This window comes from Coffea eugenioides, chromosome 6, assembly GCF_003713205.1.
Source record: "Coffea eugenioides isolate CCC68of chromosome 6, Ceug_1.0, whole genome shotgun sequence".
Taxonomy (NCBI): domain Eukaryota; kingdom Viridiplantae; phylum Streptophyta; class Magnoliopsida; order Gentianales; family Rubiaceae; genus Coffea; species Coffea eugenioides.
The window spans coordinates 18,837,537-18,889,147 of record NC_040040.1 but is presented as its reverse complement, the minus strand read 5'-3'; the positions used below and the strand labels follow the sequence as shown (position 1 = coordinate 18,889,147).

Sequence of the window (51,611 nt, the reverse complement as noted above, 5' to 3'; positions counted from 1 at the left end):
TCCTTATAACTTCTTTGATCTTTTTCTTTGGAATGACTATGATAAATTGTATATGAATCTAGCTTCTTTTTTTTTTTTTTGGGCACTCTCTGTTTGGTTTATTTAGCATTCTCCATTCCAACTTATTCGCTTTCTCTACATCTTTCCATTACCCAAACGCAAAGCGCATGCAGGGTCAGTACTAGTTGCAGAACTCAGTTTGTCAATTCCAACTCTTCTTGAAGTATTAGTTTCAAAACTCAGTTTGTCCTTTCGCCTTGTATTGAAGCAGCTAGGAGCTGACATGAACAAACTCAATAATTTATTGTGAGCATCTGCTTAAAGTTCCTGAAATGTGTATAACCAAGAGTATAAGATTTTGTCATTGTGACAACAATGTTAGGATAGAAGAATAAATATCAAGAAAATTCAGTGTAAATTGCAATTATCACTGTATATTGCAATTTAATATGCTTTTGATAGTTCTCACTTCTTGCCTTCTCAACACCAATATGCACATCGTATGCACGTTTATAGGGATCGAAATTCTCCATCTTTGGTCGTTATCTATGTTCTTATGTTTAACATGTTTACTTCTCAAAGTCATTCGTTTACTTCTGCTACTAAAAATTAGAAAAAAATTGTTAATGGCTTCTACCGACGCAAGCAAAAAATGATCAATAACTTGGTTCAAGGGGCAAATGTTGAAGATAAAATTATCATTTCTTCAAAGTTAATCAAACTTGCACGAAAAGGAAATGACTGTAGGGATGAAGTAATGCTTTGAAGAAGTGGAATGGGGAGGGCAACTGATGGTAGACCACGAGAGGACTGTCAAGGATCAGTCAGTCATATACATGTATCGTATCCAATGCCAAGACCGTTCTGCAGTTAGAGAAGAGATATAGAGAATATGGAGCACATTGCAATTTGATGTATTTGGATGGTGAAAATTATGATAGCTATGGACATTTGGATTATAATTGGAATACAAGATTTCGTCCACAAAACATGAATCGTTGAAACACAAGATTCCATCTAGAAAACAAGAATTACTGGAATACAAGATCCTATCTAGAGCACAACAATTATTGGAACACGGGATTCTACTTAGAATGCAAGAATTATTGATTCTATCCAGAAAACAAGTATTACTGGAGCACAAGACTTTAGCCTAGAGTCAAGAGTGCTTATGGGAATACAAGTTTCTACCTTGAACAACCAAATGATAACAACTATTACTTGATTGCATGCAAATAAAGTGATCCACAATACTTTCTCTCCCAAAAATTATGACTTCTAAGTGAAGCGGGAATTATAAGCAAACAATGAGCAAACTGAACTCTGAAACCAATGAATTTAATTAGTTAGATGACAGGATCCTATAGCTAAAAATTTATCATGGTCGAATTCGGACTTCCATTTCATGCGGTTCAATGCTTTAGCAATGACTACCCTCTCTTTTTCTCTAGCCTTGCACGGCTGATGCACTACACTTGAGACACTTGAGATCCTCGGTGACATGAATCCAACGCCAATCCAGTGTCACCTATAATATTGCGCCACTTGGCCTATTATTATTTGCACTTTAATTTTTTAATAATTCAACTTAGTTTGATTTAACACAAATTGTGTTAACTCTAAAACTTTAAACCAAAGTAACCAACCGGTCTAATTCCATTACCGGTGCTTTCATACAGCAACCACTCAAGATCGGTTGCTTTGGGAAAAAGAAAAAGATAACCCTAAACAATTGCCTTGGCTCCCAGACGAAGTTCCCCTCTGCTTTTTCCCTTAGCTTTTTCCAACCCCTCTTTCACCTTCCCTTCTAACCGAAGTCCTCTTGCTCTCTTTTTCTCTCCTTTTTCTTGTTCCCCCCTTTTCTTCCCTTCTACAAACTCAGCCATGAAGTACATGGTATCCCTGCCAGTGGAGAGCTCGAAAGAGAAGGGCTTGTTAAGGACGTCCTTGGTGCCTTTGACGGTGAGGCAATCGGCAGTGAAGATGATGCCACGTGGAATGGCGGAGCCGGTGGTGGAAATAAAGGACGACGACTCTGAAGATGTGGACCTCATCAGAGTGGATTGGAGATGTTGAAGGTAATCAATGATGAAAGCACCGGTAATGGAATTAGACCGGTTGGTTACTTTGGTTCAAAGTTTTAGAGTTAACACAAAATTTGTGTTAAATTAAACCAAGTTGAATTATTAAAAAATTAAAATGCAAATAATAATAGGTCAAGTGGCGCAATATTATAGGTGGCACTGGATTGGCATTGGATTCATGTCACCGAGGATCCCAAGTGGATGCCACTAAGCCAGGAGAGCCACTTGATTTTTTCCACAACGGATCTTCTGTCCCATATCCTGTGCCACTCTCTGTCCCACTTTTTATTATATTGTTATTTCTCATTCATAAATATCATGTTTTAATTCTTTTTTATTTCCTTAAGATCCAATAACTATTAATTGAGTAATCCACAAAATTTAACAAACTCAAAAAATCAAAATGCATAAAAAATGAGATTTTTTATGAATTTTCTGCTGTATTTTTTAATTTTCTATTATATATTGCTTTTTTGAATCTGTTGTATTTATTTTTTACTTAATTAATAGTTATTATATAAAACTTTTAGATATGGGAAATTGTCAACTTAGTCCTCATATTTTAGAAATTTTTTTTAGTTCCTCATATTTAAAATTAGCCAAAATAGTCCCTCATATATAAAAATTTTGCCCGTTTGATTCTAGAGCTCATTTTTACTCGATTTTCTAGTCAAAAAATGCATGTTTACCTCATGTGCCCATAATTTTAAAGGCAAAATAAAAATAAAGTTTGTTTTCCTTCACAAAAAAAAGACCATCCCCTTCCCCTATTTTCAGCCACTAAAACCCTATTTCTAATTCTACATAACCAAACCCCAATTCTCAATAACAAAACTTCATCAAGTGGACCTTCACAAAAGCAATGAAGAAAAGGGCATAGTGATCATATCGGAAAAGGGTAAAAATGATCGAAAAGCACTAATAAATTACAACACACGATAATTTCACAAAGAGGGCAGAGAAACAAGGATAGTAGAGCTTTAATCCATCTAACTATGGTGAGTTTTTCTGCCACTTTGATAAATAAAGGGATGATTATGTAAAATCTCATCTAAATAGTGTAATATTGTGATTTGTTGTATATATTATGTAATATTATAAGGCTATGTGTGTTAAAAGTTTTGTTGTTAGGAATTGAGGTTTGGTGGTTGAGAATTAGAAATAGGATTAGGTGGACGAAAATTGAGAGGGGAAATCATGCATGTGCATGTGTGTGTGTGTGTATGTGTGTTTTTTTTCTTTTTAAGGGAAACAAATTTTGTTCCTATTTTACCTTTGAAATTATGAACACGTGGGGTATGCATGTATTTTTTTTGGCTGAAAAACTGAGCAAAAATGAGTTTTAGGGCTAAACGTGCAAAAATTGTTATATCTAAGGAATTGTTTTGGCTGCTTTTAAATGAGAAGAACAAAGAAAATTTATTGGAAGAAGTGAGAGACCAATATAGCAATTTTTTCTTTAGATATTTATACACCTAACACGTGGTAATAAAACAAATTTTAGCTTTATTAAATAAAATTTTATTCTTGAGTCACTCAAACTTTTTTCTCTGAAACTTTACTCGAAAATATCGTTTGTCTTCTTCATTTGGTTGCTTTCGCTTTAAACACATGAATAGTTTTGCAATGTGAAATTAGTAAGAAGAGGATTGACAAGAAACCAGTGACAGATTTAAGGTGGGGGCACTGGGGCACGGTCCTTCATTGTCTCTTAAATTCCTATAATACCTATAAAATTTTGATATAATTTCAAGTGTGCCTCGGATTTTTTTTTACGAAGGAAGTGAAAGAATTACGTGGTCCTCTAAGTTGGTTCATGAACTAATATTCTAAAAGGATATGTGAGCCACAAAGTTCCATTTGAAATAAGCTCAAAAAAGGCTTTTCATTTCAACTTATTGGTAATTTTTTTTTTTTGCTTAAAAAAACTAGAAAAAGAGTAAGTAAAAAATTTTAGTGTTTCTTTTACTCCTACTGAAAATCTTTTCTAGCTCCGCCACTGCAAGAAACTAATCTCTTTTACGATGACACTACACATGAATATTTTTGTAATGCGAAATTATCAAGGCTGACAATGGATTGATGTCCGACAGTTTTGCTGCAAGAGAGTTTCTTCAAGTTTACCAGAGATTGTTTGCTGATTTTTTGCGTCATGATCTGGAGATTTACCGAGTTTTGTCCCTCTTCTAGTGTTAGTTGATTAATAAAAGGGTTATTATCACTTTACCCCCTTAACGTTTGGTGCTACTATCAATTTCCCCCCTTAACATTTTCTTTTAGTCACTTTACCCCCAGAACTAACGGTCAAACTGAACGGAGTTTGTTAATTAAAGTGAAAAGACATGTTTAACCCTTAAAATTATTATCACTTTACCCCCGTAAAATATAGTGTCATTATCAATTTTTCCCCTAGAGTTATTTTTTAGGCAATTTATCCTACCATTAAACCAATTTAGTAAGTTAAAAAACTTTAAAAGAAAATACCCTCCTTTTTGCATAATAAAAATAATAAAAAATTTAGAGTGACTCTTCTCCTTTTTAGTATCAAGAAAAAAAGTCAAAGTATTAATTTCTTTATTTTTGACAATCTTATTAATATTGAAAAAAATAGAAAGATGGAGAGGGGGAAGGGGAGAGGGGGAGGGAGAGAGAGAGAGAGCTCAATTCTTTTTTTAAAAATTACAAATAAGAAAGAATTAAATACTTTTATTATTTTAATATTATTTCACTTTTTTGTTTATCACCAAATTCCAATGCTAATCTCGACAACTTTAAAGTAATACCATAATTTTAGACTTTTCTTTATTTTTTTGTAAAATCTAATTTTTTGTCTCCTTCTTTCCTATCTCTTTTTCTTTTCCTAGTATTAATAAATGTGAAGAAAAAAAAATTTTGAGAAAACCCTTTTATTTTTATGTTTTTGATCTCTTAAAGTGAAAAAAAAAGAAGAATAACCATTCTAACTTTTTTATTTTTAATGATATATAAAAGTGGGTAAATATATTTAAAATTTTTTGACCATACTAGTTAGATTAACGATGAGATAAAATACCTAGAAAATAATATTAGGAACTAAAGTGATTGTATCACTATAATCTAAACGAATAAAGTGATAATAACAATGTAGTAATGCTATAAAATAAAAGGGTATTTTTGTCCAAAATTTCTTAACATGTTGAGTTGAATTACCAATGGGGGTAAAGTGACTAAAATATAACGTTAGGGGGTAAATTGATAGTAGTGATATAGTTTAAGGGGATAAAGTGATAATAACCCTTAATAAAATGATACATGTGTCCTTGTACCTTGAAAGTATACATGCCGGCATGATCTCTCCTCATAAAGAGAGAAGGAGGTTTTCAGAGTCGAACCAAGGGTTTAATAGTTGCCAATGTTCCGATTAGCAAAGTTGGGTAGGGCGATAATATTGATCATAGTTATTAAACCCGACCTGGTCCGACCGGTCAATCCGGTGAATCGGCCATTAAATCGGGCCGATTCTCTAATTAAATCGTTTTTGCAAGTGAAACGTTGATTTTTCAACGGACCGACGGTTCAATTGGATTAAACCGAGAACCCGACCGATTTTGTGGGTAAACCGGTTTTGAGGAAAAATGGCTTTTCCAAGCCTCTGCTTGGAATCGAACCCAAGAACAAAGGTCTTGTTTATGTGTCACTCACCACCGAGCCACTTTGTTACTTGTTAATTAATGGCCATTCTTATGCTATATGAATGTTTTGTTAATTTTATCTTTTTTTTTTAATTCTCCAAAACAAATTTATTTGGAATCTTTTAATAAAACTTATGACCCCTATATTCTATAAATTATAAAATAGATTTCAAAAATAACATATTACATAATTTATTTTAAAGACAAATATTATTTTTAATATTTTTTTGCACTTAAATTTTGTAAATAACCTAGATAATTACAGTAAACATGTACACTTGAAGTTTGGTAGATTACTAATTAAATTTATGTTTTGCTGATTCTTATATGAATTAAATATTCTATAGCAAATTAAATTAAATGAATATTTGTTATGACATTATTTATTACAATTTATATCATATATCCTATATCAAAATTTATAAGATATAATATTTAAATATATTTAGTGACCCACTGGTTCAACCACTCACCCACCGATTGAACCAGTGACCCGTTGACCCATCTCTTTCGCCGGTCTCCTCTCCGGACCGAGTTTAATAACCATGATATTGATACACTTTTGTAGTTAATTGCAAACTTTTTTAATTGCCCATTCTTTTGTGCTTTTTTTTTCTTATTGAAAAGAAAAATATCAATTATGAATATTCATAAGTTTGTTTATAAAGCAAATTATCAAAAATAATATTTCACTTGCATCATAAACACAGTTTTTAACCCACCTTTTTATATTTTCAATCACATTTTTATCTCACATACATCACATAAAGAAGTGTTACAGTAATTATTTTAAATAATATTTTAAATAATACTCTATCCAAACAGCATTGCATCTTTTTTTGAATGTTTTCTAAAAAAGAGGATTGCCTGTGAGACTCCAGCTTTCTCCTTGGTAACTCAAACCTTAGAGCTACAAGCCTACAACAAGTTGTGTTGACTTTAAGTTGGAAACTACAAATAATAATAATAATTAAGTGTTTTATCAATTAAATTATACTTCATTTGCCAGCATCTACCAATGCTTTACTTTGTACAGGGATTAAGAACAAATTTTACGAAAGTTATAGATCCCTAATAAATAGCTTCTTGAAATCTGATCATACCTAAAATCGTTACCTTAATAGCAAGGAAGGGAATGTGGAAGGTGGGTTTAATGTCACAAGTTTTATTTTTTTTCTTATCAAGAAATTCGAAATAAAAAATCAGCCCACTCTCCTCCAACCCTAAAGAGTCAAGGGACATATCACTATAAATACACTTACATCCACAAAATCATACACACTTTTGAAATGACTGAGGGTTATTTTCATTTTCGTCGAGGGAGAATTACAAGCTTGACGAGCATATATTTCCGGCACGCTCCGGATGTGCCTCGCCATACCCAACCCTAACCCTACCCATCAGAAACTATCAATTCCCGCTCAATCCCGGACAAATCTCCGGGTTCGCGCCAAGATCGTACACAAGTACGTGCCCGCGGTCCACGTAAGCAATTACTAGTGTACTCGCAAGTAAACCCTTGAAATATTTTCTGTTTAATTTGCAAAATTTCTCCCAAAGCTTTAGCCCAAAACAAGCAAAAACAATTGGGTGAAGAGGCAAATCTCGTTCGTCAGGCTTGGAATTCTCCCACGATGGGGTGAAAATAAAACATGGAACGCGACCGACTTACCGGAGAGGCGAAATTGATCGGAGAATTTTCCGGCGAAGTGCTCTGAGACAGCTAATCAGGCACGGGCCTCGTTGTTGGTAGAGTTGGTAAATTGTCTTTTTTTGTTGATAAACCCTAAGAATTTTTTAGGGTTTTCCGATCACTTTCAAAGTCTCCCAAATTCAATTTTGTGGTAATCTGCATGATTAGTTTCCTGAATATTTATGTCTCAATTTTAGAGAACTTAATTCCTTGCCCTAATCTCTTGCTTCCATTTCCTCATTAATTGGAGGCTCTAGTCTAATCATTTCTCTTGTTTGGGGATTAAATTGAGAGAGTATAATTCGAGGCCCTATTCCAACCAATAAACACTGTCCATTTGGGGATTAAGTTTTAGATAATTTTTGGTGTAATGGCCGAGTATGTAGTTTATGTTAAGCCTTCCTGATTAACAGGAAACCGTGAAATTCGTTAAAGTACTTACCATGTATTCCCACAGATCATCAAGTTCGATTCTGAATTTTGAGTGCCAATTTAGTGTTTGGTAGAATGTTAATAGAGTTTAGACCTAATTTTCCTTTGTTGGCCAGTATAATGTATTCAGCGAGAGGTATGTTTCTTCACCTATTCTTCTTTTTCATGATAGAGGATTTAGTTAGTCTCTCATTCGTGCAGTCATTAATTATTAATCATGAATGCATATACTACGGGGACAGAGCCACATTATCTTGATGGTGTGCTGTTGTTAGACAAGCAAAAGTGCAACAATAAAGGATATTAAATTTTGTTCATGAGCAAAATCTAGGTTTTCCCAATCCAGGATAATATCCCTAGGACTTATTCTTGCCCTACCCTTTGATTATTTGTGCTGCATCATTCTCCTCAGCAAATTTTGTTTTGTTAAACCAGGATGAAGTGGAGCTCTAATCAATCATTTCCATCTTTTCTTCCTTTGCCACTTGGAATGGTAAGCACACAGAATTGAGTTTTTGGAATGATACCCAAAATTAAAGCTAAGGATTTGGCAATTTATTGGAGGCAACGGAAGTGAGAAGAGATTTTTGCAACAGCATTGGAGCTTGCATCTGACCACAATTAGTGGCATCACTTACTGCAGGAGCTCAGAGATATGTGTTTTATTGTAGATAAGAAAGAATAGAGACAGGATACAGAGTTTACCTTTAATTTTAGTTCCTTCAAAATAGATTGCAAGACCCTCAAGTTACATGATAGTGTCTTCTTCTTGTTTTTAAGATTCTTCTTGTTTTAAGATGTAGGCAGAGAACTAAGATGAAGAATATCATCATCAGATGGGCAAAATATCATAGATTGGTAGTAAGTCTTAGTTTGGCACTTTGCCTGCCAGAGATCAACCTCAGAGATCAATTTTTACCCTATCTACAAATACTTTCTCGGCATGAGTACCTTCCATTATGAAGAGTTCTGGTTGACAATTCCTATTCTGTAGCTAATGACAATTCCTATCATCTATTGGTATTGGTTTTCTAATACTTGTTTTTATTTGTTAGCACAAAGGTGTTTTGTCTTCCCTGAACAAAGTTCTGTGCTATTCTGACTCTTGAACTTTTTAATTTGTTTTGAGAGCGTGCTTGCAGTTTTTGGAGTTTAATTATGAGAAAATTGGTTTTGCATTTGTTGATGATTGAGGGTGATGTTGCAATTTGGCTTGAAAAAAATATTTAGTACAGAATTGTCTTGGGAAGCCTGACTTGTTTAGTATACAACAGTGCATGTTAACCAAATCCAGTTGAAACTATTGCAGTTATTGAAAAACAGGGAGTACCTTCCGTTATGATATGGTTGACAATTCCTATTCTGTAGCTAATGACAATTCCTAATCATCTATTGGTATTGGTTTTCTAGTACTTGTTTTTATTTATTAGCACAGAGGTGTTCTGTCTTCCCTGAAGTTCTATGCTATTCTGACTCTTGAACTTTTTAATTTGTTTTGAAAGTGTGCTAACAGTTTCTGGAGTTTAATTATGAGAAAATTGGTTTTGCATTTGATGAAGATTGAGGGTGATGTTGCAATTTGGCTTCAAAAAAGTATTGAGGACGGATCCAGCAACTGACACCTTTCCTAGTAAATCAGTTTTCTTCTAGTAATGTTCTTCTTGGATTAGTTGTTCAAGAGTAGTGCGATCTAATTTCGGTTCATTTTGTGCCTTCTTAAAAGGGGATTCTAATGCTCACCACCTTCATTTTCCCCTTTTGTCTTTCCTTCTTTCCTCCTTTTACTAGTGTAAAAGGTTTAGAAAAGAATGAAGTATGATTTTGGGTTAGCTGCAAAAATGTCATATTCACCTTCAGTAAACAGGGTATGCAAATCTCAGATCTGAAGCAAAAGGTATTAGCTTCGTCTAAATAAGATTATGGAGAACTTGGATGCCCTATCAACTCGCCTTTGGTGATTTTTCTAGGGAGTTTCCACAAGCGATCTTCCCCTTGACAGCAGGAGTTTGATACATGCCAGGGCAGAAGCTCAATGTAGCACATTTGCTGGGCTATTGTGGTCTTTTTCTTTCTTTTTTTTGTTTGTGTGTGTGGGGGGGGGGGGGGGGGATTTTCTCCTGCCAATTCCTTTCCCCCTGCATACCTAATTGAGCCTCCCTTAGGGGGAGGTTAGTACTCTTGTGTATTGTAATTGAAATAAAACAGCCTGAGCTGGTTTTACGTTGCTTTATTTGAGGACGGTGGTTATGCTAGGAAAGTTTTTAGCCTCTTATGGATAAAAATGATGAAATATAAAATATTTCTTACCTGCTGTTGCTGGTAACTCTGGTAGGGCATTCTCCCGGTGAAAAGACCAAGGTGGGGCACTGGTATATTGCCTTTGTTGACTACAAGTATTTTTCCAGGATATGATGCAGGAAAGGTTAAAGCTTTATTAAAGACTCATAATTGTGGCTGGCTGGCTGCTTCCCTCTGGAATGTTTTATATCTCTACCGAAAGTTGAATTAGCAACGGATATTCTTGAAAAAGCTGTGAGACAGTATGAATTATAGAAAACTTTGCTTATGAATGAAGTAATTGTATTTGGTTAGCTGCAAATTAGATTTTCAAATTAAAAAGCTTTGCTTATAGAAAACTATTCCCCGGGGGGCGGGGGAGCTTAGTGCTGTAATTTTAGTTCTTTCGGAGCTTAGTTTGCTCGTTATGTGTTACTGCATTCCCCTCCAGGAGTAAGAAGTTCGCAGTTAGTAGAAGCATTATATGTTACAGAAATTCGCTGTTTAGTTGAAGGGAGGAAATGGGGATTCTTTGTCGTTGTCGGAACAATGAATTATACTGGTGAAAATGCAGGCTTGCACAGTTTAGCACCATTCCGTGAGATAAAAGAGAGAATTCAAATCTTGCTTTATATTCAAGCGATCCTCAGCCATTGCTCTACTAGACTTGTTTCATTTTCTGCACTGCACAAAGATGCAGACTTGTGTGTTGCAGAGACTCTCAGGTTTTCAGATATCATCAACCGCTATAAAGATGTTCATAACTCAGAATTCTTGCATTGTAACCATTAAGAAAACGGTGGTAATTGGATTAGAACATAGAATTTTCTATATTTCTTGTCGCCAAACTGGTTTAGTCCGTGCAAGTTGTACACTCAAAGGTGTCAAACCATTCTCATATTTGCCCCAAGCCACACGTGCAAACTCTTAATGTCACGTCACAATCAGTTCCTTTATCACTTATGATTACTTTATGTATGACCTGAAGATCCAGAACTAATACAATTCCTGTAAGGGAGGGGAGAAGAAATCTTCTCATCTGCAAATATAGAAGCTCAAATTTATAGACCTAATTGTTAGAGAATCTACGGATATGACTTCTTTGTTATATAGGCTACAGTTATAAAAATTTCACCCCGTTACAAAAGGGTTAGAAATGATTCCACAAAAACCTCTACTAGTGATATTTCATATGTTACTTTTGTTGATCAAATGCTTGATGCTTTCTACAATGTATTATCTCTGCAAGTAAACTCTTTGTGGGCTGTGCGCCTCCATCTGCCGTCACTTCTTTGCTTCCTCCGTAGTTGTGGACTTTGCCTCCTCTGCTTTTGGCTTGGCTTCTGCTGGCTGGGGAACAGCAGGAACACCAGCATCGATGCAGCTTCTGCACTTCCTTTCCACCCACCCCTCAATGTCATGATCCCCTGTTCCCCCAAAATGTCGTCCACCGCAGAGCCGGGCAATGATACCTGCAATAACACCAAGTATTGTAATAACCGCCAAGACTACCACCAATGTCTCAATTGACTGGTGTGTGGAGTGTCTTGGCTCTACCACCACTGGCGGTGCCTCCACTAATGGTGGCAGCTGATTTTCATACTGGTTTCCTGCCATTCCGGACATCATTATGACCTTGAAGAAGTAATAAAGGAAGGGTTATTCAATATTTTAGCAAAGAAGAAAACTGCCAAGGAAAACAGGCATACATGTAAAAGGCTGGAAGCAAAGACAGTTCACAGAAAAATGGAATTTTTGGCGCCCAAGCTGATGCAAACCAAACAGAAAATCTAGAATGATGAGATGGAAGATGGAAATGAAAAGAATAGGAGTCAAGTTTGCCAGGTATAGTGTGAAACTAAGACTATGGAAGCGCAGTGAAGAAAATGAGGTAAATGTTGCTGGAGCAAGGTGAGAGAGAGGCTGAGGCAGTAAAGGGTATAGAATCCTGATGACCTTAATCAATTAATCTGATGCTTTTTAGGGAGAGAGAGAGAGAGAGAGTAGAAGCGATTGCCAACGTTCGAAAGGTACAGAGGAAAATCCGAAATAGGATTCCAACTTTGAAAACATGGTGGTTGTTGCTTTTTGTTGTATTGTGGTTTCTTTATTGCTATAACTCATCATCTATCTCTGTTTACTTTATCCATCATGGGTTTTTCTCTTTAGGTTAAGCTGGTTTGGACTTTTGAGGAGGAAAATGGTGTTGAAAGCTTAAAGTCCTTCCCGTCCATCAATGCACTAACATGTTAGGCAAACCAGGAAAGGTATTGCTGATGTGCATCTTACATTTCCCGACCATAACATTTGCTAAATCACTTAATAGTACATAATTACTTTGGTACAGTAGATAACTCTAGGACTCATTTTCTTCTTTGAACCGCCCTCTCATAGTTGGTAACTTGGACTTGTTTGGAAAGCAAGTTTTTGACCAAGTTTATCTGCTATAAGTTTTTTAACAACTTTAATTACAGTAATTTCAAAAAACTTTTCAAAATTTTTAAACTATACACTTTAAAATATCCAAAAATGTACACACTTCAAAAATTTTTTCTACAACTTTTACAGTAAGGTACAGTAAAGTTTTAGATAAACATCCTTGCCAAACGGGGTGGTATGTGAAATATAATCACTGCTCAATTGAAGAGAGTTTCTTTTTGATTCTTACTGTTTGGGTAGGTAGCGCTGTGCAATCTTATAATTCAGCCTAATAGCAAGTAAATCATTCTTATGCTATTTCTTTTTTCATTTTTTTGAATGAGTAGGAGCCTTTTATCTGGGCTTTTTGTAATTCATCAAACCTTCTTGTAGATTAAAACAACAAAATTTACACCTTCCTGTAGTAGCTCTGTCTGCAGCTAGCAGTCCTCCTCTGACTAGTGACTAGTGACTCCCACCATTTTTTGTTATGAAGTTGTCCGTTGTGGGACGTTCACATGTTTGCATTGAATTACCACATTTAGGAACCCCAATAAACGAATAATTATAATTGTCCTGTTCTCTTCTCTGAAACCTGTCCCAAGTTATTTACTGCTTTTAACCTTGTGTGATGTCTCTTTTCGTTTGGTGCCCACAGACCACATCTGGTAATGGATTTCGACATATCTATGACCATTTAACCTCCTCAAAACTGTGCACCTCACTTTTAAAATCATCTGTGGGGTGACCTTTCGAATTTAATATCCTGACCACCCCAGCAGCTGCTTGGCTTTTATGGAGTACAGCCAGCTTAGGTTTTAGTCTTTTAGGAAAAAGGCCAATAATCAACTTTGTCTTTTTCCTTGTTTCAGAGTGCTGTGGAGATGGAGAGCTGTTTTTCAGCCATGAAAGTCGAATTTAGACCAAGTGCATTGGCTGCCATTTAACTTTTTATTTACTTTGGGCTAACTTTTTTTTTTTTTTTTGTGTCTAAATTAACCGTTTAGGTCAATCAATCTTCAATATGTAACAAAGGCTGCTTGCCACCATTAAATCCTTAAGGCTTGGTGAAATCTTGCCTCCCACAAATTATCGCATTATATGATTCTCTAAAAAATTTAGACGAGTGTGTAGTGCACTCCCGTCGGGTTCGCCGTCGGTTCCTCCATTAGTCCAGTTGAACTCCCTTAGAATAGGTTAGAGTAGGTGTAGAATAGACTATTGCTGACTGTTGAAAAAAAAAATCTTAAATATGTAGAGTTGGTAATTGTTGGCTTCACCTCACTTCTGACTACCAGAAGACATTGCCACCATGCTCATTCCAGGTCAGGAGATGCATCAAGTAAACAAAAACTCAAATAGAAGTGTTATGAGTTATGTGAGGGAGGGAGGGACTTGAATTTTCTAAAACAATTCTTTTCTCATAGAACTATAAATTAGGACAAGCTCGAAAACAAAATTAAAATTAAAAGTTGAACAGTATTATTAAAATTTGGACTGAGCTTCAAGCTAAGCTCGGCCCGACTAAGGCAAAGCCTATTGAGTACTGATATATGTACTATTACTACTTATATACCTATGATCATTGGTTTAGGGTAAAATAAAAAAAAAAATTGGTAAAGAATTTTTAATGGTAAACATTAATCGCACTCTACTTTTTTTTATAATGCACTCTAACTATTATTATTTTTATCATATGATTTTCATTTATTAAACTATATGATAAAAGAGATAGTAAGAGTGTCGTTATAAAAAAAATGGAGTACACTTAATATTTCTCTTTCTAAAAAAGTTTTCATGTTATTATTTTGGAAATATTATTGCATGCGGAAATTTGGATATTTGTTATTTTGGGCTGCTCGTAGAGCCTTAAGTGCAATACATGGGCCACGTTTGGGCTTCTATATTTCTCACGGCTGATAGGCGGAGTCTGAAGTAGGTAACAAAAAATGGCAGCTGAACTATTTAAACAGACCCAAACGGAAAAAGCCCAAAATGAAAAAAAATTTGAAAGAAATGAGAACGAAGTCAACTCACTTTTTTCGACTCCGCGTATGGTCAGAATTTTGACGGCTTTGACACTTTCTTTATCTGTTCGTCAGTTCTTATTTGTTCCCTTCAACGCCGTCGTATAGTATGCAAACCGACCGTAAAAGTTTGACTAGAGCTCCGACGACGTTCGGAGGACTTGTAATCCAAGTAGTCCAGAGTCCCCTCGGGAACCTTCGAAATTCCGCCGCTTTTGCTTTTTCTTTCCGGTGACGAGAATCCAATCGACGATTTAAGCAATTGAGCTGAAGAACTGAAGAATTGGGGAAACTGGGAATGGGAACGCCGGCGTTTCCTAATCTCGGGAAGCATTGCAGCGTCGAGGATTGTCGGCAGATCGATTTTCTACCGTTCACTTGCGATTCCTGTCACCAGGTTGGTTTCTATATTTCAATTTACGTTTTTGGGCTTTTCTTTCATTGGCCTTTTTGACAAGAAATGTTTTTGACAAGCAATTTTTTGGCGATGTGTAGCTAAATACTTCGGAGAAGTAGATGAATCAGCGCAATAGAATACATAGGTTTTCTTTGATTTTTTTCTCAATTTATTGTTGTTTTCTCGATTCTGTGATATAGATAGTTGCATTATGCTATTGATCTTGATCTTCATCATGACAGGGTGTTTTTTGGTGTTCTGCGTGCAATGTGCTACCGTTTCTTTTGATTTTTTTTCAATTGAACGTTGTTTGTTTTGGAAAATGTGGCTGTGCTTCTTGTACTCGAGATTCTAATGCAAACAGACGCGCAGAGCCACGAACACCCCTTTGTGTTAGGTATATTGTGAAGTATGTTGGTCTGCTTGTTGCTTAATGAAGGATTTAACTGGGAAAACTTTGGGTTTTTTTGAAAACGGAGTGCGGAATGCGAAAAAGAAACGAACGGGAAGTAGTGGGATCCGTTTCCCAGTTTTTAACAGCTATATGGGCAAGAATCATACTGAGGAAACAATATCAACAGTTAAAGAGTTATCTTTTGATCAAAGTATGGGAAGTTCAAATCCCTAAGTTCGATGTTTAGAGGGCAAATCAGAATTTCACTTTCGGTCTTATGCTAGCTTTTTTGCTTCAAGTGTGTTTCCTGGATTCTGTTGGTATCTTTCTTTCTTCATGGTTATAGTTTTCTGCATTATTTCTCTCTGAAGGTGGTGAACTTACGAAAACAATTCTCTTGTATGCTTTGACATCTATTGCAGTTGAGTTGATGTCTTCTGTGTTCTTTTAATTTTCATGATTGATTGAATTTTTCCTTAAACTAACCTGGTTACACCATCTCCTGGCAGGTGTTCTGTTTAGAGCACCGAAGCTATGGTAGACACCACTGTCCGAAAGCCAACAAAAACGATGTGACTGTTGTAGTTTGCCCTCTGTGTGCAAAAGGAGTTCGTCTAATTCCTGATGAAAATCCAAATATCACCTGGGAGTCACATGTAAACATTGAATGTGACCCTTCGAATTATGATAAGGTCACCAAGAAAAGAAAATGTCCTGTGTCAGGCTGTAGAGAGATCTTAAGCTTTTCTAACAAAATTAGGTGCAAGGATTGCACAATAGAACATTGTTTGAAACACCGTTTTGGGCCAGATCATAGATGTCCCGGACCTAAGAAGATACAATCAACTTTTCAGTTTAGCAGCTTTTTAAGCAGTGGTAAACAACAGTCAAAGCAAAATCCAGTTTCGTCTTCTTCTAGCTGGGCATCAAGTTTATTCAGGGTAGCTTCGTCAGTTCGGGCTACAGCTGAATCTGGAGTGGCAAGATTGAGCAGTGATTTCAAAGACATTCTGCAGGGGTCGGGCAGCAGCAGCGGTAGTAGCAGCACGAGCCATGGGGGAAGCACGAGCAGGCAGTTGGAGCAATGTCCACAGTGCAATTTAAGATTCTCATCGGTAATGGATCTAGTAAACCATGTAGAGAGAGTTCATGAAAGAAATGGTGTAATGAAGGTTACACTTGATGTCTGCCCCAAATGTAGCAAAGGCTTTCGTGATCCTGTGTCTTTGGTGGAACATGTTGAGAGGGAACACCGAGGAACTTCGAAAGCTTAGCGAGTAATCACTGGAACGGAATAGTATTCCCTGTAAAAGATTTTTGTGATAATATACTGATTTCATTCTTTCAATGCTTCTCTTGGAAAACATACTGAATTGAGATTGTGCATGTGTTTCAGTTTTTTTTTCCCGTTAAAGTCAAGTAGAGCTTGGTTTTTATTTTACAATGATCATTGGATTTCAAGATTTGAGGAGTTCTATTCTGCATTCAATGAACATGTAGATGGCAAAGGAGAAAGCAGGACAGAATTGTTCTGATAATACAGAAATTTTAAAGGGGTATCAGATTGGACTTTATTGCATAATCTACCGTAATTCTTTAGGTTTTTATATATAAATTGCTCCCCTTCCAAGTCAATAAGGAATCCATGCGGCTTTAGTTAAGTTCAACCGTTCAGATGTTAAACTCTGTTCCTTAGCCTTTGCTTTCCCTTTTACGTCAGATCTTGTTTACGTGCATGTGACTAATATCAGGTTCCTGAACCCAGAAATAGGTAGCAAATTCGATTCCATATAACAGAGTTATAAGTTAAAATTTTTTGAAGGCAAGAGATTATTTTCAGTTCAATAAATATAACGTGAACTCATTTAGATTTCAGGAAGATAAATTGAAAGTATCAGTAAATAAATTGAGTAGTGATTAATGCAAGTAAATCAACAACTATGTGGAACATCAATTTGTTTTGGCATGAGTACCAAAACATTAGGAAAGAATTCAAAACATCAGGAAAGAACAAAAGTAGAATTCAATGTCCTAGTAAGTTTTATTACTAATATTTAATCAGTAGTTAATTACGGTCCAAAACATTAGGAAAGAATTCAATACTACATTTACTTTACAAGACTATCAAATAACATAATCCACAACAGAGCAACGTCCACGCAATTGAGCTCTGGTTGTCCATCTCATGCATAACCTGCCGGGCTCTCTCGGTAGTCTCGATTTTTTAGTTCATTAACAAACGATTCAAAGGGATGATGAGCCTATAAATACCCTTTACTCCATGTTAAATGCACGGTGCCTTCTCATTTATATCCCTGAGAGTTCAAGTCATTTGCACCATCCTATCTTTGTTTCTTGGAGCTCTCAAGCATGGCTTCGATAGCAACATCAAAGCTTATTTTTACTGCATTCTTGATGCTGACAGTGTTGGCTTCTCAGGCTGTGTGCCGCAACTTGAACGAAGCCTCAATGATTGAGAAACACGAGCAGTGGATGGCGCAATATGGCCGTGTTTACAAGAATGAGGCAGAGAAGGGAAATAGGCACAAGATTTTCAAGGAAAATGTGGAGTTCATTGAATCATTCAATAAGGCTGGGACTAAGTCTTACAAGTTAGGCATCAACCAGTTTGCTGATTTGACAAATGTAGAGTTCAGAGCAGCACGCAATGGCTACAAACCAAAGGAATGTAAAGGAACACTGTTTAGGTATGAGAATGTAAGTGCAGTTCCAGCTGCCATGGACTGGAGAAAGAAGGGTGCAGTTACAGGAATCAAGGACCAAGGGCAATGCGGTAAGCTAAAATAGCCATCATTTTACAAATTATTATTTATGTATCATCAAATCTTCCCAAAGTCATATTGTTTATGATTTTTGGCTAACAATCAATTCCCCTTGAACATGAAATATTAGGTTGTTGCTGGGCATTTTCAGCTGTTGCAGCCACGGAAGGAATTCACCAGCTTAAAACAGGCAAGTTGATCTCCTTGTCTGAGCAAGAGCTAGTGGACTGTGACACTGCGGGTGAAGATCAAGGCTGCAATGGAGGTCTCATGGATGATGCATTTACCTTCATAATCAACAACAAAGGTCTTACTACTGAAGCCAATTATCCATATCAAGCAGTTGATGGAACTTGCAACACAAACAAAGAAGCTAAACCTGCTGCCAAAATCACTGGATTTGAAGATGTCCCTGCAAACAATGAGGCTGCACTCTTGAAGGCTGTGGCCAATCAACCCGTTTCAGTTGCCATTGACGCTAGTGGCTCTGCCTTCCAATTCTATTCAAGCGGCGTCTTCACTGGTGATTGTGGTACTGAATTAGACCATGGTGTGACAGCCGTTGGGTATGGTAAAAGCTCTGATGGAACTAAATATTGGTTAGTTAAGAATTCATGGGGAACTAGCTGGGGTGAGAATGGATACATTTTGATGCAAAGAGACATCGATGCTAAAGAAGGTCTCTGTGGCATTGCCATGCAATCCTCTTACCCTACTGCTTAATTACAACTCAAAAAAATTGCTGAAGCTACCCTTATACAAGAGCTTTGCTTTGTCTGTTGACTACAGCTCTGTGTATTCTGATGTTAAGTGATTGTTGTATATTTTAAGGTTGCTATCCACCAAATTATGTACATGAAATTCAGTATCTTGTGATATAATGCATGTTAATTTCTATCCTTTTATAAGAAAGTTTACTTCGAAGGGGTGAACTTTTTAATATATGTTTAAAACTTAGTATGTGAAATAAATATCTTCAAGTTTTGGCGGGGGCAAAAGTTTAAATTTATGAAAATAAAATTTTCAATTTTCTAAGGGAGAAAACCTTAATTTTCTAAAACTTTCTGCCCCTCCACACCCTAGTTTTGTCCGTATTGATGACATTAATTGGACTTGGACTGCCATATTTGGGTAAAAAACCAATCTGACTGTAATTAAATCATATACGGTCCCTTGAAAAATATAATCTTGATCATGCAAAATTTACTATTGATGCACCATATTTGTAGTGAAAATACTGAAATCCACAACTCTCTAGTAAAAGATTTATGTAGTAACACGAGTATTACAGAGAGACCCCATTTAACTATTACTCCTAGTTTTCTCCAAGTGCACTTCTAGGACTATCAAATATTGAAAAGATATATTGCATTTTTTTTTTGTCAAATATGCAGCTAGAAGAATGTCATAATTAGCCTTTGGGATCATATAAATTGATTGGGCTTTGGATTTTTTTGTTTTCTCTTTTTCTAGAAATGAGTTTTCTTCTCATACATAATGACAAAACAAACTAATGAAAAGGACTAAATAAGTAATGATTGTTTGGCATTGTCCAAATACACTACCCTTGGAACTTTACTCAGTTACGTTTCCCAGATTCATTCTTATACCACTACATGTTGCTGGTTCTGTTTGATATTGAAGACGAGCAAGACTTTTCTACAAACAAAGAAAGTTATATGGATGCTGAGATCAACGATTGGGTTCTAGCCCAATAGCCATCAGGAAAAGGGATTAATCCCTCCCTGAGTGTAGGCAGGGATCGGATCCTTTGCCTGCATTTTAGGTGCATTTGCCAGTTTCTTGGTTTCACTTCCAGAAGGTGCTTAAGTACACCCGTTTGGTTCTTCTCCATCTTCCTTGCCCTAATATACGACTAGTTCTAAAAAAAAAAAATGGATGTTGATATCTTAAGTATGCCCGTTTGGTCCATCTCCATTCTCCTTCCCCTAATATAAGACCAAAAGTAATTGTTGTATTGAAAAAAAAAAAAGAAAAGGATGCTAATATCGTTTAAGATAAAGAAGTTCATTAAACAATAGCTTCAAAAACTGACAAGGTCCTGCACCTCATTTTTGTAAAGTTCGAATTCGGAAAAAAAATTTTGATGTTGGTTTCTAATTTGGTTAATGTTTTAAAGAAAAGCCTAAATTTTTTAGTAACTTGCCAATCAGATATGACAATTTGGCTATCCAATTTTGTTTTCTTTTATCAGAGAAATTAAATGGATCCTCAGATCATCACAAGTTGATTCAGTATATTAAACATAAAACTAAAAAAAATTAATAAGGTCATGGCTAGTGTGGAAGATCTAATTCGGAATATGGTAGATGTTAGTTCACATCTTTTATCAATGTTTTTAAGACAAGTTCAAACTTGTTTCTAGTTTAGTTTAGTCTTGTAGTTAATGACTACAAAAATGCATTATATGAATTGAAGATTTTGTAAATAAAGCCTCACTTTAGCATTAATCAATGCGAGAATTGCAGTTTTGGTCCCTAATGTTTGGTTTGTGTGTCAAATTAATTGATCCCTAATATTTCGACCAAAACAAATCCACCCCAAAGTTTGTGTTTTGAGGCCAATTTAGGACAGCTAACAGAAATAGAAAAATGACCAATGGTCAATACTAAATTTGAGACTAACCATACAAAAGAAAGAAACATATACTATATTATTAGCAAGAATAAATGAAATAAAATAAAAATAAAGAAAAAGAAGTTTAATTAGAATTATTATTACCCGTTTAACACTATTTCATTCTAATTTGTATCTCAATTCATGCTAAAACCCTTAATATCACTATTTAAAATGAGAAAAATATAGTGATTTGAAATCAAAATATTGGGGGACTAAAAGTGCAAAGTCAAAATTGTTGATTAACGGCAACTTGATATTAATTGTTAGTCATTATTGTATTTCCATTAATTGTCCTAAATTTGCCTAAAATCACAAATTTTGGGCACTCAATGTGGTTTGACTGAAACATTGGGGACCAATTTGATACACAGGCCAAACATTAGAGACCAAAATTACAAGGGAAAATGATCGGTTTCATCCTTCACATTTCACAAAAATATTCTTTTCGTCCCTCACTTTTAAAATGAACCAATTTCGTCCTTGACATTTAAAAACTAAAATTATTACATCCCTGAACCCAAATTTCAATCTGAATCAAACCACCAATCAATCTGATTACAAATTTCGGGGGTGTAATTGGTAGATCACTTGGTTAACTCAACTTGATATTCATGTGAAATTTAATTAACCTAAAAATAAAAAATTATAACATAAAAAAGAAAGATTAATTTTTTCTACATTATCATTGTATACACTGACGGTTTATGTACCGCCATATCATTTTAATTTAAATTTAAACACCAAATTTTATATGTATGATACACATCTAGATTCGCAAGCAAGCATACTAACGGTGCATGAAAAAATTTACTAAAAAAAAAAAAACTCTACTATTCCAAGATAAAGAATGACCTTTTATGTTATAATTTTTATTTTTTTGGTTTAATAAATGTCACGTGAATATGATGAAGTTGACCGAATGATCTATCAATTCTATTTTCGAAATTTATTACTAGATTGTTGGGTGGTTTGATTCAGATTGAAAATTAGGTTCAGGGATGTAATAGCTTTAATTTTTAAATGTCAGGGATGAATTTGCTTCATTTTAAAAGTGAGGGGTGAAAAGAATATTTTTGCAAAATGTGAGGGATGAAATAGGTCATTTTCCCAAATTACAATTCTCCCTTGATCAATACTTTGATCACAAAACTGTCCCAAAACCTTAAATACCGGACCCCCTACGTTCTTATCCCCGCTTAAAACAGTTTGTTGAATATTATCTGATGTACTATTCTTCCACATAGTATTCTATGCCCTGTGAGCAGTGACTGTGACCAGCCAAAAAGAAAAAAAAAACACACCAATTAGATATGACGATTTGGTAGTCCAATTTTTTTTTTTTTTTTTTTTTTTTAACTTAAGGTCCAAGGAGGTTCCGTTTGAATACAATTAGACTCTTGTGTGAATGTATTGATGAAGTTGGAAAATGTTAGAAACATATCAAAACTAGGATCCAAATTTCTTCTAACTTTTATGTTTAACCAGTAGTTCACCAATGTCCAAAACACCAGGAAGAGCTCAAGATTAGAATACAGATGAAAAACGGTCATATAGCATAAAATATGGTTTTAATGGAGCAACTTCTACGGAATCCTGGTTTGATAATCCATCTCTACCATAACTTGCCGGGCTGTCTCAGTGGTCTTGAATTCAGTTCATTGCCAAGAAGACTTAACGAGGGATGCAGGTTAGAAATGAAGTCTATAAATAGCTCCCAATAGCTATGGGGTCCAGTGTGCCTTCTCAATTTCATCCTCTATTTTCACTCCAGTATCAAGGAAATTTGCAGCCTCTGTGCGTTTGTTTCTTTGAACTACCAAGAAATGGCTTTAAAATTCAGTTCGAAGCTTATTGTTGTTGCATTTCTGATGCTGGCAATGTTGGCTTCTCAGGCCATGTCCCGCAACTTGAATCATGAAGCCTCAGTACGTGATCGGAAAACACGAGCAGTGGTGCGGTAGCAGAAGCGTAGGAAACAAAAGGGTTTCACGAACACCCTCCAAATGAGAATTATTACACGAACGAAATCTAGCCATAAATCATAGATTCATAAAAATCAGAGAAACTTTCACAATTAATAAACACCAACCAATGACATATTTATTTGGAGAAAAGTCTGATAATTACAAATGCCCTAACTATGCCTATTTAGAAGTTACAATGAGTTCTACTCTAAAAAGGAAACAAGATACACATAAAACCCTAAACCAACAAAACTATGTAATTTGGCCGGAAGCATGGCTGGCTCTATGTCAGAACCAATGATCACCACCCATCTTAGTGGCTCTACAAGCTAAACAGGAACCAGAACATGATGGGCGATGTGATGGGTCTTACGTCGGGTGCCCTACTCGACTTGAATCAGCTCCAATCACAATCTTTCTTCCTTCTCCACACAATTACAATCCTTATTCATAAAATCAATAAGAAAACTAATAAAAATACTACTAAAAACACTATGACTACCCAATTATTCAATCTAATTAACTTTCTAGGTAGCCCTACTGATACGGATTGATGGGTTAAGGAACCAAGGGTTCCTCAAACCGTATCAAGTGGATGGCTCATTACGGATGTGTTTACAAGGATGAGGTCGAGAAACTGACCGATACAAGATTTTCAAGGACAATGTTGAGTTCATTGAGTCATTCAACAAGGCTGGGACTAAATCTTACAAGTTCGGGATTAACCAGTTTGCTGACTTGACCAATGCGGAGTTCAAAGCAACACGCAACAAGTACAGGAACCTTGTTCAGGTATGAACAAGTGAGTGCAATTCCAGGTTTTTCCATGGACTGGAGAAAGAAGGGTGCAGTCACAGGAATTAAGGATCAGGGCCAATGTGGTAAGCTAGCCTAGTATTGCAGTTTGTCTTTCAATTTATATACATTTGCCGAACAATTCTCTCCAAAGGACTAACTGTGGATAACCCTTTTGTTCACAAAAATGCAGGATGTTGTTGGGCATTTTCAGCTGTTGCAGCTTTAGAAGGGATTCACCCGCTCAAAACTGGTAAATTGATCTCATTGTCTGAGCAAGAGCTAGTGGATTGTGACACTGCTGGTGAAGATCAAGGCTGCAATGGAGGTCTCATGGATGATGCATTTACCTTCATAATTAAAAACAACGGTCTCACTACTGAAGCCAATTATCCATATCAAGCTGTCGATGGAACTTGCAATACTAACAAAGAAGCTAGCTCCGCTGCCAAAATCACTGGATATGAAGATGTCCCTGCAAACAATGAGGCTGCACTTCTGAAGGCTGTAGCCAACCAACCTGTATCAGTTGCCATTGATGCTAGTGGCTCTGCCTTCCAATTCTATTTAAGCGGCGTTTTCACCGGGGATTGTGGAACTGAACTAGACCATGGTGTGACAGCAGTTGGATATGGTACAAGCTCTGAGGGAACCAAATATTGGTTGGTCAAGAATTGTTGGGGAACTAGCTGGGGTGAGAGTGGATACATCCTGATGCAGAGAGACATTGAAGCCAAAGAAGGTCTCTGTGGCATTGCCATGCAAGCTTCTTACCCTACTGCCTAAGATCAAGGTTGTGTCTGCTGTGTCTGTGTATACGAATGTTTTGCGCGTTTCTCATATTATTGTTGCAATCTTTATCATTATGTCAATCATATATGTTGTGACATCTAACTAGCCAAAAAAAACGAAACAACACAAAGGAATTTGGAACTCCAGAAGGAAGGATTAATTTGGAACTTGGAAGAAATGCTTCAGTTATGTCTCCTTTTGGGCTTTTGGTTGCATGTCGTTTTCCTAATTCCTTTTGGAGCTTAAGGTAGGTGGGCGATAAATTGGATGAAAAAGGATTTTTTATGTACTTTTTTCTGTCCCTTGCCATGTTAAATGGTCTTGAAATAGATTGCATCAAGAATCTTTTTTCTTTTAAAATTTTTTCCATTTGCTCCAAGTGTTCTAAACTTTGGAAAGGGGGGGGGGGGGGGTGTTCCCCATTGGACTAAGACTTGATTTAGATATAACGAAGCTTCAGGAATTTTCTCCTTTTCCGCTGTTATAATGTCAAGATCAGAGTTATTTCCTTGCCGTATATGTCTGTTTGACGTAATTTACATGAAAGATAATGTTAAATGATAATTACCAATGATAATGGTTAAAATAATTTTTAAACCAAAGAGACCTTGGTCTAATGACCAAAGAGACCTTGGTTAATTCTCTAACAATTAAGGTCTTCGGTTCAAATCCCTCTATTTCCTTCATACTTTATAAACCTCACCTTCTTGCTAATTATTTTATAAGGTAGGGAAAAATTCAAAAACATATTTGTTTTAAAGAGTAGGATTACGTTTGATAAAATTGAAATCTGAATCCATTAAATGATCCTTCTTGGTAATTTTTTTAAGGGAGGGAAAAATTCAAGAACATATTAGTTAAAGTGTAAGGGTGTGTTTGATAAAACTGGAATCTGAATCTATTAAGTTACTGGATTGTTAAGTGCTAAATTTGATATATTGGAGTATATATTACATTAAATGATAAAGTAAATAACTTATCACTTATTGTTTAGAGAAAATTTTGGTTAGAAAATTCAGTACTATTTAATTAATTCACGTGTTTTTTTTATTATCAAATGCATCTAAACATGTTAAGATCTGAATCCATTAAATTTAAGTGATGAATTGCATTATCAAATAGGGCCTAAGTTTTTTATACATTGTTAGTGAATGTGTGTGTGTGTGTGTATATATATATTAGTTTCACCCTTCTTGCTACTTGATCTCAAGGTAGGGAAAAATTAAAGAACATATTATAGTTAAAGAGTAAGTTTTCTATACATTGTGAGTGTATAATTTTTTTCATGCTAGCATATTCACCTTTCTTGCTAATTTTTTTTTTTCAAGGCAAGGAAAACTTCAAGAACATATTAGTTAAAAAGTAAGTTTTTGATACATTGTTAGTGTACAATTTTTTTCATACTAGCAAATTTTAAACATGCCATATAACACGAATTCAAATTTGAAATTCAATAATGCACATGTGTTGATACATCTATAGCTGTTATTATTAAAAAAAAATCACTGCACTATCAGTGTATAAAAAATGAATCCTTAGTTGAAGTACAACTATGCTAACAAAATAAACCAAAGCTTTGGAGATTTTTATCTAATTTCTTATTGTTTTATTAGTGTTAAGTTTTGGATAGTTTTCTATCTAAGTTGAGAAGTTTTTTAGGTATTTATTTATGTGGTTGTACTCTTAAGCACCAACTCTAGTGGCATATGTAGAGAGGGGCCCGTACGGTTCAGGACTAGTGCGATTCAATTTAGTTGTTGTACTTTTTACATTATTTGGTATACAATTACATTATATCATTGTATTCAAGATAAAAGTGATATATATAAATAAAATATTTGACATATATTCAATACAATATTATGATACATTAGTACATAAAAAATTTAAACATGTACAATGACTGGATGGAACCGTATAAAGCACAATTGTATCGAGTCCTTGTCTAGACTTACATACACGTGAGTAACGCGGTATTGATCAAAGTATTTTCTTAGGATAGTCTAGAGAGTCCTTAAGCGCCAACTCTGGTGACGTATATATACGCGATTATTGGTTACTTGAGAATTCCTGGGGAACGCACTGGGGTGAGCATGGATACATTACCATGTATGCTTCTTATCCGATTGCTTAGTAGAGGATTCGTGAGTCTTTAAGTGAACCATCGCTTAATGGTCGAGAGTGTGACATGGGAACAACTGGTTTATGATATTTTTTTTTCTTTTTTTTTTTTTCTAGACGGAGGGGTATCCGGATCACCGGGTAAACTGAACCCAACTAATCCCCCCGGCCCCAGAGGAGAGGCCCCGTCACCTCGAGCACGTTAACCCTGGGACTCGATCTCTGGTGGGGGAGATGAACAACGACTGCTTAGGAGCTGTCGTGACCAAACGAGCTGTCCAGGAGGGGCAACTGGTTTATGATATTCAATAAGAGGAAATATACATAGCAGAGCATATCCTGCTTTTACAATAGATCTATATATAGAGAATAAAAAATATATATAACAGCATCTGCTAAATGTTTTTGCCACTTAAAAGTCAATCCTTAGATGAAAAAAGACATGTGAACTAAATGGCTACGGATATTTCAACAAATTTGATAGGAAAAGGATGACAAAATATCAATGTCCACCAGAGCTGAGGAATGTATAATCAGTTAATTAAAGTTTATGAGGTTGATCCCGATGGCATGTCGACCAGGCCACAAAGACTAAAATGCAAGTACCTCTTAAACTATACTATTCTTTTGGTATGAAAATTTGAGGTACTAGAACTCATTAAACTTTTGGCATTTTCACATAATAAACCTCAAAAAGGGGGAATGTATAAAGTTAAAAGTGGAGTGCATAATTCATTACCAAAAATGAATTACAAGTTCACGCAAATATTACTAATTCTTCCTTTCCAGTTAGACTGGTAATATTTCTTTTCTCAGCATATATGGGCAGCACAAAAAAAAAAAGACTATTCCTCCAAAAAAAAATAATAAATAAAGAAGAAGATCATACTTCACTAAAGAGACCAAACATCATTTATTCTGGCAAAAACAAGAAACAATACATGTTGAGCTGATAAAGGCTATATGAGATACGTAATAAAAGGCACTGCATCACAAGATGCTAGTTTCATGCTTATAACATCAGACCGTGATATATAGAAAAAGCAGAATTGCTTTCTAATTAATGAAGCACCAGCAATTATTTCAACATTTAAACTATTCTAAGCAGTGGGATAAGAAGCCTGGCTGGCGATGCCACAAAGGCCTTCTGGAGCACCAGTGTCTCTCTGAAGGCGCATGTACCCATCCTCACCCCAGCTAGTTCCCCAGGAATTCTTAGCCAACCAATGCTTGGTTCCATCCTCACTTGTACCGTATCCAACTAGTGTCACGGCATGGTCCAAGTTATTCCCACAATCGCCGGAGAAAACGCCGCTTTTATAGTTTTTGAAGTCCATGCCGCTGCCTTCAATGCCAACTGATACGGGTTGTTTAGACACGGCCTGCAGAAGAGCATCCTCGTTATTCTGAGGGACATCTTCATAACCTGTGATCTGGACAGCTCCTTGGTCGTTATTGCAAGTGCCATCAGCTCCTTGATATGGGTACTCGGATTCAGTGGCGATGCCATTGCTAGCAATGAAATTAAATGCACTATCCATGCGACCTCCGCTGCAGCCATGATTACTACTAGTATCACAGTCAACAAGCTGTTGCTCAGACAGCGAGATTAGCTCACCGGCTTTGAGTTTATGAATTCCTTCTACGGCTGCAACAGTTGAAAAAGCCCAACAACATCCTGCATTTTCATTATCCAAAAGGGTTTTTCATCCTAATTAGCCCAACTTCATATAGACATTTTGGCATGGAAAGCATATACTAATGATGGTCAAATATCAGACTTACCACAAGCTGCCTGGTCCTTGACTCCAGTGACAGCACCTTTGTGTCTCCAGTCCATGGAAGGCGGAGCGTCACTGACATCTGCATACCTGAATGAAGTTCCTTGAGATACGTCTTTCCTTGGTTTGTAGTTGTACCCAGTGCTGGCTGATAGGAACTCTTCGTTTGTCAGGTCAGCAAATCGGTTAATGCCCAGCACGTAAGACTTGTTCCCAGCCTTGTTGAAGGCCTCAATGTACTCCACAGTTTCCTTGAAAATCTTGAATCGCTTTGCCTTCTCTGCCTCATCCTTGTAAACCCGTCCGTGTTCAACCATCCACTGCTCGTGCTTTTCAGTCAATGAGGCTTCATGCAAGCTCCGGGCCGTAGCCTGAGAAGCCAACATCGCCAGCAGTAAGAATGCGGCAGCAATCAGCATAGAATTGAATGTCCAAGCCATTGTTTGATTAAGAGCTCAAAGAAACAAGTGAATGAAAGAATCTGAAAGTATAAAGCCAATAAATTATGGTGCGAAAGATGTTAATGGGAAGCCACACTGCTTCCATTCAGAATACCACCTAGCTATTTATAGATTTTAATTATGACTGAATTTCCATCGTTTTGGTCCTAGAAACTCTGGGAAAATTATGCCCAAGATTGACCGGCAATCAGAAGATCGGTTGGCATGCGTGAGCGTTGGTTTTGGGGCAGACGTAGGAAGTATTTGTCTAAGCAGAAGAATAAATTGAACTAAAAGTCGACCGATCCAGAAGAACGTTAAAAAAAGGGCAGTTCATCTTTCTGGCTAAATTAATGAAGCATTATGATTGATTCTCAATTTGCATCCTCATTTCGATCTTGGACACATTCTTGCATATACTTTCAGGGTGATCATATTTTAGTCAAATTGTTAACATTGTTAAAAAAAATTATAGGAATTTATTTCGTATGCATTACGCACTGATTAGTACCCCTAACTCATTGTTTAAATTCACGTTGCAACTTTAAACTCTAATTTCTGGACGCATTGCGGTTCCATTCTAATTTAGTTTGAATCTATTGTTACAAGTTTTTCAAAAATTAACATAGAATAATTCGTCAAATTTTATGTACATAGCTCGTTTATCAAGTAAAACGTTTATATGACATATAAATAATATATGCTACTCATAATGGATTATTCTGATTGAAACCATTACTGCTGTAATAAACTTTATCAAACTATTAAGAATTAGTTATATGTGATACTCTTTAGTGAATGGTCTATTTATAAACAACTTTATTCCCCTTTACTTCTAATGAAACCTATCCTGAAATTATGCACTATTTCTTACTTAGACATTTGTACCTTATGCTCTTGCAGTTTATCTAATATTTAAGTAATAAAAGAAATATGAAAATAAAAAATAATATAATATATTGAAAAGCGGTGAGGTGTGTTACAAAAAAAAATGTTTGCATCTTTCACATTTGGAAAGATCTATATATGACCACCACACTAATATCAAATCAGGTGATGCAATGTATCCAAAAATTGGAGTTTTGAATGCAACGTTCAAAATAAACACGAGTTAAGGGTATAATTCAACTTGATTTTTTTTAGGTAAATAATAAGGAAAAGTACAACAGATGGGGACGGTAAACCCGTCTATTGTCCTCATCAAAAGCAAAGAATAGTTCACGAGGACATGATTCAAAAATCACAAAACATCTATCCAGATTACATCCCAGTTTAGCTAGTGGTGCATCAGCACATCCCAGAATCACTTTAGTTGAACAAGAAGATGCCATCGAAGTCTACGCAGCAAGTCTAGTCGGAGAAGTTGATAAACTGTCGGAGTTCATTCTTCCCCGTCGAACATTCTTGTGCTCCGCGATTGGTAAGGGTAAGGACAAAAATTGATGGCTGTTCAAGACCTGTAATGAGCAAGACCTCAGTAATTTGTAAACCAAGAAGCTGATTCGCCAATGAAGTCTATACGGCAAGTCTTGCAGAAGAAGTTGATGAAGTTTCGATCGGAGTTCAATCTGCCCCGCGGAACATGCAAGTGCCGCCGCAATTTGTGTAAGGATTAGACAGCAGAAGTTGATGGCTGTTAAAGAAATGTAAAGACCGGGACCTCAAGTAATTTACTGCAGTGTAACGACGAAGACCTCGAAATTCATGTCCCATGCAGCAATTTCTGTGGAGTTGATAAAGTCTCCATTAGAGTTCCGTTCGGAACATGCCAATGGCGGAGCCAGGACCCTAGAGTTAGGGCGTCAATTTACGATAGCACGATAATAGTAGAGTTTAAAACCACTAAATATGTCCATCTTAAAAATTCATACTCTCCTATGGTAAATATACTTTTTTTAATTTAAATTGTGCTTAAAATTTATAGTGAAAAATACCTTTGAATTAACATTTTTGGTAAGTCTAACACTCTTGTGAAGGGTAATGATTATAATTTTTTAATTATTTTTGGGAGCTCTGTATGATAGGAAAGGGAATTTTTAAAATTTTAGAAGGGGCAAATAAGTAACCATATTAGAAATTTCTGAACTTTCTAAGCTTAAAACATAATTTTCTCAAAATTGAGGGGGTGCAATTGTTCTCCCTCAACTATATGTGGCTCCACCGCTGAAACATGCAAGTGCGACCGCGGTTACTAAGGCCGACTTGCAAGGACTAGAGCAGCAAAATGTCATGCAGAGAGTGAATTAAGTACCTAACTTTATTTTAGTTTTAGTCTATTTGAGTAAACTCCTAGGGTTGAAAGAGAAATTACTCGATTCTCAAAATGATCTCCATGAGAAAAGAGTTTGGTTTGCCAACTAATCAAGTTAATTATAAATAGTATTTTGTGCTCAGTAAAATTTTAAATTTCACTTGAACTTAATTCAATCAGCATAAAATTAGAAATTTATGTGTAAAAAAACTCAAGTTATTATAAATTGATTCAAGCTTGACTCGATTAAAGATTATTTTAGTTCAATTTTTTGATAAGCAAATATGCCAAATTTGAACGTATTGCTGAACACATTAAAATAAATAAACAAAATTAAACACTGAAGTGTTTGGGTTGCTTAGACTCATTTACACTTGTATAAATGATGCCATTAGTAATCCTTGAAATTAAGTTCCTCGTGTTCTTAGTTAAATCCTCAACTTTTGAATGTGTCATCTTGGCTCTAATCTTATCAATCTTCAAGCCAAATTCAAGTTTTTTTTTTCATTTTAATTGCCTTCCTTGGGTTTGACTTGATGTCAATTTAGAAAGTAGGCAAACATTTTTGCTGCCTCTTATGGTTTTATTTAAATTAATTAGTGTTTAAGGTACACAATATATGTGTGCCGGTGATTAAAATTATGATCACTCATAAATATTTTTCACAAGAAATGTTTTTCACTTGGAAAATATTTATGGTGAGGGTTTCTTGTATTGCATTTACTTATTTATTTGGTAGTTGCCAACGTAATTAAAATCTCTACATTAAGCTCTTAAAAATAGGAGGCTGGGGAAGCAATTAATTCAGTAAACTACCCTTGAAACTATTAATTTTATATGTGTACAAAAGGTAAATACTCTTACTAGTGAAGATATTACAAGAAGTTTAAAAAAGGGAAAATGTTCAAAACATCCTTCACATTTTACAAAATGACTTTTTGCGTCTCTTACATTTAAAAGTATACTTTTATGTCCCTTACAAATTCATATTGGTTAAATTTGGTCCCTATCTAGGTTTCCGACTAGTTTTTAATCGGAATCCACCATGTGCCTTGCTTGTACTCATTTTTGAAGGGCAAAATTGTCAAATTAAAGTTTACATAATCCGATCCATAGTCCCTTACATTTCACAAAATGAATTATTTCGTCCCTCACATTATACAAAATAAATTTTTTTCATCCCTCATATTTTAAAAAATAAAATTTTTCATCCCTCATTGATCATGTGTACGAATAACTTTTTTTTTAAAATTAATATATACCTATTTGATTTCACCTGAATAATATGAATAGCATATAATATATTTCTATTTTATTTTACCTGAACGTACTGTTCATGTGAAATTAAAATAGATATATACAGGGGTTTAAAAAAATTGTTAATTTTTTACTCATGTTCATTCCTTTTACTCAAAAATTGAAAACAAAGAAGATATTTAATTCTAAACATTATCAAGCATTTATATCGAATTAAATTTGGACAGAAAAAATAAACAAAGGAAAAGTATGACAAAATAAAGTAAGTGATTGACACTTTTAAATTTTAAGATAATCATAAGGTAAGAAATTCAACTATTGGTCTTAAAGGTGGCCAGTAAAAATTTTAGATTTAAATTGTTTGTTAGCATGACTATAAAATTCGAATTAACATTGATTAATTAGATGGTCTTATTATACAACTTAATAAATGAATTATTACCAAAATAGAAAAGGTTGTAAATATTAAATAAATTTACATGGTGAAATCAAATATAAATATATATGGGTTTAAAATAAATTATTAGATTTACACTCATGTATATATCTATTGAATAGCATATGCACAACTACAATTAGTTTGTTTAAGTGAAATAAAATAGAGATATATTACATACTATTCATATTGTTCAGGTGAAATCAAATAGATATATACATGAATTTTAAAAAAAAAACTATTTGTGTACATGGTCAATGAGAGATGAAAAAATTTATTTTGTGAAATGTGAGGGATGAAAAATTTATTTTGTGAATGTGAGGGACGAAACAATTTATTTTGTGAAATGTAAGGGATTATAGATGGATTATGTAAATTTTGATTTGACAATTTTACCCCTAAAACATAATCACATGCAAGGCACGTGATGAATTCCGACCAAAAATTAGTCGGATACCTAGGTAGGGACCAAATTTGACCAATATGAATTTGTAAGGGACGTAAAATTACACTTTTAAAAGTGAGGGAAAAAAAAAGTCATTTTATAAAATGTGAGAGACGTTTTGAACGATTTTTCCTTTAAAAAATGGCAAATATGTACTGGCACCACATAGTGGACTCCTCCTCCTTTGTATATTGTGTAGACTAGGTTAGTCTAACTGTGGAAGTCACAGCCAAAAATTTTATTTTAATTCGTACTCTCTTGCATAATTGCAATGTTTCTAAACTCGAACCGGCCAGTGAACAGAGAAGGGAGCAGTTCGCGGTCCGACATGCCGATTCATCGGTTCATTGATTTTTTTTTTATTTTATGCTTGCAACTTCAGTACCATGCACTCACAGTCACAGGTCGTCTCTCTACACAGTCACAGGTTGTCACTCTACACTTGAACTTGACGACTCATGCACAATCCAACATAGTTATTGATAACTTAAGTCCTTAAAATGCATTCATCAACACACTTTAAAAATAAATTTAAGTTGAGATAATAATAAAATTTTTAAAATTTATACATGAAATGGAATGATAAACATAACCAAAATATCATAATTCACCGCAAGTTTTCCTAAATTCATTACAAACATGAATAGATATAGTTCAGATGTTCACCAATTATCACAAACAAAAACACAAAAATAAATAGAAATAAATGTTAACATTTTTTCACATTCCTAAAAAACATTCATAAAAGCGTCCAACTCATATTCAAGGCAAACAATTTGAATAACAAACTTCCATCATTGGTATCACAAGGCAATAGCACCACCTTCACAACTTCATCAATTTAACTTGAAAAAGGTTAAGAGTTTATTACAAAAATATAAATGTAATTGTTCAAACTCAAAAAAAAAGGTGAGAAATTTTGAAAAACAAAGATACAACCAAACACAAAAAATTTAATTGCTACTAAACATCACCAATTAACATGTTATATTACCAATTATTTTCTCTTGAACATCAGTCAAACAAAAAAACCAAGTTGGACTGTTTGCATCAATCAAAAAAAAAAACCACCTACTTTTTACTTGTATTCCCCCAACAAAGCAAAAAGGGTACAAACCAGAAATTAAAAAAAAATAATCGAAGAGAAAAATAATAGTTATAAAATGAAACTAAAATTAAAAAAAAACTAATGGAATAAATTCATACCTTGAAGACCTTCACTGGATTGGTCAGTGGCAATGGCAACAAAAAAACCCCAGTCAATGATGATTGCTTGGCTTCGAATTATCTTTATCTATAAACAAAAATAGACAAAAAAGGACGAATTCATGTTAAAAAAAAAAAAAGAGAAACCAGATTACTAGATTAGTGCTTCTTTAGATTTCCTTCAAAATTTACCTGTGCATTACACGAACTGCAACTCTGCAACTAAGCCGAAGAAATCATGCAAAAATAATTCAATCCATGGCTGAAATGCTAAAAGGAGAAGAGGGAAAAGAAAATAGAATAGAGGAGGATGAGCCGACGAGGAAGTTAAGCAAAACAAAGAAATAAGAGCCGATGTGTCTTAGTCGCTAGTGCTGGGGTTTCTCTTTTTTAATTTAATTTTTAGTTTTTCACTTAATAAGTTAAGTAGATTTATACACAAAATAAGTTTGTTCTGTGGCTGTAGGCTACTGTTAAGAAATTTTTCTTGTTGCCTTGAGGATTGGGGTTCGAATCTTAAGTGGCTTTATTCTTGAAATCGTTTTTGTTTGAAAAATTTCAAAGCCGCCGGTTCACGGTCTAAACGATTTTTCACGGTTCATCCGGTTCATTTGGTTTCAAAAGATTTTTCATTAATCTCCGGTTTTAGCACTAGACCGGACCGTTGAGATGTCCGATTCGTGGTCCGGTCCAGTCCGGTTATGAAAACATTGCATTATTGAGGTACCAATTAGCTGAAAACAACATGACATTACTTGTGTTTGACTTACTTTTGTGGAAGTGCTACTGTTGAAGAAGCATCATTTAATTAACGCTGTGAAAGAAAAGTTCAAAACATATAATACAGAGCAAACTGTGGGAAAAATGTATATAATCTTGGTATGGAATTCAATTTCACATGAAAATTATGTCACCAATAACATTCGACTTTCCTTGAAGCAACTCTATTACAATCTCAAAAGCTTTAGAAGCCTTTTCTTTTACTTTCTATCACACAAATCTTCAAACATTTCATCCATTGTCTTATACAAACACATTTGCCTCAAGGGTGGAGTGGGGAGACATGATTGCTTGAATTAGATATATCAATAGATAGGGTTTGAGTTGAACTTTTTTGAATTGGATCTAGATTCAAACTCAAAAAGTTTAGTTTGGTCCAAACTCAAATCCAATCCCTTATAGATCTGAAAAAATAAATCTAGACCTAAACTCTCATAGGTTTGGGAATTCAATATATATTTATGAATATTTTTCTAAATATACAATGAAGAATTAACGTAAAATATTTTAAAAATATATAGAATTCAAAAATAACATAAATACCATCCAATTTTTTCATACTAGCAAATTTTAAACATGCCATATAACACGGATTCAAATTTGAAATTCAATAATGCACATGTGTTGATACATCTATAGCTGCTATTATTAAAAAAAATCACTGCACTATCAGTGTATAAAAAGTGAATCCTTAGTTGAAGTACAACTATGCTAACAAAATAAACCAAAGCTTTGGAGATTTTTATCTAATTTCTTATTGTTTTATTAGTGTCAAGTTTTAATTTGGATAGTTTTCTATCTAAGTTGTGAAGTTTTTTAGGTATTTATTTATGTGGTTGTACTCTTAAGCACCAACTCTAGTGGCTTATGTAGAGAGGGGCCCGTACGGTTCAGGACTAGTGCGACTCAATGTAGTTGGTGTACTTTTTACATTATTTGGTATACAATTACATTCTATCATTGTATTCAAGATAAAAGTGATATATATATATATATATAATATTTGACATATATTCAATACAATATTATGATACATTAGTACATAAAAAATTTAAACATGTACAATGACTGGATGGAACCGTATAAAGCACAATTGTATCGAGTCCTTGTCTAGACTTACATACACGTGAGTAACGCGGTATTGATCAAAGTATTTTCTTAGGATAGTCTAGAGAGTCCTTAAGCGCCAACTCTGGTGACGTATATATACGCGATTATTGGTTACATGAGAATTCCTGGGGAACGCATTGTGGTGAGCATGGATACATTACCATGTATGCTTCTTTTCCGATTGCTTAGTAGAGGATTCGTGAGTCTTTAAGTGAACCATCGCTTAATGGTCGAGAGTGTGACATGGGAACAACTGGTTAATTAAAGTTTATGAGGTTGATCCCGATGGCATGTCGACCAGGCCACAAAGAAAAAATGCAAGTACCTCTTGAACTATACTATTTTTTTGGTATGAAAATTTGAGGTACTAGAACTCATTAAACTTTTAGCATTTTCACATGATAAACCTCAAAAAGGGGGAATGTATAAAGTTAAAAGTGGAGTGCATAATTCATTACCAAAAATGAATTACAAGTTCACGCAAATATTACTAATTCTTCCTTTCCAGTTAGACTGGTAATATTTCTTTTCTCAGCATATATGGGCAGCACAAAAAAAAAAAGACTATTCCTCCAAAAAAAAATAATAAATAAAGAAGAAGATCATACTTCACTAAAGAGACCAAACATCATTTATTCTGGCAAAAACAAGAAACAATACATGTTGAGCTGATAAAGGCTATATGAGATACGTAATAAAAGGCACTGCATCACAAGATGCTAGTTTCATGCTTATAACATCAGACCGTGATATATAGAAAAAGCAGAATTGCTTTCTAATTAATGAAGCACCAGCAATTATTTCAACATTTAAACTATTCTAAGCAGTGGGATAAGAAGCCTGGCTGGCGATGCCACAAAGGCCTTCTGGAGCACCAGTGTCTCTCTGAAGGCGCATGTACCCATCCTCACCCCAGCTAGTTCCCCAGGAATTCTTAGCCAACCAATACTTGGTTCCATCCTCACTTGTACCGTATCCAACTAGTGTCACGGCATGGTCCAAGTTATTCCCACAATCGCCGGAGAAAACGCCGCTTTTATAGTTTTTGAAGTCCATGCCGCTGCCTTCAATGCCAACTGATACGGGTTGTTTAGACACGGCCTGCAGAAGAGCATCCTCGTTATTCTGAGGGACATCTTCATAACCTGTGATCTGGACAGCTCCTTGGTCGTTATTGCAAGTGCCATCAGCTCCTTGATATGGGTACTCGGATTCAGTGGCGATGCCATTGCTAGCAATGAAATTAAATGCACTATCCATGCGACCTCCGCTGCAGCCATGATTACTACTAGTATCACAGTCAACAAGCTGTTGCTCAGACAGCGAGATTAGCTCACCGGCTTTGAGTTTATGAATTCCTTCTACGGCTGCAACAGTTGAAAAAGCCCAACAACATCCTGCATTTTCATTATCCAAAAGGGTTTTTCATCCTAATTAGCCCAACTTCATATAGACATTTTGGCATGGAAAGCATATACTAATGATGGTCAAATATCAGACTTACCACAAGCTGCCTGGTCCTTGACTCCAGTGACAGCACCTTTGTGTCTCCAGTCCATGGAAGGCGGAGCGTCACTGACATCTGCATACCTGAATGAAGTTCCTTGAGATACGTCTTTCCTTGGTTTGTAGTTGTACCCAGTGCTGGCTGATAGGAACTCTTCGTTTGTCAGGTCAGCAAATCGGTTAATGCCCAGCACGTAAGACTTGTTCCCAGCCTTGTTGAAGGCCTCAATGTACTCCACAGTTTCCTTGAAAATCTTGAATCGCTTTGCCTTCTCTGCCTCATCCTTGTAAACCCGTCCGTGTTCAACCATCCACTGCTCGTGCTTTTCAGTCAATGAGGCTTCATGCAAGCTCCGGGCCGTAGCCTGAGAAGCCAACATCGCCAGCAGTAAGAATGCGGCAGTAATCAGCATAGAATTGAATGTCCAAGCCATTGTTTGATTAAGAGCTCAAAGAAACAAGTGAATGAAAGAATCTGAAAGTATAAAGCCAATAAATTATGGTGCGAAAGATGTTAATGGGAAGCCACACTGCTTCCATTCAGAATACCACCTAGCTATTTATAGATTTCAGTTCGGAAAGCTGAGTTAATTATGACTGAATTTCCATCGTTTTGGTCCTAGAAACTCTGGGAAAATTATGCCCAAGATTGACCGGCAATCAGAAGATCGGTTGGCATGCGTGAGCGTTGGTTTTGGGGCAGACGTAGGAAGTATTTGTCTAAGCAGAAGAATATATTGAACTGAAAGTCGACCGATCCAGAAGAACGTTAAAAAAAGGGCAGTTCATCTTTCTGGCTAAATTAATGAAGCATTATGACAGATATATTAACTAAAATTAGGCACCGGAACTTAACAAACTGTTTAACAGTGATATTTTGATTAAACCATCCATCTTTTTAAGTTTTCTATGGACTAATTGCATTTTACACCTATGATTGATTCTCAATTTGCATCCTCATTTCGATCTTGGACACATTCTTGCATATACTTTCAGGGTGATCATATTTTAGTTAACATTGTTAAAAAAAATTATAGAATTTATTTCGTATGCATTACGCACTGATTAGTCACTTAATCAAATTTCACTTTGTACCCCTAACTCATTATTTAAATTCACGTTGCAACTTTAAACTCTAATTTCTGGACACATTGCGCTCCCATTCTATTTTTTGTAATGTGCTGCTATACATCCCAGTATAGATAGTGGTGCATCAGCACATCCCAGAATCCCAGTATAGATAGTGGTGAATCACTTTAGTTGGTGATCATTGAAGGGAAACTAAACTAAATTAAAGCATGTGCAGATAGGCCTTGATGTAACTTAGTCAAAATTTTTAGCAATGGTTCGGTCAAATTGAAATAATTACCAGAAATAACCTAAGAAAAGTAAGCATAACAATTGCAGATTTCTCAATTAATTCTCTACTATCTTTTTTTTTTTTTTTGTCGAAACGATAAGATGATTTCATTGCTTTCATGGTAAAAAAATTACAAGTGCGAGCAACGGCTCGATCGGAACTCTACAAACAAGTGTTCAAAGACACTGAGGAAGCTGTCGCTCCTCATCCACAATAATGCTTAACGCATCAACACTCAATGTTTTACTGACTGTCATATTTTCTTCCCTATCCAAAACAAAAGAGCACATGCAAAACAATCTCTGTAACTGAGAGATGTCTTCAAGTACTGTTGCCATTTTGCTGTTTGCTGGGCTCTGATATTTTAATTGTCTCCACAGTTCTTTGTTACAAAATCTCAGCTTAAGATTGCTCCACTTGCGTTGTACAGCTTTACACAACACCAGCTTCAGTGCCAACGCTTCATCTAGGATTTTGTTTCCAGAACTAATGTCTTTCAGTGCCCACCCTATCATCGTGTTCCTTGCAAAAAACTGAACTGTGACTCCAATTCCCACAAACAACTGCCCTTGCTTCGTGGTTGTATTCACCTCCATTAGCACTTCTCCTTCATTTACATAATTCTGATGCTGAACATCTTGCCTAGGGACTGTTTCAAACGTGCTCTCTTCTTTTTCTTTGTACTCTATCTGCTGCTGCTCTAACCATTCCAAATGAGCTTTCCTTATAGATTTGAAGGGGGGATCGAAGTTAGCATTCTCGAATTCTATTTTGTTTCTTTCCTTCCACACCTGCCACAGGATGTTTGCAGTTAATCCAATGTGTTCCATCCCTTCTGACCTGTGCCTTGCTTCAGAGATTCTTAACCACCACCTTTTGAAATCTCCCTGCTGCTCCTTTGCTCCATCCCACTGAATGGGAGATGCCTTCCATATGTTTTCCGAGTGGGGGCAATTCAGCAAAAGATGTTCGACTGTCTCCTGTGCTAAACCACACATCTTACATATCGGATCACCCTCCCCCGTTCGTCTATTTACTGCTGCTTTCACAGGCAGAGCACCTTGAATGCATTTCCAGATGAAGAATTTGATTTTATGTTTGATGTTTAAGCTCCACAGTGTATTCCACATCTGAGCTAACTCCGAATCACTTGCCGAATAGCTAGAGCTAGCTCCTTCCTGCCTGCACCTGCCTCCCATCCTGTGTTGCTTCATCAGAAACTTATAACCAGAATTGACAGTGTACATCCCTCCCACCTTTGGTTGCCAATAAAAGCTATCTTCCCTATCAGCTAAACTCAGAGGAATAGCTAAAATTTTTTGTGCATCATTGCTATTGAAGGATCTGAATATGATGTTCCTGTTCCACCTATGCTGACAAATAAGCTCCTCCACTTTTTCCAGCTCACAATGAATCCCTCGACTAGTAGTTGGCATCCCTGTATCAGTGTCTGGAATCCACTTGTGGCTCCATATATTTGTACTCCTTCCATTTCCTATCCTAATTCTCTACTATCAGGCATTGCTCGAACTTATAGGTCAGAAGATAATCTTCCGGTTTGCCTATAAAGACACGAGACCTCAGGTAAACGTAGCGCGTAACCAAGAATATTTCGCCATTGGAGATCATTCTTCCGTCCCAGTGGGAACCTGCAAGTTCTCCACTATTGGTATCTAGAACAGAAGAAATTGGCGGCCGCTGTAAATATCGTGACATCAGTGTGAAACAAGAAATGCCATCGAAGTCTACGCAGCAAGTCTAGTCGGAGAAGTTGATAAACTGCCGGAGTTCATTCTTCCCCGTGGAACATTCATGTGCTCGGCGATTGGTAAGGGTAAGGACAAAAATTGATGGCCGTCCAAGACCTCAAGTAGCGTAAACCAAGAAGCTGATTCGCCAATGAAGTCTATGCGGCAAGTCTTGCAGAAGAAGTTGATGAAGTTTCGATCGGAGTTCAATCTTCCCCGCGGAACATGCAAGTGCCGCCGCAATTTGTGTAAGGATTAGGACAGCACTGTAGTGTAACGACGAAGACCTCGAAATTCATGTCCCATGCAGCAATTTCTGTGGAGTTGATAAAGTCTCCATTAGAGTTCCGTTCGGAGCATGCCAATGGCGGAGCCAGGACCAGGACCCTAGAGTTAGGGCGTCAATTTACGATAGCACGATAATAGTAGGGTTTAAAATCAATAAATATGTCTATCTTAAAAATTTATACTTTCCTATGGTAAATATACTTTTTTAATTTAAATTGTGCTTCAAATTTATATTGAAAATTACCTTTGAATTAACATTTTTTGTAAGTCCAACACTCTTGTGAAGGGTAATGATTATAATTTTTTAATTGTTTTTGGGAGCTCTCTATGATAGGAAAGGGAATTTTTAAAATTTTAGAAGGGGCAAATAAGTAACGATATTAGAAATTTCTGAACTTTCTAAGCTTAAAACATAATTTTCTCAAAATTGAGGGGGTGCAATTGTTCTCCCTCAACTATATGTGGCTCCACCGCTGAAACATGCAAGGGCCACCGTGGTTACTAAGGCCGACTTGCAAGGACTAGAGCAGCAAAATGTCACGCAGGGACTGAATTAAGTACCTAACTTTCTTTTAGTTTTAGTCTATTTGAGTAAATTCCTAGGGTTGAAAGAGAAATGAAATTACTCGATTCTCAAAATGATCTCCATGAGAAAAGAGTTTGGTTTGCCAACTAATCAAGTTAATTATAAATAGTATTTTGTGCTCAGTAAAATTTTAAATTTCACTTGAACTTAATTCAATCAGCATAAAATTAGAAATTTATGTGTAAAAAAACTCAAGTTATTATAAATTGATTCAAGCTTGACTCGATTAAAGATTATTTTAGTTCAATTTTTTGATAAGCAAATATGCCAAATTTGTACGTATTGCTAAACACATTAAAATAAATAAACAAAATTAAACACTGAAGTGTTTGGGTTGCTTAGACTCATTTACACTTGTATAAATGATGCCATTAGTAATCCTTGAAATTAAGTTCCTCGTGTTCTTAGTTAAATCCTCAACTTTTGAATGTGTCATCTTGGCTCTAATCTTATCAATCTTCAAGCCAAATTCAAGTTTTTTTTTTCATTTTAATTGCCTTCCTTGGGTTTGACTTGATGTCAATTTAGAAAGTAGGCAAACATTTTTGCTGCCTCTTATGGTTTTATTTAAATTAATTAGTGTTTAAGGTACACAATATATGTGTGCCGGTGATTAAAATTATGATCACTCATAAATATTTTTCACAAGAAATGTTTTTCACTTGGAAAATATTTAAGGTTAAGGGTTTCTTGTATTGCATTTACTTATTTATTTGGTAGTTGCTAACGTAATTAAAATCTCTACATTAAGCTCTTAAAAATAGGAGGCTGGGGAGGCAATTAATCCACTAAACTACCCTTGAAACTATTAATTCTATATGTGTAGAAAAGGTAAATGTTTGCACAGAGCTGTTGTCTGTATATATATACTGCAATCAATTACATCAGAATGCACAGAGCCGTTGTCTACAGACAAAGCATAGCTCTTGTACAAGGGTAGCTTCATCAATCGTTCCACCAATTGAGCTGTGATTAAGAAGTAGGGTAAGAAGCTTGCATCGCAATGCCACAGAGGCCTTCTTTAGCTTCAATATCTCTTTGCATCAGGATGTATCCATTCTCACCCCAGCTAGTTCCCCAAGAATTCTTAACCAACCAATATTTGGTTCCATCAGAGCTTGTACCATACCCGACGGCTGTCACACCATGGTCAAATTCAGTCCCACAATCACCAGTGAAAACGCCGCTTGAATAGAATTGGAAGTCATTGCCACTAGCATCAATGGCAACTGAAACAGGTTGATTGGCCACAGCCTTCAAAAGTGCAGCCTCATTGTTTGCAGGGACATCTTCATATCCAGTGATTTTGGCAGCAGGCTTAGCTTCTTTGTTTGTATTGCAAGTTCCATCAACTGCTTGATATTGATAATTGGCTTCAGTAGTAAGACCTTTGTTGTTGATTATGAAGGTAAATGCATCATCCATGAGACCTCCATTGCAGCCTTGATCTTCACCAGCAGTGTCACAATCCACAAGCTCTTGCTCAGACAAGGAGATCAACTTGCCAGTTTTAAGCTGGTGAATTCCTTCCATGGCTGCGACTGCTGAAATGCCCAGCAACAACCCTAATATTTCGTGTTCAAGAGGGTTAGCTTAGGGAAACTGCTGAAATGTTTAATGGTGCGTGAGTAATTCGAAAAATGATGGCTATTCTAGCTTACACATTGGCCTTAATCCTTCCTCTGACTGGCAGCTGTCTTTTGTCCAGTCATGGAGCTGAACTGCACTCCTTTACCTGAACAAGGTTCCTTTACATTCCTCCACTGCTTGTACTTGTTGCTAGTTGTTCGAACTCCTCATTGGTCAAATCAGCAAATTGGTTAATGCCAAGCTTGTAAGACTTAGTTTCCTTCCTTGTTGAATGACTCGATATGTTGGTTCTAGACCAAAATAAATCATATAAGTAATAATAATTTCTCTAATAAATTTTAACAAATAAATTAACCAAAATTCATACCTCAATATTGCATTAAAAATGCAAATAATTTGTACCATAAAAATGTTAATTTGGCATGGGTTGAGGCGCGGACCAAGTCGCTCTCTTTAAGACGATTCGCGCCCCTACGAAGTATCCTCCGGTGTAGTAGGTCTCAACACGTCGCCTCCAAGATACAACAGCCCAGCCAATCTACTCCAGGATACATTGTAATCTACTCCAATCTACACTATTGGAGCAAGACAGAAACCTCACACTAACACTGTTCTTTGCCCTATAAACTCTTATAGTAGTGGAGGAAAAATAGAAGGTAGTATAGAGAGCAAATTATATATTTGGTTTGGTTGATAGATGCCTTATATATAGGCTAAGAAATTTGGAATATTAAAATACCAACATTAATAGGAATTAACACCTCATATTTCAGTTACAAATTGAAAAGTCTAGATTCATTGTATAACGGAAAAAATTACTAAATGATTTCATAAAACCTAATCATTACATAAGTTAAAAAGCAAGGCATAAATCCCATAAGTTACACATTTAAATGTTTCAATTTGTAACTGAAAATTTATTTAAAGAATTTGTAATTTATTTTATTTGAATTCAAAATAAATATGTGATATTTTTTATTAAAATATCCAACAATCCCCCACTTATTTTAATAAAAAAATATAATATTCAAAACTTAACACTTAATAGGGCAAAGATTAAAAATTCATGCATAATGAAGGTGGCAATGCCTTTAAACCTTCACTTAGTGCTCAACAATTCCCGTGCTAGAGTCAAAGTGGACGTAGCCTTTAAACGATGACTATTTGAAGGCACGTGAAATCGTATCACACACATGAACCTTTCAGTGTTCTAAAATAGGTTTCATAAGCCAGCACATTTATGGCCTTGTGCTTTATCCCGGTTTTCATGAGTGCTCTAAAGAACCAGCCCAAATTCTCATAGGAAGCGGCTCTACTTCCACACTCATATAGGTGAGTCTATCAAGGATGCTCCTATGACTTAGACATCCCACCCATAAGGGTTATAGAACTCATTAAGGGAATAAAAATCCCAACCTCACTTATCGTCATAGGATCACAAATGCACTTACATCATAGGGATAGACAATATAATCAAAGTAGTGCATATTAATCAACCAAATCACTCTATAATTCGTTTGTCTCTGACCTAGTTCTTGGGATCTCCAGTCCCTAGGTGGTTGTATCCTCATAGGTGATTTTTAACATATATTAGACTTTTGTCTTATCCCTCTCGATGTGTATCATATCCTTGACTCAAGCTTGAGATTTATTTTTTCAACACAAATAAAATAACAAAGATATGATATTCTCGAATTTTTTCAAATAATCGCTTAGTGGTCCAAATACATGGAACCAATCTTCGATGAGAAATTTCTCATCCATATATTTTTGCCAAATAGTGTAGGCGTATATTTACTCATAAGTAATTTTTTTAATTTTTTCTATGGCCAGTAGTCTAGTGATGCACTAGAAGCCATTCTCAAAAAACTCCATGATTATTTTTACTTTTGCAAAAATATCAAAAAATATTTCAAGTACCTTCACCTCATGTCATATTTTTCAGTGAATGCTCGTCTACACTACTCAAAATAAAGTTAGAATAGATTCAAAAAACAATAATTATGTTATACTCACAAATTGAGCAAATAGAATGGGCATATATTTGCTCACATCAAGCAAAGCCACATTAATTTCCATCATTTCTGTAATCTTCTCAGTGGCTAGTAATCTAGTAACCCGCCACTCTCATAGTCCTCAATGAATTTTCTTTTGCAAGAAAACTTCATAAGTAATTCAAATCTATCCAAATCACGCCTCACTTTTTAATCTGCACAACTCAAATTAGAGATTAAGAAAATTCAAAAAATATAATAGTCAATGCACTATTATGTTTTAATTTCAAAATTCAACTTGCAAGTAATGCAAGCCTTATAATGAAAAATCTCAAGAGTTTCAAAATTCATAGCTACCAGCTTAGTCAACATCCACTGTCCGCGTTTCCATCCAAGCATAGTCTTACTATAGTCATGCTTGGCAAGGAAATTAAGTATTCCAATTTTCATTAAATGCAAAGACAGCCACATAGCAAACAACATGAAATAAAAAAAATTGTTGGTTGCCTGCAAATTGATGGCCTTTGACTCGAATACATATTTTTCAATGTACAATATCACATTTTCAACTCAAAAGTTCATATTCACAATTTTAACAAAATACAAGTCAAGAGAATAGAATTATATGGCTAATAACTTTATATTTCACAACTTCAAGCCACCAAAGCTATTATCCATGTATATAATTTTTCCTTGGTGACAGTATAATCTTTTCTTCATGTATTGTCAATACCATTTATTGCTTGTGAAAATGCAAACCTTAAGCTTGACTAATATCATATGAATTCAAGACAAAACTAGAGAATTTTAAACCCCCACTATTTAAATATAACTTGAACCCTCATAATTGCAGTTTTTTTTTTATATACATCCTGATACCACTATTCTTCAACGTGTCATAGTCATACACTCAATTGAAGAATGTAATCATGTAATTACATACCCCCACTATTTCTAACAATTATTCATTCAAGACTACTCATGGAGTTCATATGTTAAGATAGTGCAGAAATAGTGTTCTAGGTACTCAAAATGATATACACTCAAAGTAGTACATAAGCATAAGAGCCATCTTATTGGGTACAAATCACACACATTCAACAACTAAATAGTTGCAAAATCATTCATATATTTTGAGATCACCATTGTTTAAAATGAGGCTGCCTATAGACTTGGAAATTGAACTTGACTTCAAGTTATACATGCATTGTGTTTAGTGTATCTCGACTGTAGTTGAATTCAAGTTGATGGCCTACTGGTTTACCATTGTTTGAACTATAATGTCATAAGACTTGTACTTTTGTACAGCATTTTTTTTTTTTGGCAATCACGTTGAAAACCGAAACCAAGAAAATACTCATATACAAGTCTTTTAGGCATACTTCAAAACTATGAGATCGTACACATTAAAGTAATAAACTTTTAAATAGGAGCAATATCGTCTTAAAATTGTTGGTTCTAGACCAAAATAAATCATATAAGTAACAATAATTTCTCTAATAAATTAACCAAAATTCATACCTCAATATTGCATTAAAAATGCAAATAATTTGTACCATAAAAATGTTAATTTGGCATGGGTTGAGGCGCAGACCAAGTCGCTCTCTTTAAGACGATTCGCGCCCGTACGGAGTATCCTCCGGTGTAGTAGGTCTCAGCACGTCGCCTCCAGGATACAACAGCCCAGCCTTTTGCACACTGTAGTCTACTCCAATCTACACTATTGGAATAAGACAGGAAACTCCCACTAACACTGATCTTTGGCCTATAAACTCTTATAGTAGTGGAAGAAAAATAGAAGGTAGTATAGAGATAGCAAAGTATATATATGAGGTTTGGTTGATAGATGCCTTATATATAGGCTAAGAAACTAGGAATATTAAAATACCAACATTAATAGGAATTTCACCTCATATTTCAGTTACGAATTGAAAAGTCTGGATTCATTGTATAACGGTCAAAAATTACTAAATGAATTCATAAAACCTAATTATTACATAAGTTACAAAAACAAGACATAAATCTCATAAGTTACACATTTAAATGTTTCAATTTGTAACTGAAAATTTATTTAATTTGAATTCAAAATAAACAAGTGAGCATTATTTTTGTTGTTTCGTTGTCATATACGCTACCGTCTCTGTCACGCCATAGTCTGGATGTGCCAGTCACGCAACATTCGCCGTATTCTCAACTTTCGCTTAAGAATATAAGGTAATATTAAATTAGACTAAAACTTATAAAGTATTAAATAGCATAACTAAATATAGTGCGGTACAAATCTTAAATGGAAGGTAGATTACAAGTGTCCAATAAGTTCATGCGTTTATTTTTTAGATGAGACAACGGGAAAAAATTAAATAAAACTAACAGCCAAAAGCAGTTAGACTGCTAATTTCTATCCATTTACCTAATAAAAATCATTCTCAAGTCTTTAATGTAAACCAACTCATACTCTTCAGAATATGCAAAAGTGATAAAAATTGGAATGACCGATAAGTCGTTAATAGGTAGCGCCTACCCCTCTGTTGGACCATGCAATCATACCTTTACATATACATACATACATACACATATATACATATATATATGTCAAATTATTTGCACACCATTCACGTGTATAATTATTAAAAATAACGTTCTTCGTAAAACAGTCAGTAATAATGAGTGACACAATAATTTGTAAACATCTTATTCATAACCATACATGAAAGCCATAGAGTCATAAATCATTTCATATCAACTCATAATAAGTACATGCAATGACCGGCTTCTGAGTACTCAATTTAGAGATTAAACCCTTCTAGGTGAGCGACCAATAGATTTCATGACTACCGATTGGTTTCATTATATATAGGCCAATCAGCCGAGTTCTATACCGAACTATCATGACCTTATCAATCGGCCAAACTCTATGCCAGGCTACCATGACCATTAGATAAGACTATAACCCCTACCGTCTATTCCATGACTGTTTTGAACTTTACTTAACATAAATTCATTTCACACATCACATACATAGTTCTTTGATTTCACAAAAGATACCACTTATTGTGTATATAATAACATATCAAAATACTTCAAATAATTCACATGATCCATCTTTATATAGCAAAAATAGAACTTGCACAAATACTCAAATAAATCATTTAATCAAGTAAATTTCAAATTGACACATCAAAATAAGATTAGTAATAGAAATTTCGCTTTGATTTTTTGAAATCCCAAAAGAGTAAGTACCATCTACCTTTGTCTGGCTACTCGAGTGGGACTACTTTAAATTTTTTAAACTTATGTCGTACCTATCAAATGCATAGATATTTTAATTAGTTGATATTTCTTATAGATATATAAATATACAAAACTCTAAGCAACTATAAGATTCATGTCTAGTGACGAGCGCGAGGTATACATACACAATTAGCTCATCCGCAATCAAGTTTTACATTTATAACTCTTAAATACCCCACACGCGATTTATCGCAAGTATACAAATCGTAAACGAGTATAGGGTATTAAGGGTCGATCTCACAGGGAAGATTGCAATTACCAGTGTTTTTCAAACTCCTTTATTATCTAGACTACCATAAATATGAAAGTAATCAAAATAACACTAGAAAGCTCCTAGAGATATGGAATTCCTCACTACTCTTGCAAATGAGATTACCGATTAAGTGAATGCAATTATCTTAACTAGTTATGGCGTAATTTCCTATTGCATGTGAAACCTACTCTCGTAGTAAATCAACTATACTTGTAATTAAGCCATACCTACTCTCGTGGTTATGAAATTAACTACAAGTTCATTTCTTCTATGAAATTACATGAAACAAGTCATTTAAACCACATAGGTGCACCTCTACTTTCGTGAGTGAACTCCCCATGTTTACCACTTCCTTGAACTAGTGTTAAATTCCAATTCTCATTGCAAATTTAACACCTTAGATAATCACAACTAATGGCCGGCTAATTATGATTAGAATATCAAAAGTGATAAATAACTTGCTCAAAATAATATCACCAAATAACCAAGTAAAGATCATAAACAAGATGTAGAAAGTTCATCCATACTCTAGGCATAAATTTTAACTAAACATGATAAAAACAAATACCAAACTTGTATTATAGTTAAACATGAATTCAAATACAAAAGAGAAAGTTATAGGAAAGAAGTCACCCTTGTCACATGAACTTCAAACTCTCCATCTTTGCTCCTCCAATCTTCCTCCAAATCTAACTACAAATACAAGAAGGATAAACTACTCTACCTATACTATATTAATGAACTAAGAAAAACTAGTGAAGACTATATTTTTGGTGAGTTTTCCTAGCCTTGCCAAGTTATCAAAATTGTCCTTCAAGGCTTCTATTTATAGAGAAATTTAAGAGCCAAATGAATTGTTTCTTGTTGTCATTTTTGACTCTTGAAACTTTTTTGAGTTGTTTTTCCAACTTTCCAGCCTTTTCTTGATTATATACAACCGAATTTTCTGGCTGGAACTGAGTTGGAAATGTTGCATGAAAGCAGGACAAGTTGGTCAGAAAATTGCAGCGTTCAGATTAGAATACGCGACTTTAGAAAATGCAACTTTCTGGTCGCGTATTGAACAGTCGCGTTTTGAGTTTTGTGTAATTCAACTACCATTTTCGTAATGATAGAGGCCGAACTAACTCTTCTGTAAAACATAAAAGTTGTAACCCTTTGAATTAGATTTCCAATGCCTCAAGAATCATCCAATTTAGAGTTCTCTAGACTGAGATATGACCAAAATACCAAAGACTGGTCAGAGCTCTGTTTTCAACTTTGGACAGCTGAGTTGAATTTCGGTATTTCAACTTTTAGACTATGAAAACGGCTGAATTGGACTTTGATGTCTTCATAACAAATGTAGATACGTCTCTTAGCTTCAAAATGGTATAAATATCATCTCAATCCAATGTATGTAGCCCAAGATATAGCTAAAATACCAACAGATGCCAAAGCTGACTTTTGTTTGATTCTTTTGTTCTCAAATTGCATTTCTCCTTTTACACTTCATATTTTATTTTCATCACTCTAAATCATCATCAATCATCCAAATATCTTCTCAATGGTCTCCATTGATGATTGAATCATTAAACCTGTAAAATATGAAATTTTTACCATAAAAATCCATAGAAATGCAATTTTCACACTTTAACCACAAAATGCATATTTTCACTAGAATCTTAGTTAATTATTTATAAAACTAAATAAAACACACCAAAACTAATTAATAAAGCACACTAAAAATACGTAAAATATACTCTTATCATCTAGATCATTATCTGAAGCCTAGAAGAGTTTCCTAAATTGGAAAGTTTCTATTTTGGAAAGTTTCCTAAATTGGAAAGTTTCTATTTTGGAAAGTTTCCTAAATTGAAAAGTTTCTATTTTTGAAAGTTCCTTTTTTCCTTATGTAAAGTTTCCTAACTCATAAATAATTGTTTATAATCATATTTATCTTGACTATTATTTTTTATTTTTTTTTTATTTTTTTATTTTATTTGTTAGTATTGTTATTGTCTTTATCAACACTATTTTATTTTATTTTCATTCATACATATATATATATTGGTTAATTAGTTATTATTATCTTTTGTTCTATTTCCATTTTTGCACCTGTATAAGTATTATTATTATTATTCATGTATATACAAATGTGTATTTATTTACCATTACAATTATTATCTTAGCCTATTCCACTTGTATTTATATTTATATTTTTGTTTATATCCTTAATTTATTTCATCCATATTTATATCATCATCATCATCATCATTTTAAGCATTTGTTTAAAAATCTAAAACTTATCTTACATTGTATAAATTAATCTAATAATGTTAGATTAAAATGTCTTAGACTTCTACTTAAACATCTTAAACTTAATTAATTAAGCATAAGCCTGAATAACTAAATCTTTAAAGCCCAAAATTATTTTAGATTAGTTTTTGAAGTTTAATACCCATGATAATCCATAAAAGATGGGTTGGTTATATCTAAAATTTATCTATCGAACATTCACTAAACCCATACCATATTTTTGGCCCAAGTATACTTGCCACCTTTTTTTCGAATTTGAATAAAAACGGCCCAAGCTCCTTATGCCCAAGCATTTCCTTATTTCTCCTAGCCCTAGCCCGATTCCCCTTCACACTTGGCCCAGCATCCAGCTCAACTAGCCCACACATACCCAACTACATCTTGACCCAAACCATTTCCTTCCAGATCCGACCCATAAGACTGACCCGATTCATTAACCCATCAATTAGCGGGTCATCTTCTTCCCCATTTTTTTCCTTAACAGAATTTTTTTTTTCCTTTGG

At 35.0% G+C, this 51,611-nt stretch overlaps 5 protein-coding genes and 2 pseudogenes across 5 annotated transcripts; 3 read left to right on the top strand and 4 right to left on the bottom strand.

Moving 5' to 3' along the window:
- Nucleotides 1-11,145: 11,145 nt before the first annotated feature.
- LOC113776015 lies at nt 11,146-12,161 on the bottom strand. The gene has a single exon (XM_027321081.1). It carries the CDS (start codon nt 11,784-11,786, stop codon nt 11,442-11,444), a length of 345 nt encoding a protein of 114 aa, XP_027176882.1. The 5' UTR covers nt 11,787-12,161; the 3' UTR covers nt 11,146-11,441.
- Nucleotides 12,162-14,683: 2,522 nt separating this feature from the next.
- LOC113775240 (zinc finger AN1 and C2H2 domain-containing stress-associated protein 16-like) lies at nt 14,684-16,741 on the top strand. Its single transcript, XM_027320030.1, has 2 exons — nt 14,684-14,999; nt 15,903-16,741. Exons 1-2 carry the CDS (start codon nt 14,901-14,903, stop codon nt 16,665-16,667), a joined length of 864 nt encoding a protein of 287 aa, XP_027175831.1. The 5' UTR covers nt 14,684-14,900; the 3' UTR covers nt 16,668-16,741.
- Nucleotides 16,742-17,763: 1,022 nt separating this feature from the next.
- On the top strand, nt 17,764-19,006 carry LOC113775770 (senescence-specific cysteine protease SAG39-like). Its single transcript, XM_027320778.1, has 2 exons — nt 17,764-18,187; nt 18,307-19,006. Exons 1-2 carry the CDS (start codon nt 17,764-17,766, stop codon nt 18,897-18,899), a joined length of 1,017 nt encoding a protein of 338 aa, XP_027176579.1. The 3' UTR covers nt 18,900-19,006.
- A 3,633-nt stretch (nt 19,007-22,639) lies between these two features.
- LOC113775952 lies at nt 22,640-24,361 on the top strand (annotated as a pseudogene).
- A 3,016-nt stretch (nt 24,362-27,377) lies between these two features.
- LOC113775206 (zingipain-2-like) lies at nt 27,378-28,794 on the bottom strand. The gene is made up of 2 exons (XM_027319980.1): nt 28,274-28,794; nt 27,378-28,166 (listed from the first exon to the last, which is right to left on the bottom strand). The coding sequence occupies exons 1-2, from the start codon at nt 28,707-28,709 to the stop codon at nt 27,589-27,591; spliced, it is 1,014 nt and encodes a 337-aa protein (XP_027175781.1). The 5' UTR covers nt 28,710-28,794; the 3' UTR covers nt 27,378-27,588.
- Nucleotides 28,795-36,802: 8,008 nt separating this feature from the next.
- On the bottom strand, nt 36,803-38,219 carry LOC113775169 (zingipain-2-like). The gene is made up of 2 exons (XM_027319930.1): nt 37,699-38,219; nt 36,803-37,591 (listed from the first exon to the last, which is right to left on the bottom strand). Exons 1-2 carry the CDS (start codon nt 38,132-38,134, stop codon nt 37,014-37,016), a joined length of 1,014 nt encoding a protein of 337 aa, XP_027175731.1. The 5' UTR covers nt 38,135-38,219; the 3' UTR covers nt 36,803-37,013.
- A 4,435-nt stretch (nt 38,220-42,654) lies between these two features.
- Nucleotides 42,655-45,354, bottom strand: LOC113773767 (annotated as a pseudogene).
- Nucleotides 45,355-51,611: the final 6,257 nt, after the last annotated feature.

What these genes read in the sequence shown, in the direction of transcription:
- LOC113776015 (XM_027321081.1), bottom strand. Translation starts at nt 11,786, where the DNA reads ATGATGTCCGGAATGGCAGGAAACCAGTATGAAAATCAGCTGCCACCA.
- LOC113775240 (XM_027320030.1), top strand. Translation starts at nt 14,901, where the DNA reads ATGGGAACGCCGGCGTTTCCTAATCTCGGGAAGCATTGCAGCGTCGAG. An exon ending in CTTGCGATTCCTGTCACCAG is followed by an intron (nt 15,000 to 15,902) that starts GTTGGTTTCTAT and finishes ATCTCCTGGCAG; the next exon opens with GTGTTCTGTTTAGAGCACCG.
- LOC113775770 (XM_027320778.1), top strand. Translation starts at nt 17,764, where the DNA reads ATGGCTTCGATAGCAACATCAAAGCTTATTTTTACTGCATTCTTGATG. An exon ending in CAAGGACCAAGGGCAATGCG is followed by an intron (nt 18,188 to 18,306) that starts GTAAGCTAAAAT and finishes ATGAAATATTAG; the next exon opens with GTTGTTGCTGGGCATTTTCA.
- LOC113775206 (XM_027319980.1), bottom strand. Translation starts at nt 28,709, where the DNA reads ATGGCTTGGACATTCAATTCTATGCTGATTGCTGCCGCATTCTTACTG. An exon ending in CAAGGACCAGGCAGCTTGTG is followed by an intron (nt 28,167 to 28,273) that starts GTAAGTCTGATA and finishes ATGAAAATGCAG; the next exon opens with GATGTTGTTGGGCTTTTTCA.
- LOC113775169 (XM_027319930.1), bottom strand. Translation starts at nt 38,134, where the DNA reads ATGGCTTGGACATTCAATTCTATGCTGATTACTGCCGCATTCTTACTG. An exon ending in CAAGGACCAGGCAGCTTGTG is followed by an intron (nt 37,592 to 37,698) that starts GTAAGTCTGATA and finishes ATGAAAATGCAG; the next exon opens with GATGTTGTTGGGCTTTTTCA.